Raw genomic sequence first — 60,671 nt, forward strand, 5'->3', positions numbered from 1 at the left:
GACAAAGAGAGAACGACAGTGTGGAAAAAAAAAATTCAACACTCAGGCAGGTGTTTTTTTTTTTTTTCAAAGTCGAAAGCTTTCCATGCATTTGTGGGAACTTGTGAGACCAATTCGGTCTCACCTCTGAGCTCGTGCAAAGGAAATAGAAGACTTGAAAGTGTGTTTGGGTGTATATGTGTGTGTGTTGCAGTTGTGGCTTGAGGGTTTAAAAAAGCAAAAAGCTCTGGAATTCTCTCAGGAGATCATCCATCATATGCGAGACTGCTTGAGGTTTTGCTTCATTTGGGTTCATAGGGGAATTATAAATCTAGAACACTGAGAACAGCTGTCAATCCCAGGTTCTGTCATATTAATTCTATTTGGGTTACATGCATTTTTTTTTTCACTTTGAGGGGTTTACAACAAATATCATGCAAGATGCAATTTACATCTTGTGAATTACTTGATTACTGTGATGATTTGTAACACATGGAGCAGAGCTGTATGCACTTCTCAAGTGGACTGTCAGTCACAAATATATTTGTTCACACGGGAACACATTCAGAAAAGACAATACCTGGCCTAAGGGTGTAAATTTCATTGAGACATTCCTAAATGTTTAACGCTGGCTACTTTTTCTGTGCTAGGTGAGAAAGATGACATCCAACAAGACTTTCCCATGCTTTAAACAGAAACAAATTGTAGAAAAAAAGGAAGTGAATCACACCTACTAGCTGTTATTAAATAAGTGAAAGACAAGCATACTTGTGTTGGACATAATACTAGCTTAAGATAGATATACAAATTATTTGTTGTTTACTTCTGTTTTAGGATATCGTTCCATGTACTTTCTTAGTGCTTTTTCGCATGCTGCACAAACATTTTACAAAGTATATCAGACGAGTGGGCAGCTTCTGCAGACTGGAGTTTCATCCTCCTGTGGAAACCAACTATGTCTGAGACTTTCAGCCTAAAACATCTGTTGTAATTTCTTTCAAATTGAACTTTTATTACCTGGTCATTAAAGTCCCAGGAATGGCAAAACCAGATGGGTTCTTGCTGACCTTACAACTGCTTCTTTTTTATGGTGTTGGTGAAAATTGAACCAAAGGAAGCCATGCACGGTATAAAATTAAGGCAATCATTCCCACATTCCTGAGACATAGGGGGTACTGAAGGGGGTGAGGAGGTGTATATTAGAGCAGGGACTGCACAGGAAAGCATTAATATGTACATTATTTGTGTGGCTGTATGTGTTTGCAACATCTCATTTTTTTTCTCAGTAAGGACTCAAATATTTCCTCTTTATTCTTTTCTGTACAGAATCGTACATTACACTGTCTGCAATGTGTAGTTTTCTCAGTAATTATAATATAGGCACATTGCAGGCAGTACATCTACCCTTGCTGTGGTTTCTGAATTTTTAGACTGTTTGTTGCCATTGAGCTTCCTTCGTTGATGAATGCACCTCTACTGTCACTGATGTACAGTTTGATTTAGGCTAATTTTAATGCTTACTTTGAGAAAACTGCTACACATCAGGGAATAGTATAATAGCATTCTATGTTCCTGGATGTTGTCAAGGACTATCTTCATGAGTATTATAGCAGCTATAGGCTACTATAAAAAAAAAAAAAATCTCAAGTGCATATAGGGCCATTTTTAAATTGCTGTCAGCTTGTTGACTACCGGGGGTGAGGTGAGTTCAGATCTAGAGCTGACACCATCCCACAATCACCTGTGCTGTCCCCACCACTCAGAATAGGTTTTTCCTACCCTGTACAATGCTCTGCTATACCACATTGAGACATGAGACCCTATTAAGGTTTTTAGGCAGCCTATAAGGGAGTCCAGTTCGCTTTATATTTCTAAAAATAAAGGTCATTGTTGGATTTTCTTTACCAAGTTGGAGGTTTTCTTAGTCAAGGAAAGGTCAGAGGAAATGTGAATGTCCAGGAACTTATGCTGTTCACAAGCCTTATGATTGGGTTATTGTTCATTTGGCAGTCAAACACTTACAGCATTAACTTAGCAGTCAGTTTGCTGCCATGATATGTTCTCTAACCAACTTGAATTGTCCGCTCTTCAGTGCCAGATATTCCAAACGATATTCCAATAATCTACGCAGCTTTGCCTGAAACTGCAGTCCTGTCAGCCTGGAACAGAGAGCATCCCAGCAGCTCCATCTCAGCAGTGGGGATGTTGCTATCTAGTCCTGCTTCTTTGAAGACAGCCATATCGCTGAAGAAAATCCTCTTTCAAATTTAATCAAGTTTATGGTCTTGTGACCTAAAGCTAGTAATGAGAAGACTGGGCAGACCCAGTCAAAAAGAGGCCAACCTGAGACCTTTGAATCATGCTGAAGGTGTTAATATAGTATTGGAAGTAAGGCAGTTTAACCAGTACATATTTGCACATGAAGTCTATCAGTGCTATTGGTTGAGAGGTTGAAAGAAAGTCAGAAAACAAATATTGGACTGCCATAAATCAATTCATTATACAAATCCTATGTACGTACCGTGTTCGTACACTACTGAATGTAGTGTAAAGCTCTTTGGTCAAGTTCTCTGACATCAAAAAGCTCTATATAAATACAGGCAATTTAAAATTGTGTGCATAACTGCATAGATATATCTTTGTCTTTCCAGGAAGAAATAATGACATGCTAACATCTTAAATTGCACTTTTCTTTTTGTGTTGGTTTTTACTGGGAGAACCTGTACTGGAATTTCTCCAAAAACAACAAACAAGAGCTCACCTGCAAATACTGTGGTTAGTTACACTTTTACTAAAGGGCCCCTTCCTTATTAGCCGAGGAGAGCTTTACAACTTCACAATTTTTATTTATCAGCAACTTCTTTTAAACTTTTAGACTTGTGGAACCTGCTAATTCAAAAAGAATCATCTGGTTAGATAAAAGGAACATGCAAAAATATGTTGATGAAAGCTGTCCAAATGGATGAAAGTGTTGCTTTATCAATGTTGTCGATGTATACAGAAATGACAGGGGTGGATCTAGATACAGCTGAGGTTTTTGGAATGGAGGCAAAATGTGACAATTGTTATCTTAATGAATATTTTTTGGCATCTCTGCTTCAAATTCAGCTGATTACATTTGACATTAAATTTAACTCTAACTCACATTACGAATTACGCTTTTAAAATATATCTTGACATGAATAGAGAGAAGAGGAACAAATACATTTTCCCGTGGTTACTGCTAGATTGATTAGAGAGTAATACTTAAGCTTATATAATGTAAAACTCAACCATAGGAGTTATTTTCAAAGGACAGTTTGGTCTCAAAAGAAAAAAAAATCTAAATGAACAAATGGAAAACAGAAGAAAATCCAGATGCTTCCTACTAGGAGATAGGGGCCCCTGGATGTTGTCAGGAATACAACAGTGATGTGAATCATATGGAGTGGCATTCAGTTGCCAGACCCAAAGAAAACTGTAGAATTCTTGGGTTTGTGGACAAATCAGTCAAACAGTTGCTTTCACCATCTTATTCAAATAGAATGGTCCTCATTAGTTTATGTCAAACAACTTTGTAACAACTTTTTTAGATGGCTTGTAAAAAAGCACCAGTTGATAAAGGCACATTAGTATGTACTCCACTTTCTTTACAAAGCTTTTAAATTCTGTTATTTAACATGGCAAAAGTATGTTATGGTGTGTGGTAGATCTAAAGAGTGTTGTTAAACACTAGGGAGAAACAAAATGCTAAACAGAAAACAAACTATATATATATATATGATAAATCTGTACTTATTCTAATTTTATGCACCTTTAAAGTACAAGAAAGTGACCTGAGCTGGTGTTCTTTTGCTAATACACAGTATTGCTTTGACTTATTTTGTATGACATTAACTGATAAGGTCATATTTAAATCACAGAGATATTGGATAAAATAGTATATTCACTTTAATATCCTTAACAAAAAACATGTTTTTTGGTTTAAATTTTGCTCTCTGACAAAAAAGCTGTGAATTATTTTTGATTGCAAAACAATAAGAGGAATATGGACAACACAGGTTGACAGTAACTATGTGTCAGCAGATTGAGAGGCAGACAGCTGAGACCAAAGAGGAAAACCAAGACAATGGTAGGTTTTATTTCTCCCCTAACATTCCACTCAGTCATGAGCAGGACTACTTCACCACTTTTTAGACCAAATACACACATGTTCAGGCCTGGGTATTGTAGAGCAATAGTTATTGTTTCGGTTTTTGCCATCCTTTTACTTCGATATTGCTTTTGGGTTTTTTTCTTTTCATTTGGTAAATATGGAAACATGTGGCACAATGGTTCTAAGTGTTTGTATTGTCATTACATTTAATTGTTAAGGAGATTTGTCACCAAAGCTGCTTCAAGCTCAATCAATCTAAGCAAATCTAATAACTATTTGGTGAACCCCAAACTATCGTAGAGAAATGAAAACACTGTAATAACTGAATTAACATGTGTCTACATTTTTGCCATAAGGTGTGTACACTGCAGAATCCTTACTAAACATAAATGTTTAAGTTGAAGTTGAAGTTACATATTTATATATTTGTTTAAAGAGTTTTCTCTATCACGCGATCTAAAAACTCAAACATGATTTATGGCTGTATATATATATATATATATATATATATATATATATATATATATATATATATATATATACATATATATATATATATATATATATATATATATATATATATACAGTATACATCTCTATCTTTATCTTTGCTATTGATTTCTTTTTTTTTCACCTAAGACAGATCTATGCCTTATGGGATACTCAAACAATTGTTGGTAAAAAGCAGTGTTTAACCACAGATATTTCTGCTGGGTACACATAAAATAACAAAACTTCTGTAATTAATTTTTTTGTCTTTAAATAGGGTATTAATATCTAGAATGTTTAAACATGAATATATAAATAACAGGACAAAAACAGACATTGCTCTCACATACTGCATGTTCTATGACTTTAATCAGTTTATAAGCTGGATTAGAAAAAGCAAATCAAAACTAAGGAAAATATTGAATTATTCATAATTCTTTGAAGTCATAAAACCCTGATACATGTAATTTTTCCTTCAATGTTAAAAGGCTAGTCATGTCAGTGCCATAACAGATGTGAAAAGCAGGAATCTTCACCCAGGTGCCCTCACATATCCCATGTCTGTTGCTGTGAGAATGACTTCAACCGACCTTCCTGTTATCCCTGCTCAAGAGGACCTGTTTCCTCCAAAGTCCCAGTTCTTTGTGGCCAAATGGGCATTCTCAAGTTACAGAAAATACACAGAGACAATAGTAAAAATTCTAGGAAAACATGATGCAGATATGAATACACACATATTCAGTGGATGACACACCTGCACCACCTTTCCTCCATTTTAAGGGAACTTTTGGAAATGGCGGTTACACTCTAACGGACATGAGGCAAATACTGATTTCCTGCTCAGCAGGTGTTGATAAGACCCACATCCATGCAGCCTGTTTTGCTAACCTTAAAGTATAATAATATATAAGGCTAAGTCAGCATAAACCTAGACTTACACTTAGATTCATTTGTCATTTTGTCTACACGAGTGTATACAAAAATAAATTTGTAGACAATTTTTAAAGTGCAGCCTTGAAAAACAGTAATAAAACATGAAAAAGAAAAATAGTAATATAAACAAATGACTGTATATTTACAGTTCTAAACATTCAAACTGAAACACAGGTTTTGAGTAAACAATTACTTATTTGTTTTTTATTGCTTTATTTTTTAAACCAACTTTCATACGTTCAAATTGAAGTCATTGATTTTTACCTAAAGGTCACAAACATCAATTAAAACAATTAAAAAAAGGATAGAATATGTATTGCAGCTCCAATATCCAAGGAAAATATTAGCTTATAATAGTGCTATAACAAGATAACAACAAGATTAATGACAACAATATGTGATTTAATATAAACAGCATTAGGGTCTAATTTAATAACATGTATGAGAATAATAGCATGTGGAGAAGTTACTTTCCAAGTAATTTATTTTTTTTGGCATTGTTTTAAAGTGCCATATATTCAGTCAACACTGTACATAAAAAAAAAAAAAAAAAAAAACTTTATTGAAGAAAATTATTGAATGGGGCCTGTTATGGATCTCAAAGGCTCTTGTTCAACATTCTAAAATAGGGTTAATAATTAAATGCGAAACTTTTACTGTTAAGGATCGTTTTCTTATCATGTTTACTTTTTTTCCTTATGCAAACGAGATTCTTGTTTAAACACAATTTCACACTTGTCAACGATTCTAGAGCATTTCTGTAGTAAATGGGCTGGATTTAGGAAGGGGAAGGCCAATACACCCACACTGAGAAACAACAAAGACAACTGAGTCCTGATAAACCTGTCAACACCTTAAAACCTTGAAGCACAGTGTGGGAACTGTTCATATCTGCAGCAAATACAGAGTATCCAGCATCAGTGAGTCTCTTTGAATAGTTGGAGGCTCACTGCGCAATCAGGCGAACAGAAGAAGCTCTTAACCAAACAGAGGATTTAAAGCTGAGATACGATGTAAATGGCCAAAAGCTAGATAAAAAGAGGGCACGCGCATTCTCAAATAAGCTGCGTGCTACGCGGCGCGCGCCCCCTGTTTAGAAGTAGGAGGAGGAGGCGGAGGAGGAGGAGAGGAGGAGGAACCGAAAATCTTCGCTCATTTACTTAACACTTCCCCACCGCCGGGAAAGCAAACACTCCTTCTGGGGCTGCAGAGGAGCAAGAAATACAATCGATGCCGACTGAGCGTCTGCAGAAAAACCGTAACCTGGAGCCTGCAATCCTAGAGCGTCTGTTGTGTTTTGTTTTTCATAATTTCTTTTCACACTGAGGAGCTCCGAGACAACAGGAGCGCTCAGTTCAGGACACTTCAGAGGGAAACTCCTCATGGCATGGTGCGCCAGCGGCTCTGATTGAATACCGGACTGTTCCTGCATTTGCTTAGTAGTAAATAATGGTGAGTTATTTTTCTGATACCTAGAGAAATATTTGTCTATTAATATAGTCATCGCGCTTACTTACTTGATTTCTTTTTTTTTTTTTTATATAGGTTTGAATTTAAAATTATTCCAATACGTTGCCAAATTTACCTCTGCATACTTCAAAATGTTGAGGTATAGCTTTTATATTTTATTATAAACGATAATCTTGATAAAAACTTGAAAACTCTGAAAAGACAAATAAAAAAATATATATATATATTTATGGCTTATGTATTTTATGAGTTTCACATTTTGTATTCGCTTGGAATTTAAGGAAAAAAATAGTTTTCTTAGATTTACTGTATGATATATTTAACTGTAATGTAAGTAACCCCATTTTGCATCTAAAAAAAAATCAGTTGAATTATTATGGGAATTTAATTCATAATTAATAATAATGATAATAGTTTGCTATTATTATTTTTGAAATTATGTGCGATGTTGCATAACAATTATGTTTATTCTTCAGTCAAAATTATTGAGAGTTCACTTAAAAAAAAGAAGGAAAGCTCCAAGGTTGCACTAGTAAAGTGCTTATTTGACCCTTGGAGTGCTGTTTAAAGATTCAGGGTAGAAGTACATGAAGGGCCTTCACTTTTAATTGAACTTTTTTGTTTTTCTTGGTTCTGGTTGAATCACTGTGAAACTTTCTGCTCGCTTTCTAACTACAGAAGATTACACCCAATTCCCTGACAGGCCTCCAGCAGGCATCATTAAAGGAAATTAGGGGAGCCACACTTTTTTTTCAAAGCTGGTATTCATATTTATTTTTTCTCTTTTCCAAGGCATGCTTCATGGCTTCAGACCAACAAAACTCCTCTGCTTAGCTGCTTTTTAAAATTCCCATTCTGTCATTTTCCTTAAACTGCAGAGTCAATGCTGCATATTAACGTTCAAATACAGAAATTAAATTCAATAAAATCCTGAATGCAATTGTTAATTTATGTGAGCTTAATTGCATATTTTTCCAAGATTGTTTAAGATCACCCTTTTATGTTATGTAAATATTAATAGTCACCAGGCCATTTGTTTATTTGCTAGGAAGTAAAGACTGGTTTGACACTCAGAATTTTCTGTCAATGTTTGATTTTCTTCACAGAATTTTTTTTTTTTTTTTTTTTTTTTGTCCGTTTCAATTTTCTGAACCAAACCTTTAGAGCAAAAAGAGAATATTAGTTAAGATAGCAACTATATCATGTTACTATTCTCAACGGGCTGTAAATCCTACAAAACCTCCTGTATTTTAAGCCCCACAAATAACATCCAGGGGTCTGCTGGAGGCTGCGGAGCGGTGTGCTCAGACCACATACCGAACGCGTGGGCTTGACTGTGTTTGATTTAACACTGTGGTTCCTCTCCTAATAACACCAGGCCCCATTTCTGGACTGCTTCTCGATGGCTGACCCGAGGCCCTCTTTAGTTGATCTCCCTTTTTCTACCCTCAACCTTCATGGTTCTTATTACCCGGTCTAATAAATTGTGAATAAGCAGCAGCCCAAAAAGTCCTGGGATATGGAGAATTCCCCATCCTGTATGCTGAAGGCACCTCCCCTCAACCCCCCTAAGAAAACACAAATTAATTCCAAACCTCTCTGTAGCCAAAGGTTTCTGGAATGATAAATATTTTCATAGGAAGTTCTGCTCTTCCTGACTTTATCTTGGTCGATTTTATTATATCCCTTCACAGCTGCTTTGGTCTTAATGTCTCCCAGCTCCTGTGCATCCCTCTTTTTTCCTCTCTCTTTTCATCCTTACCTTTCTCACTGGCTGGAAGTCTAACAGTTGTACCTGTATATATGCAAAGTTACAGAAAATTTTTCAGGCCAAAATTAATTGTAATAGATATTGTTTTTTTTTGCTATTCTGCTTTTTAAGTTGTTTTATTTCTGCTGTAACAGATACTCAGTTCAGTATTTTTGATTCTTTGACAATATATTTAATAACTGACTAGAGTATAGAGACTGTAATACATTAATTTAGCTGACAGAGCGACCCAATTAGCACAGTAATTATATCAAAATTGCAAAAAAACAATTTGTATTTAAGATAAAAAAGCAGACCTTTTCCTCTGTCAATATGCTCTATCCTGATCTCCTAATTTGAAAAGTTTTAGTTTCGTCTTGTTTAATTTCTTTAAAAAAATCTTCTTTAAGGAATCTTTGGCCATCCGATTAATTGAAAAAAATAATCAGCAAATTAATCGGTTTGCAAAATAATTGTTAGTTGCAGTCCTAGTTGAGTACATTTGTGTGAGTGTGCTGTATATGCTATTTATGGCTTTACAGAGGACACAGTTTTTTGATGATTTTTAAAAAACTTTTTACTCAATGAATGAAGTGAATAATGGGATATAGAGGGTGAAGATTGAATTACATTTAAGGGAAATGAAGTGAAATCATCCAGGAGAAACTGAGATCTTACATCTTAACCTCTTGCAAAAAACAGACTATAAACGCTTTAACAACTACATAAGAGCCCGTCTTTACTGCCAGCCAGTGGGAGCTGTCGTCTCAAGTTATCAAAGGATTCTGAAAACCTCAATATTATTTAAGATAGCTCATTACTAAGGAGAATTTTGTTACATATATATATTTATACACAAAAGAACTGTTTTCTATCCAAACGACGAGGAAATATTGTGTAGAATTAAAATATAAAACGCTTTTACAGAACGCCAGCTGATGTTTGACAACAGTTGAAAGATGGTTATGATTGATCAAATGAGCAAGTAACAGCTGAATTTCAACAAGTTTGTTCAGAATGAATTTAGACATGATCTTCAGGTGAAAAAGAATTCAGTTTTTTACTTTTCTTGATGATCTACCCCATCCAGTTTTGAATATATGAACTAACTGCCCTTTGTTGGTGTCGACTAGGAAGCCTTGATTTAAATAAAAAAGACTTGAAATGTTGCATGTTTCTCAGATATGTGCATTAACTGGCACAGTTTCATCACAAAGGGGGAGAGATCATACGACACTTGTCCAGTGTTTTTTTTTTCTCAGAGTTTCTACAAAGAAAGTAATTTCCCTAAAGTGTTTTTTTATGTCCATTTAGTCCCCAGAGCATTCTTGGTGTAACAAACTGTTCTCATTGCTTATCTCTGCTCTGTTTATTTCATTTTCAGTATGTTAAAGCCAAACACATCGCAAAGCTCAAATGACAATCTCTTTCTAAATATTTTAACTGATTAATCTTCTTTATTTAGTGAAAATATTCTTCTATCAGGTAATGTACTTTAAGTTCCTTCTGCTTAAAAAACAGTTCTTCAGTCATACTCTTCTTAATATTTGTTTTCTCTGTTCTCCTAATGCACAGTTATTCACTTATTGTACTTGTAAAGACATAATTGGACCTCACCGTGTCTGTAAGGCCTCTGAGCCTCACCTACCTGTGAGTTCCGTCTGACCAGCTGTTAGCAACTAGGGCGGCCCGTGCAAAAAAGCCTGATTGGGGGGCGAACCTTTTCATCCTCATGAGTAATAAACTACAGTCCAGTGTGTGTGTGTGTGCCTCTGTGTGTGAGAGCGAGTTCATTAGAGAAGGCAGGAGCAGTCAGGCGTGTGTCACTTCTTAATGTGCGAGCGCATGTTCATCCACCCTCCCATCTATGGACCAGATGTTTGTTACCTGGAAGCCAGACCACCATCTGACTGGGGTCAGCCTAGTCCTCCAACCCCACACCCTCTCCCCCTGGCTGGTGGGAGGTCTGCCAGCTGTCTCTCTCCCTGACCCCCTGTCCCGGGGCACTGATACTGAGAGAGAAAGGGTCTGAGCCATAGAGTCCACTAAAATTTCTCAATAATAAATTATGCATTTAAAAAATAATCTGTTTTTTTCTATAGTTTTTGGATATAAAAGGAAAAAAACGGTCAATAAAAACTGAGTCAGAATGTTTGGAAGAGGAGATGATGTCTTTTTGTAGGTAATTTAGCTGTGAGCAAAAAGTAGGTACTTAAGAAACAGACAAAGATTGCATAATAAGATTTTGGTTACTCTGAGACACAGAGAGGGGCCCCAGGACTGAAGCAGTCTTTTTGGAGGAGTTACCCAAGTGAAAAGAAGTCCATCAGGTCTGAGGGTAAAGTTACAGACTGCAGAAAGAGGAGACAACTGGCACACCGCGGTCAGAGATTAATTGGACATCGTTGTTGAAACCCTTTTTTTCTGGAATAGGGGATGAATAAGGATGACTCGATTTAGAGACTCAGGTGTGTGTATGTGCTGCTGTTTAGGCATGTAAAGGATGGTTTGAACTCGGGTTAATGCCAAGTTTGTGTATGCACTAGTAATGATTAGGTGTGGCGTTTCTGTCATGGTAAGGGCATAGAAATTGTTGTGAAAATTAACAGAATTCAGTGAAAAACACAAATAATAGGAAGATGACAATATGTGTGCATGCAGGTGGGATTTTTGACCTGTCCAGCTTCTTATATATTGTTTTTTAAACATTTAACAGATTTTAAAGGAAGTGCTGGAAATTTAAATAAAGACAAGGCTCAGCACAAAAGGCTTTAATCATTTAAGGATCACCTAACTATATAAAATCTAACCTCTGTCTGATAAAATTGGAAATAACAGTGATGCTTTGTATGGTGGAGTGGGGGTGGGGAAATACTTTAGAACTACCGTACCAGTTAAACTGGCTCCTTGTATAATGGACCCGTTTGTCACATATAGAAGCACTAATTTGACAGTTTACTGTTCTGAGAAGGCTGTTTAAAAATATTTCAATTGGAAATGAAAATTTCCTTTTTTTTTTTTTTTTTTTTTTGGTTTTGAATCAGGATTATTTTAACCAAAAAAAGGTTAAGTTTTGACAGATTAAGATGTGCCTAAAAAATGCCCTCATCTATACAGGAGCATGTTTTGTTGCAAAGTGGGGAAAATGTTCAGAAACTACAGACATGGCACTAAATGTCTTTTTAATTGAGGGCAGACAGAGCAACTTTGAATAAGAGTGTAAAACAGATTCATAGCATTAAAACGATGTGACAGCATTGTCCTCTGTCTGTTGCACCCCACCAATACAAAAGTGTACTACTCACATTTATGGTGTTTTGTACATTTACTTACAAACATTCCTTTTTTTGTTCTTTTTTGTTTTGGTTATTTAGATTTACATGTTATTTAGTAAGGCTTAAACATCAAAATTGACTTGCTTAGAAACTGGAAATGTTATATTTAATCACAAATTTGCAGCATGGTTCATTTATGCAATTTAAACAAGTTTATTATTTGGGCTATTCCTCTTTTTTAATCTATCAATCATATCATTTGCAATGTTGCAAACCCAAAGGACATCAATTTAGTTATATTGTAGATATAGTTTTCAGGTCCAGTTATTATTTGGGTGACATTGCAATAAACCCATATGAAAGGTTCAAGGCTACTAATGACTTGGGGAGCTTTTTTCATTGTTGTCTAGTTACCACCTCAAACTTCTGTTTATTTGATTATTTAGTTGACTGAGCAACTTTATTGTTCACACATCTTTTAACGGTAGTTGTTAAATGTTGCCACAGTTGTTTTTTTTTTATTTAGACATGGACTATTTTAACACAAGAATAGGATTGATCTATCCATGGTCCTATCATGATGTTGTCACCGTCGCATACAACTTTAGAAATAGTATGTTGAGAGAGAAGTTTTTTTTTTCTTTTTGTTTTTTCTTACACAACATTTGCATTTAGATCATAACATTTCTTTTGTTTTTATCAGACCAGAGCAAGTTCTTGCACTTTTTGCTAGTTCAGGCTGGTACCAGGCTTTAGATGAGACTTCCTATAGTTTTCTTTTAAAAATGGCCCTCTTTTTGAAATGCTTCCAAGAGGACCAGATTAGTGGACTGCATGAGTAGCTATTGTCCTATCAAAAGTTTTTTTTTTTCTCCATTAGGGATGAACAAAATTAATCGGATTAATTGATTATTGAAATAATTATCAACTAATTCAATAATCGATTAACGGTTAACTGGAGTATAGAGACTCTAAGATATATCTTTATTTGATAGAGCACACCACCTTGAGCAGCAATTATACCAAAATTGTAGAAAAAAAATCTAAAAATTTAGCATTTAAGATAAAACTAAAAAATTTTCTGTCAATATGCTCTATCCATTACTCCTCAAGTTGAAAGCTTTTAGTTTCACCTGGTTTAATTTTGTTAACAGCCTTCTTTAAGGAATGTTTTGCTATCCGACTATTAATCGATATTTGAAAAAGTAATTGACAGATTGATCGATCAGCAAAGTAATCTTTACCCTATTCTCCACCTGATCTTTGTAGATCCTTGAGCTTTCCTAAAATGCTCAGAGCTTATAAGGTTTGTTCTAATAATCATATTTTTCTCTACAAATTTATCCTGGGTGTTTTGGGTGTTTGTTTACAAAGATATTCTCTAAGAAATCTCTGATGCTTTTACAGAACAACTTGATTAATACTAAGATCAGATTGCACACAGGCAGTGAATGGATCAGTGAAGGCCCCTGAAGGCAACAAGTTTACAGGCTTTCTGTTGGGAAATAGAATTGAAAGTGGATTAATTGCCTACGTGCGCCATACTATTCACATTTTCATTTGTGAAATATTGAGAAAACAATTCATTCTTTTCCTTCTTCATCTCAGAGGTCGGTCTATCATGTCAAATTGTATAGATATACTTGAGTTTGTGGTTTTGTGGACAAAATGTGTGGGGGGGCAATCATAATGGTGTGAGAAGCTGAACTGATTGGTTCTCACATAACATGTGGTTTAGCTCCTAAAACACAAATTGAACTTCAAACCAGAGGGCTATTATGTATATTTATATTAAATGACCCCTTTTTAAAGAAGGTTTGTGTAATTGTAAGCTGTTTTTCTGTCCTTTCCTTTGCTATTTAGATATATTAAAAAACGGTGAATCTCCACTATTCCGTTCAACATATTAAACCCTTTTACACCTTCCTTCTAGGAAGTGTTTTTTCAGTAATCAAACGCTATGAAATTCAGAATATTCTTTCTTTTGTCTATCTCTTCCCTCACTTCATGTTTATCGAACTAGCCTTACTGTGTATCAGCTGTTTGTCAGTAATGTTTAATGATAGTAGTTCTTGGCAGATGGCACCATTTTCTGTGCACAAAAAAACCTTGAATGTGTCCCATGGACCCAGATAGTGCCCCCCTTGTTCCACAGCTTTTATCAGGAACTAAAGAGACATCTCTGTGCAACAGTGATTCAGCCACGACCCCCCCCCCCCCCCCCCCCCCCCCCCCCCCCCCTCCAGCTCCCCCAGGCAATTATACTGACCATCTTAATTAGGGGCTCCAGGTGGGGTCCCATATGGTATGATTATAGACCAGCAAGTCACCTTTTCAAGATGTAGATTGACTGTTCCTGTAAAGGTCAAGCTATCAGACTCTCACTACAATGGGTAATATGACTCTTTAGTCACATTAACACAGATTGTAACCCATTTTAAATATTAAATTGCAATTGCATGCTTATTTAGATGAACATGAACAATACCATATAACTTTAGCCATCTAAATAACTGAAAATGAATGAAGGCTTATTGTTTCCCTTGTAACCACAAGTTAAGTTATGACGCAACCAGATTCTTGTTTTGTTGGTATGAATAAATACATAAAAGAGTATAAGTATGTATAAGAAGGGCCCATCTATCAGTTGTTGACCTTTTAGTGACAAATCCACATTTGCCAGCTTTAAGAAACTAAAGCTCAAAATAATTTTTACCTCCGGCAGATTTTACAAAGATGTTTCTTCTGATCTGAAGTAGCGATGGGATACTTTGTTACTGTTTATTGTTACAGCGACATGTTTTAATGTCACAGAACTTTTGATTTATTAATACAGTGATTCAATTTACATAAGGATATTTGGACTGGTAGTTAAATGAGTGATAATAAACACTAGTATCTTACAAAAGGACACATAATACATACATAATGCTACTGGTGTCCTGAACTACAGCATCTTATATATTATTTATTATATTGTTCATATTATGATTATTTATTTTATTATGTGCTAATTGTTCCTTTTTTATTCTCTCTTTGTTGTTTACATTTTTATTAGAGCAACATTTCTATTTGTGATTCTTCAACTGCTGTGATGTCCCAACCATAAAAAGTACTGGCCAAAAAATGGATATGGATTTTATAAAAAAAAATAGTTTTGGTCAAATAAAAACAAATAGATCAATTTAAATCCAATAAATGTAGGAATTATTTTTTGGATGAAATGTAAAACTTAATCAGTTTGATTTAAACAATTCAACCATTCCAGCAGTTGCTATGTGTAGTCACCAGGTCTTGCCTAAACTGGTGATACAGGCATAACATCTGTGGTGTTGAGTCATAATATTGAGGACAGTAATTTAAAACTTGAGATTGCTGTAATTGTTGGTATTAATGTTCCTTCTTGACACGAATATCTACAAACTGCTGAAGGAAATACTTTAGAAGTGTATGCATTTTATTAACAGAGTTTATTTCATATGTGCCTTTTTATTTACTCATGCTAATGTGATATATATTATAATAATCTCACATTGGAGATATTTACTTATGTATTTAACCCATCCCCTTTGGGAGCAGTGGACTACCATCATGGGGTGCCCTGGAAGCACTGTGGGGTCAAGGGTCTTGCTCAGAGACCCAGAGTGCCAGTCTTTTGGAGTGGGGTTCGAACTCCGAACCTCAGGATTCCAACCTCTATGCCCTAATCACTAGGTCGGCACTCCCCACTAATAAGCCTTAGATAGATAGATAGATAGACAGACAGACAGACAGACAGACAGACAGACAGATAGTTTAGTCACTAAATATACTTGGTTAAGTTGATGAACATAACCTGAGAAATTAAGAAATTGAATAAGTTCTTTTTTTTCCCCGTATGAGTTAAGCTTTGCCTTTTTCTTTTGGTTTTGTGATTATATACTGTTAATCCTCATCATAACATATATCCCCACCTGGGGATCATTCAGGATTATGCAGTTATCTTTTTAAAGTTGAATTGTTAGTTATTAGATATTTCTTTTATTAAGTCAATCTTTATTTGCACTTAATGCACAACACACAACATAAAAGGTAGAATTCGATATCCGTGAAAAAGCCAGCAGTCTAGCAGATCCCTGGAACCCAGGTAAAGCTGGTGGAACTGGCCTTGTTGCCCCCTGTGGCCCCCTGTGGCCCCGCTGAGTTTGCTTTAGCTTCAGTTTCAGATCTCAGCTCTCCACTGTTCTGCTGAGCTCCCCTTGTCTCCCCTTCAGTATCCCGTAGTTCCCATGGCCCTGGAAGCCCTGCTCTTGAGCCCCACCCTGAACAAGGAAGCCCAACTGCTAACACACGCAGCTTTTAAAGATGTGCATGTGTGTCCTTATTCAAATTAAAAGAAAAATGAATGATCACAGACACTTTTCTGATTCCTAAAAAAAAAAAAAAAAAAAGTTAAGAATTACTCCTGTGTCGTGTTTAAATTACTAGAATAACACAAACTTAGTTTTCAACATAAAACTTTACTCTCCTAAAATGAAAATAAATAAAAAAAATAATGTTTATTTGTATATTTTAAAAATCCTTAAATTTTTTGTCACTTTCTGAGTTTTTTTGTCTCTGCTGCTTCAAAACATTTTGTCTCAACATTTCCTGACTTAGGTGACAGTGGCCTCGGATGCAGGAGCTTGTCCTGCAACTCGAGGGTTGTCGGTTTCAGCTCCTGCTCCGGCTTTCGGTGTTGTTCTGTCCTTGGGCATGACACTTCAGCTGTATTGCCTACTGATGATCGTCAAAGGCGGTGCCTGTGTACAGCACTTCTTTCAGTGAGCTTCAGGGCAGCTGTGGCTTGCCATTGCGTGCATGAATGACGTGTAAAACACTATGGTCAAGTGTCCTGACTTGAAAGAAGTGCTATAGAAGCACAGGCCATTTATCATTTGTTTCCCTATTCTGGTTTTCAACAATGTTGGAAGGTGGTTGCAAAAAGTAGAGGAGATGCTGAATGCAATAACCAGAAAAATCAAAATTCCTAAATGTATGTTGAGCATAGAAGGTAAAGTGGAGGGTTTTCGCAAATTTTTTAAAAGACCCGCCATCTCCACTTCAAAAAACGAATGCACATGCACAACCCTATACCCACTCTTGAGAGGGAAGGCCAATTAAAAGCATTTGCGAGTATGCATCCTCGTGCACGCTCTGTTTAAAATTTGCTGTTTGCATCACTCATACTAGCTTACTTTCCAAAAGAAGATATGCAATATTTCCACTATGTCAGACTCACAGCTGGTAGGTAAAAATGAGTGCTAAGTAATGCTAAGTAACTTTATTAAGTTATGACTGCCAGGACATTTCTTTCTAACTGGAAGAGGACATTTTGACAAACCAATGATTACTTTGGCACAAAGAATGTTTAACCCATTACTAGAAGGTAATTTGTATGCCATGTTGTATAGTTGGTTTGAAGCAGGGACTTCTGTTTTCTCACCCTGTTATTTCACTGCATTTCCAAACTCATTTTACTGTGGAGAGCAACACTGCATTTCCAGCATTTCCCATTTTTATCAAAGCTCCGACATGCTCCACAACAACCGAGAAATTTCTTCTTGCTCTGGTGGGAAGAACAGAAGCTCAGCCACCAAACTCAGATAGGCCCTACAACTGTAGCTTGAGTCACATGAGCAAAAGGGGAACACAACACCAGCATAAAGGCAGAGGAGGTATTTTTTGGGTTAATGAAGAGGACCAGAGCAAAATGCTTTAAATTAGAAGGTTTATCATTCAAATGTTGATATGTTCTGAACCCCTCTGCCAACTGATCCTCAAATATAAATTACATAAAGGAACACTGTATGAATTTCTGCAGCTGAAATGAAGAGGTTTGTAAAGGGTTTGGGCTTTTTGAGTGTTCTTTGTGACTATTGACTTCTGAGACTCTCGATGATGTTAACGGATAACAAACAGGGAAATCAAACTTTCCGGACTTTGCTTTGCTTGCTTTATTAATTCAAACATCAGTCAGTTTGATGATTCTGGAAAAACAAGTCATTTTTATGCAGGTAAATCCAAAGTAACTGCTAAGGTCAGTCTTGGTGACCAAAGGGTAGCTATAAGAATGTATACTTTGTTATCTTAACATAATTCTTTAGACCTTTTGCACCACATATCAAACTTATTGTATGTGTGTAATTTTCTTTAAATCCAGGTTTAGCATAATTCATAGATAACTCTCAAATATCTTTTGATTTGGAAAATCAGTAATAAAACAGTTTTAAAAAAGTGTGTTTTGTCCATTATATATATATAGAAACGTGGCTGAATCAGAGTCCCTTCAGTAACTTAAATCTACAAGGAAAATAGCGGAAAACTACAACAAATCTCCCATCAGATCTTTTTCTGTTTAACAAAAGCTCTACTGTTCATACTGGCTATCAGTATACTATTGTTCCTATTGTTTGAGTTCCTTCTGTTGCTAGATAGGCTGAATACATATTTCTAAGAAGCTGAGAGTACAGGTGCCAGACAGGACAGTGAGTCAACATTTTACTTGAAACAAAACGTAGAATTTGTCTGTTGCATTAATCTGCCAAAACATTTTACATTAAAGGGATGTTTAAAGTTGGGCTGAGTTTCCCTCCATACACATACAGTGTTTACCTCTTAGGGCCTAGATTTTTTATTTTTTTTTCTCCTGCTTTAGGTGCCTCAAAACTTATGAAACAGGACGGAAAGCCGGTTTGGCTCAGCGAACTTCATACCTGTGATACCCCGATTGTTTCCACAGGGGAGTTGATGACTTCAGAGGAACCTTGAGTTAAGGTTAACGGGATAAAGAAGATACAGCTCTGTCAATAGGAGCAGGTAAGGGAATAAACAAAAAAACAAATACAAAGCAGACATTCTGTAGTGCTGTCAAACCAGATTAGTGACCTTTTATGAAGCCACATTGGAAAAAATGATTTAAAATAAACTTATTGAAGACAATGCTTCTTTCAATGATGAGGAAGTTTATCAAGCCTGCCTAAAATTTTAACATTTTCTTGACAAAAAAGCAGTTTGTATGTTTATTTGTAATTTCTGTGCTTACTTTATACTTAATGCTCTTCTTACTGACTGCTTTAATCCAGAGCTTTGTTTATTTCTATTACTAAGTCACAGACTTAGAAGGGAAACTGAATTATAATCTTTCATGCAATACATTTATGTCATGTTGCTTTTAAATAGAGAAATTAAATAAAAAGAAATCGAGTTTTCTCCCTCTCTTTGTTGTGCTATAATAATCTAATTTTATGTCCTTTTCTATAGGAACTAAGAAATGGCTGCATATGGACAGACTCAGTACAGCCCTGCTCTTCAACCCGCAGGACCTTACACAACGTACACACACCACACACAAGGCTACAGTATGCCCTCGTACAGTAAGTACAAACAAATCCGATGTTGTGTTTAAAAAAAATTGGGTTTTATTTTGAAAAATTTTCCCTAAGATTCCAGATGTTGGGGCAATAATTGACATCTGTGTTAATGTAACTTCTTTTGTTATTGACAACAAGACATACAAACAATCCACAGCTTTGTGCAGCATGCTGTGGAAGCAGTTTAAAAGAAATTTTGATAAATTATGGCACTCCATCACTGAATAAAAAGGGAAGCATGAGGAGGACATTTAGAGTAAAAAGGACCAGTTCTACTGAGCTGTTCTCCGAAAGTCTTCTGGATCCATGAGATATGTTTTTGGAAAATGAGTGACAGGCCTTTGTCCTTTTAGCTATCAGTGATTTTTACCTTCCAACCCATCCAATATATCCTGTTTTTGCCCTTTTGTTTTCTCTTTCCTGCTCGACCATAAACACTTAAACTTTACCATGCAAAGTACGGCCTGCAGTACTTTAAATGGACATCTGAGTTCATTTCTTACCTTTCAGATGAGAACGCTTATAAACTCTTAGAATATATATATATATATATATATATATATATATATATATATATATATATATATATATATATATATATATATATATATATATATATATATATATATATATATATATATTTTTTTTTTTTTTTTATTATTATTATTATATATTTTTTTATATATATATATATATATATATATAGTAGTTTTAAGTAGTTTTAAGAGGCCAGTCAGTCCTGGGCTGGTTAATACTGTCACAGCTTGTTGTTTTATTTATTTATTTATTTTTTTAACATATTTTAGCATTCAATAAATTTGATGAATTCCTTTATCCTACATATCTGACTGTAATCAGACATTATGTTAGCATTCTGGTAATTAAAGTCCTATGATACATGAGTCCTGTGATTCAGTTCACTTTATTTTATTTGATCGCAACACATTACAAAACATGTAATCTTAAGGCGGATTACAAAACAACCTGTTAAAATTTGCCAATCATATGGAAACATCTAATATAGGGAAATCTCTACCATAAGCAGGCTCTGTACACGGAACCAAATGCCTTTACAGACTAATAATATATAATTAAACTTTATATCGACTCTTTAAACTGTTATTGGTCTCTATTCAGCTCATCAAACAGAGAGTGTTTTGATATAATGGTATTGTGACCACTGAACTGTCAAAAATATAAACTTAAAAGAATAAAACTTGTGTTTATTTAAATGTAAAAAAGCCATCATATTACGTGTTTGGTTGCATTTGGTTGCTGGATAAGTTTACACACAGAAATTTTAAGGCTAAATATCTTTTGATTTTCTTATGCTCCTCATTCATTAAAATCATTCGTTTGCCTATTTTCTGATTCAAAGAAAAAAAAAAAGTAAATCAGATTTTTATGATTATATTACCAAGAACCATAGCTAATGTTTTTTTTCTAGATGTTTCACATACAGATAACTTATCATGTTATGAGCTTCCATCAACAATTAGGCCTACCTGATTCTTTCCTCATTGTGAAATGTTTGTTATTGGTACCTGGCTTTTAGTGTTATTTTAAATTCCTTGATACTAATTAGCTTTAAGATGAATATATAATACAAGTTTTATTGTTCTTATTTTAGACATAAAAACAGAGGATGGTCTGAGTCACTCTCCAGGACAGACCGGACTGCTGGGCTACTCAAACTTCAGCGGCACCCCTCCCAGTCAAAGCCTCTACAGCTACTCGCACACGCATGGTCAGTTTGAGACACTGCATGTTGAGGACACTGTGATGAACTCGTGGACTGACCCTTTCTAAATCATATCTGATTTGGCTACAGGGACAAAGCTGCTGTAGCCCTTCTTGTATCTTTTCTCCTCTCTTCTTCTTTCCTCGCCCCCACACCTGTTCTTGATTAGCTGCGGTCTGGGATTCTGGCGTCAAAAGTCTCCCCACCCCTCCTTTTTTCTAGGGGTCAGGCCCCCTTTCTCCACTCAGACCAACAACACAGCATGTTAGCGCTCGTTTCTGTTTTTTTCAAGAAAGGGGGAATAAAAAATGATGTGCACACAGAAGCAAAGAAGGAAAGCAGGGAGAAAAAAAACCCTATATTTATGAGTATAACAGACGCTGGGCAGACGTGCTTTCTGATTAAAGTACTTGGATAAAGATGTTTCAGTCCTGGGAGGGTGTGTAGCTGCTTGTCAGTGTACGTCTGTGATTGAGTGTGAGAGACAGTGCTATACACATTCCTCAGTCGCCCGGCGCCCAAAGCATGAGTTGCTCAGTGCGACTTTATGGCTTTGAAACCAGCATGAAATTGACCTTGTGTGTGACAGGGGAGAGGTTAAGGGGCATTATACAGAGGGGTGAGCTGGCTTAATGTTGAAATGGCTTCACAAGCTGTTCCCACTGTATGGATCAAACAAAAGGAAGAATCTTTTTTTTAAGAACCCATAAATAGATCATTTTTGACATGATTGACATGACAAATGTGAAATTTTAAAACATTGTTATTTAATTATTTTGCAGTGATAATAATTGCTTAATATGATAGATATGAAACTCGTACTCAGAGACCCAGATGACAGCAGTGGCTGTCTGCTGGGACTATGTTTCCAAATGATCAAAGGTTCCTTGGATTCAGAGCTGGGCCACTCTCTGAAAACGAGATGCTGCAACACACGCATTCAAGATGGTTCACTTTAACAATGGATTGGTTAGAAAAACAATTAATCTAGTAGGTTAAACCAATTTTGGTTAGATTAATCATTATATTTGACAGAAATCGACTGAGCCACTGGTTTGATTAACCAATTTAATTGGTAAACCACACAACGAATAAAAATGGTAACTGATGGTTTACTACTCTGACTGTTTGGCTGTGGTCAAGTGTATATATATATATATATATATATATATATATATATATATATATATATATATATACATGATGAGTGTATATCCTAGTGTTAAACCTTTTAGAATTAATTACAGTCCTGCTTAATTTAGAAACATATGTAAAAAGATTTTTTGTTATTTTCCAGCCATGGACATCGGGTCCCCTTACAAAAGGCAGGAGAGCAATTTTAGAGACAGTTTTACGTTATCATATGTCATATAACACTGGATAATGGTAAAATGCTCTGGTTTATGTATGAATGCAGCACAAGCAGGGAGAGACAGCAGAGATAGGAAAACAGGCCAGAATAAGGAGACAAAGATGCAACAAGAAGCTGGTAATAATTGGTAAAGACAAGACCTGCTGCCTCTGGCTTGTTTTTAGAAGCTTGACTAAAAAAGCCATTTGGATGCTCTAAATATACAGTACACTTCAAAATTACTTAAGCTTCAATGACTCTGCATTTTGATCAGTAACTGTGAATCAATTAGGTGCAATTCTTTCAAAGGCTGATGGACGTGCCTGGAACACTTCTTGAGGGTGTCGTCCGAGGGGAACATGTCTAGTCTACCTCAGTAGACTCCTCTCAATGTGGAGGAGATTTCATATAGGTGAGGGTAGGAACGTAAACCAACCAGCAACATCTCAGCTTTGCCTTTTCGCTCAGCTTTCTTTCTACCACAACAGACTGTGCAGTGTCTGTATTATAGCAGTGGCCGCACCGATCCGTCTATCAATCCCCTGCTCTATTCTCCCAACCATGAAAATTACTTTTATGTGCAATAAATATTAGCAAATTAGTGGCAGGAATAACTTCTTACTTTTTTGGGGTACCAAATCAGGTACCCCAAAATGAAATATTTAGTGGGCTAAGTCCCTGATGATGAGAGTGTCTAGCCCCACTCTTGGTGTGAATTAAAGGGACATTCAGCTAATGTCACAGTAAAAAGCGTGCTGTTATACTTTCTTGCACATTTAAGTCAATCAGTAACATTTTGATTAGAAGTAATTTATGAAGCTGCTTTTTTTTCTGATTTTCAGTCTTGAATGCCAGTTCTGTCAAGTTAAGTTGAAAACTATTTGCCATTTAATTTGAATGCCACATTTAATCATTTTAAGACGTACACTAACTCTTGTACAGCTATTTTTTTAATCCCTTTGAAGACAATCCATGATTTTCATATTGATATACTTTCTCTTTTAGGGAATATTCAGATGTGAGACATTACAGGGGAATGTAAATGTTTGTGTTAACAGGCTTTTGATGGAACCCTTTGACAAACGGCACGGCTTTGTTAGAGCACCACAGTTGGACCAAGAGAGACTTTTTAACATTGCAATTAGACTTTGAGTGACAGTGTTCCTAAACAAATTTGTTTGAATGTTCATATGTATAATTCATTAACTGTAAACTTCAAAGGGCAATAGATTTCCACAACATTCAAATAGTTGATGTATTTAGAGTGTTTTCATCATCCATTACACTGCACACAATGCATAGCTACAAAAAAGATACTTGGCATACACACACACACTCACACAAGTCGTCCAATAGCTTATTGTATACTGTGTACACAACTAAAACCAAATGCAGGCTCCTCTGTGTTTACTGGAGAGACCTACTCTATTTTTCTTGTCAGCTGTGATGTCTGGGAAAGTTTCTGCATCTGAGTCATAATGTCCCTTTTGTCATCTCTCTGGCTTTGGAATGAAATTGGGGTAAAGGGAGAGATGTAGAGAATTGACTTAGGCATGAGCTTAAAAGATGTTTTATGGTATGATCACTATAAAAGTGCCACAGTTTAACAATATTACTGCAGTTAAACAAAAGTCTCAAACATATCGTTAAAGCATAGAAATAAAGCTTAATATAATCACTTTTATTTAAAACAGAAATGCAATGTTTATTCCTTCCTCTACTCAAATAATACGTTATATTCTGACTCATAGGGCCTGATCTGCTAAGATCTTAAATAAACCTCACTAAATTGCTTGTGATAACAAAAAATTGCACCTGGAGTGATTTGGCATGTGGTGGTTGATCTACTTAGTATCTACGTAGATGTTGTGTGCATTTGATTACAGGTGCAAAAGTGGTGCAGACTGTATATTTAGATGAGATTTTGCATTCGAAAAAAAGAAGTTTGACACCTAAGAATTTTAGGTAGTTATGATATTGATAAGAAATAATGAAATATAAATAAGAATCATAGCAATGATTATAATATATATTGCACTTTACCGTATCACAAAGTACTGCAAAACAGTAAAATTATTTTGAGTTATGAAAATACTGAAAGCTTGAATCAAAGGATTATATCAATTATATCAAATAGATAATGTAGAAAAGAGTCAAAAAACCCAACAGACATTAGTCTGGGTAGAAGCCACTGTCATACACCTACTCCTTTAAAACTTCAATTTATCAGATACAAACATAGATAGGTCTATAATGACTGAATACAACATAGCTCTTCTTTGTATACAAAGGAGAATCTTGCCTACAGGATAGAAATAAGCACTTTCAGGCCTGCATAAGGGGTCTTTTTTCCCACTGTCCCTTTATAGCCTCTGATGATGATTTCTTGTTGTCTGATGGTTCTTATGTTTTTAATGTTTAGTTTTGTTTGGTTTTAAAGAGACCACAATATTTAGGTTTAGTCATTTTGTTTTTTATCCATATTTTATTGCATAAAGATTGTTTACAGTCCTGCTGCTTTAATCTGTAACACACAGGCGTCTTTTCTTCCTTTTTTCCTCCTTCTTGCCACAATAACCACATATATTTTTGCAAATTTGCACTGGACTTCCAAACATAAATGAAGCAGATGTAGAAACAGCACACACAATCTATTTCAGGTTTGTTAAATCATGGTTATAAATAGTGTTGCGCCGATGCCATTTTTTGGCCCCGATACCGATACCCAATACCTGGCTGTACAGTATCGGCCGATACCGATACCATAATAATGTAAAATAATTGCCATCATGGCTTTGTCAAGCTGCTGCCTACTTTTGTGAAGCAGGAAAAAATCTAATACAAAGTGAATCCAGTAGAACTTTTTAATAAAAAGTTCTACTGGATAATACAAATAAAAAGTTTTTATTGCCTACCTGGAGTGGGCGACAATAGTTGAATAAACTTATGGCTCTCAAAATGGTATCTGTGCCCTATTTGTTGGTACTTGCCGATACCGATACCACCATTTTAGGGCAGTATCGGCGCCCCGTCCGATACTGGTATCGGTATCGGTGCAACACTAGTTATAAATGTATGCATCTTTCTCTGATAATTTTACAGGTTTAATAATGAGCACATCTAAGCTAAACACACCAAATTGATTATTCTGCAAACTCTGCATTGCATTTGATAAACAAGGAGTGCCATTCCTTCTGCTGGTGTTGCTCCTCTACAGCCATCTAATAGTAATTTCTAGATCAGTAAATACTTATCTCTACTGACAAACTGAATGGAGAAGCTGTTTATTTTAATTTATGTTCCAGTATGATTTGGCAACTGTCAACACTGCCAAAGGTGCTTAAAACTGGTTTAGTGAACATGGTGCTCCTTTTTTTCATTGGTAGCAAACTCCCCTGACCTGAACCTTATACGTAGAGCATCTATGGCTTATTGTCAAGAGGAAGTTGAGAGACATTAGATCCAATGAGGCAGATAACCTGAAGGCAATCAAAGCGATCTTGGCTTTCCTTACACAGATTGCAACACTGCACTTATAAGGTAATTCATCAGGCTGAACAAGGTATTAAGTACATGCTGCTGCTCTCTGGGAAGAGGCTTAGAAGCATCCAATGCAGGTCCAGTAGATTCCAAAACAGCTTCTTCACCATCGTCATCAGACTGCTGAGTGTTCAATAAAACTGAAAAAAGAAAGGAAAAACCAGTTTTGAATCTAAAAGGATGTTTTTTGCATCCTGTGTGTCCAGAACACTGCTTGTTCTTTTTATTTGTTTTTGTGTTCACTTGCTAATTTGCTTCAAATTATAACTCAGTGTTCAGAATCAATTCAAAATTACTTTGATTTAGGAATTTGAAAAAATGCTATTTTTTCAAACAAAAACTGTAAAATAAAAGTTGAATATGTTGTACTGGGTGTTGGCTGGAGATGATAGGACTACAAGAAAATGTAATTACCTGACAAAAAGAATAGATAGACTCAACAGGATGTTACTAGAGAGGGGAGATTGCTTGGAGGGAAACATTCCTGTCTTAGCTTGATCTTTTATGAAGATTCCCTCAGCAGAAAGCAGAGCAGGGGCCATAGACCTTCCCACCTTTACTGCCATGTCAGTCATAAATCCTTAAGTTCCTGCAGCTCTATACTGTCATTGTAAAAAAGGAAGCAGAGCCAAACTACTTTCTCCTTCACGCTGCTTTGCCGAGCAGATTAACTGCATGAATGTGTCATGAAAGCCAAATTCTTCCATATCAGATAGAAAGTCAAACTTTCTACCAGTGCATCCCTTAATAATAATTTTGTCTTCCGATCGGCTTTTTTTTGTTTTCCTGATCTTTTTCTTTTAGGCACTGGTATTTCATCTGGAATTTTCCAAGGAACACATGCAATCTCAAGTTCAACCCCATTCAACCCAACCCAACAAGTGAGTAATTTACCCAAATATGGTTTATTATCAAAGAGATTCATCTGTTGTACACAATATATTGTGAAAATGGTGAATGATAAGTGTCAGCACAATAACTGTTAATGTTTCTTTTTTATGCCTTTCATCCTTGTCTCTGTTCTTAGGAATTTTCTTCATATTCCAGCTACAGCCAGAGTCAGTACTCTCCCTATTATAATTCCCATCACTACAACAGTCCGTACATAACCAGCAGCAGCATCCCGCCTGCAGCAATCACAGCTCCATTAGCCTATCAGCACTCAGACCACCCAGTTATGATGCCCAACCACAGCCCAGAATCACACACAGGTAAAAAGAGCATTGTCTTTGTCTTTGCTTTTTCTTGTTTGCTTCGACAAATTAAAATTTCATTAAAATTGTGATCTCAAACTTTAAAAAAAGACTATAAAATATGCTAGCAGCCATTTTCAAGAGCCAAAACGGATGCGGAACATACACATAAAATATATGAAGTGTAGAAATGGCTTTGCTTTTGTGCAGCATCATGGCTTCATTATAAAGTATTTTTGATGTACAGTAACTAGTGAAAATATTGCCCTTTTTTATTTCATTTTTCACATTACAACAACAAACTTCAATCTTTGTTGCTTGGACTTTGTAACATGGACTAAAAACAAATAAAAGGGAATACTATGCAAGGGTTTTCATTTTTCAGATTCTATTTCAAACATGTAAACACTTGCAGTACAATCTACCTGGCTGTTGTCTGGAATGTTGTGAGGCTTGTAAATGTTCCAACACTGTTTTTTGTGTTTTTCGTTATACTGAAATACATTTATTTCTTTAGTGCTATTGTTATTTTATAGCCAGTTGAAGCCTGATGGTGTATAAATATTAAGCTCTAATCTAGTTGTTTTGTTTTTTTATTCTGAATACTGAAAACCAACATGATATCGACACAAACATATTACATTGATCCACTTGTCCAACAAAATGCATTAAAATAGTGTTGATCAGTGTTTTATGGGTTATTTTATTATTATTTAACTATTTTTATTCGAAAACGCAGATTATTCACATTTATAGCTACTGTAAGAGAAAAGTCATTCAATTTCATAGACATTATAGATGATGAAAAATGACTTCAAAGCTCTTTTGCCCAGTAACCAGTTACTTTGAAAATTAGGTATTTTTTGAAAGAGGTCACTTATATAGGTGCTGATGCATCTCAGTAATGCAGGTGTCCCATTTTAAAGGTTGGATATTTGGACTGGTTCTTTTATAATAATTTATTTTCCAGTAATAAGTAATATGTCCAGCATTTAACATTGATTAAATGCAAAATGTCTGTTGGAGGTTGATGCATTTTTTAATTTTTTCTAGCAGATTACCACCCGCCACCCAGTCCACCAACACCAGGTAAAGAAGAGGGAATCCCAGGAAGAAGAGGATCTGATAGCAAGTTGAGAGGAAGAAAAAGAGCTATTGACCCTGCTCCTCCTCTTGACTCTGATATAGAGGTAAACATCATCTTATACAGTGTTGGAAATGATTGATATTTCTCTAAATGTTTATCTTTACCCCTTTTCAATCAGACGCACAAAACAAACTGCCATACAGCCTACATACTGTATCTGTTATTTCATTGCAGCGTGTGTTTATCTGGGATCTGGATGAAACCATCATCATTTTCCATTCACTCCTCACGGGAACTTTCTCCTCACGGTTTGGCAAGGTACAAATATCTGACCGTTTACTTTGTCATTTGCTGTAAGAGTCTTTCTCTCTGACAAATCCCAGTAGGTGATTATAGCAGACAGACAGTTTGCTCTGGATTTTCACAGTAAACACAGAATCCTACTTTTGTGAAATATTTCCTTCGCCTCTGTGGTCACCTGCTTATTTGAGCAACAGCTGAAGTCCATAACCTTTAGTTCTCATATCTGAACATTTTCACACGCTGCCCTTGTTATGCCTTCTGCACTCTTGTTTATTTTCATAATGCAGCGGGGTTGTTTGGCTACCCTGACAACCCATGGCGTGATTGACAGCCAGCAGGACCTTTACATAAGAGACCGGCAGCTGACAAGGGGTGGACAGTGGTGTGTTTCTTGTTTTTGGCCGAGGTGCAGTATTTTGAATTCTCACGGTCCCCCGGCGGGTTGACACAAGGCTGATGGGAGTTTGAGAGCAGCAATGCAGATCATTTCAGCTCCCTGGCAGCCCCTATGTGCCGATGTTTCTTTTTCTTTTCTTCTCTGCCCCGGCAAGGGTCTGTAGAGTAAGAGCGAGGAAGAGGCAAAGATCGACTAGGGCTTTGCGGATGTGTTGAAATGTGACTCATGAGCCAAAAATTCCTCCCACCGCACAAACACCCCACTGCTGGATCCAGGGAAGCTCAGTTGGACAGAATCTGACATCAAAACTCAGACATGCGGTGAAGGAATTAAATGAGCGACAGCACAGAAAACAGCCCAGCACTTAAAGGTTCTTAAAACCTTGTAAGCCCCTAATTTACACCAAATGTATTTTAATCCTAGAGAAATATCATGTCAAATGGATTTATCTCAGTTCATCCAAATTCTGATTTGCTGCTTATTAATGAGTCCAAGAAAATGGATCAGAGGGAAATGTTATTACTAACAAATGGTTGGTTTTCAAAGAAAAACTGGAACCTATTCTTTGGAAATCATGGGGGGCCAGGCTGAAAGAGGCATGTTTTCAACAGTCTATGTTGAGCCAGAAGTTACCAGAGAACCTCTTGTATCATGTCATCTATTATCTCATTAATCATGCTGCACCCCATCCTGTCCTCCAGTATGTGAGTTCTATTCCCCCGGCTGTCTTTTATCTCAGTAAACCGCTTGCATTACAGTTAAAGTGAGAAGAGGGTTTTTTTTTTTTTTTATCCACCGTTCTTTTTGAATAGATACTGTGTGGTACCTGCCCCTGTCTGAATTTTGAATAGATTTCGGGTTCTATTTTTTATTCTCAACCTTTTATTATGTATTATCAAGACTTTTTGTCAAATTGAAGTTGTTTCTGACTAAAGGGTTTTGGATGTGATACATTTGCCTAAACTTTTTCCAAAACCCTTTTTTTTATTATTATTTAGGCCAAATATGAGCATTTGTTTTAAATTAAAAGTAAAGAAAAAAATTATGAGATCTTCTCCTTCTTGTTCTCCCAGTACTTCTTCGTCCTTTTGAACTTTTCACCCTTTCATTCTCAAAGCATCCATTTTCTAAGGCTTATATGTTGTACTTGCCCTGTTTTTGTCACCTTTTACCCTGCATGTTGCTTGTAGCTGTCAGCCAGGAAAAAGCCCCAGCTTGTCACTCTAAAAGGCATTAATGAGATGCTCACCTTTGGCTGACACTGCTTCCTCCAGACCTGTCCCGCTGCCAAGGCAGACAGTAAAACAATGTGGCACACATAACTTCACACACCTTCTTTTCAAGTCTATAATTACAGCCCGTCCACGCTGACAGGTGCTGCATTATGAGTTATTTGTTTCTGTTAGTGGGGATTAATTGTTGGTTCATAAATTTCATAACTGAAATTGGTTTCATGCCTCAACCGTCCGTTTTATGTTTGTCACTCGGGGAAAGCAGTCGAAGTAGATAAAGGAGAATCAGAGGGTAGACAAAACATTTTTGAAGCAGTTTTACAGTATGATAAAGAGAACTCATATCTTTATTTACTCTTAGTGATTTAAAGCAATGCATCTATTTGCTTTTCTTTTTCATACCGGTAATAAGAGGAGTGTTGAATCTATCTGTTTTCACTAAATGTAAATTTGCTCCATTTTTATTTTCTCACTCAGGACACATTGGGTCATTTATACATACATACAGTCCTACCTGTACTGTTATGCTTAGAAAATAGCCCCCCATCATGTTAGTAACACGGGCAAACTTTACTATTGATGTGGTGCTTTTGGACTGATGTGCAGTGGGATACCTTTAAACTTGAGAAAAAGGTCTCAATGCTTTTTTCTGCACTATTTTACAGTTAAGAGGCATAAAGGTCATGGTAGTCAATTGAATTACTCACTTGTTTTCCAAAACTCCAGGATTTCCTCAGCTTTCTGTGAATGTTTTGTAAATTTTTTTCTTTAGAAATGCTCAGTTTTTCTGTTTGTAAATCCACTTTGTTCAGTCATATCTTATGTGAGGTTGATTTAGTTTATTGCAGTGATCAGATAAGAGTTCAATCTTGCAATGTTCTACATATATTTTGTAGAGAATATATAGAAACTTTTATAGACGTTATACGGGACTGTAATTTTACAGTTAACCTTTATCATTACATTAAACTTATACCATACGTGCATGACTATGGGCAAGACTATACCCTTAAGCACATGCTCACGTTTACGTTTTTTGCAATTACGTAAAGAATATTCCATACCGTAGCTGCTGCTCCGTAAGAATGCATGTGTATGAAACATTTTCTTTATTTGTTTGAATATAATCAAAGAAAGAACAAACTGATTATTTTTTAAGCATTTATTTTTCTACTTTGAGTCTGACATTAACTTGATCGACTGAAATGCTTCATTGAATTTAGGAAGAGTGCCAGCAGAGATGAGACAGAAAAAAAAAACTTGTCTGTTGGAGAAAACCCGGGCAGAAAATTGACAGTAATTTAAAAGTTTGGCAAGCAGTATCACTGACATCGAGGTATTCACACTTGTTTTCCCCTAAAACCTGTTTGTCAGTGCAGTTGATGAGCAGGAAGTTAATGAAGACAAGCAGGCAGCTGCACTAACACGATGGCAGAACTAATGCTGTCTACTAATTCAGTTTAAGCAAACACCTATTTACATAACTTACACTAAATAATTTTTTTAAGTTTTTTTTCCAGCACCTTTGTGATAAAAATCTAGAAACATTAATAGTTTGTATCATCTAATAAAATTGTTGATTAGCAAATCATAAGATATTCATGCATAAATAAAAAGAAATTTAATTTAATTGACATAAAAAGCTTAGACATATGACATAAACAGTTACAATTCATTTTAGGAGGACTTCTTTGTCATCCCAAATGAGATTTTACTTTGCTTTATTGAAGGATAATATATCAGGAGTATTCATTTTCCTCCTTCTGTCTGTTCACCAGGACTCATCAAAGGCGGTGTCTCTGGGTTTGTGGATGGAAGAAATTATCTTCAATCTTGCCGACTCAAGACTCTTTTTCAATGACCTGGAGGTGAGTTTTTAAATTTAAACAAATTGGGATCAGATGACAGCAGGCTAAAAGATTTTTTTTTCACATCTGAGCCCTTTCAGTAGCATTTACAGAGCATCCAGATTCAGAAGTCTGGCTTATTCACATAAAGATTTGATTCACGCTATGGTCGAGCTCCCAGTTTTATTTCAGTTAGTTGCTTAACCTGTTGCACTTAGGCATTTATGAAATGTTACATCTTACTTTGCAAAGTCTGGAAAAAGGTTTGAGGAGTTCATAATTTAGAAAAAAAAAAAACTTTACAGATAACAATAATCCTGTAGTTATTTTTTTTCCCACACCTATTCCTGACCCAGGAGGAAGAGTATTAAAGGACATTTTTGTCTCCATAAGCACTACAAAATTAAAACTGCACACCTTCCTAAAGTATAACCAAAACATAGGTGCTGATACAGCTTCTAAAATCAATTATTCAACCAGAATGAAATGGGTTTTGTTTTGTTTTTTGTTTTTTTATCACATTCCTCTGCCCTGTTCTGACAAAGGGAACAAGAACCATTTGTCTCATAATTATAGGGGTGTGTCTGAGTGTCCAAGAGGAAAATTAGTCAAAGAGGCGCTCTGGAGGAGTGAAAGGAGCCAACAAAGCCATCTCCAAACCCAGTGTTTATCCCTATTTTGTAGTTTGAGCTGAGTAAATATCTTGAGTAGTACTTTGTCAACTCCTGCTGTCAAGTAGGGGTAATTATCCAGTCTCGCGCTTCTGTCAACAGTGCTGCAGATTTCACATCTGAATGTTGAATTTTATGGGAAATGGAAACTGAAATAATGACAAAACGCAGAAATTCTTGTATAGTGTAATCAGAAGTATTCAGAATTTGTCATTTCATGACAAATCATCACCTTTTTTCATTATTTTATTTTAAACTTTATTGATACAGCACAAAGTAGCACAAAGATTTTTGTTCGAGAAGTTTGTGTGGCTGAATTCAGACCCCCTAATTTAACACTGCCTAAACCAATTGGCTGCAGTTACAGGTCAAAGTCTGGAGAAAAGTTTGCAACTTCTGAATTTATCATTTTTAGGACTGAAATAAAATGTAAAGAAAAATAACACAACCAATTAATCACTAATGATTATAATGATATACATTTTTTTGTATACTGCCAGCTTCTAATGAATTATATTTGTACAATGTCGATATATTTCTGGAGCGGTTCCTTAAAAAAAAATCTATAATAAAATAAACATCCTTATGGACCTTAAAAACAAAGGAAAATCTTAAAGGTATATTGGAGGATTTTTTTTTTGCAGGTGGATCATCAAAATAAGTAGTCCTCCTTATTTTCAACCATTCTGGTGATACATTTACGTATGGTCCTCCTACGTGTTAGTCCCCATTTTCACTTAATGGTGGAGTCTGACATAGTGGAATAATTGCTAATATTCTTTTGGAAAGTAAGCTTGTATGAGTGATGCAAACAGCAACTTTTAAACAGAGTGTGCAAGAGCAGTAATAAGCTTTTGATATCAGTCATTATTTAATTCAATTCAGCTTATTTATATAGAACCAATTTACACATGTCATCTCAAGGCATTTTACAGTTCACCAGATTATACGGTCAAATTGATTCAAAGGCTTCTATCTAAGGAAAACCAGTTGATTGCATCGACTCATTGACTCTGATTGACTGATTATTGAGGTTTAATGTCTGTTAGTCTATCTTTAGAATTGAAGTTGTCCTTTTTTATTTAATGGTCACTGTTTGCTGCTCTGATAAAGCAAACACCTGAGTGGGCAATGGCCACCAGCCAGTAGGAACCAAAGATTGCAACAATGTAACCAGGATGAGGTAGTGTCTGTCTGGATGTAATAGGAGAGCCTGTCTGTCCTGGGTCACTGCATGACAATTCAGGCCTATGCATGAGCTCTGTATGTGTTTATGTAGCCTTGGAAGAAATCAAATATGCACAGTTTCAGAACGTGAAATATGGATGGTTGGGAGAATTAGAGGCCTGAAACTGGACTCTGGATAAATTATAAAGGAACTTTTTGCTGAGGTTTGCTCTCATATGCCTTTGTTATATATGTTGGGGTGGTTCAGTTTTTTTGCCGCTTTGGTTTCATAAAATACATCTGATGTTAGCTAATGATCGGAAAGTTTTATTTTCTCTGAGTTGGTAAAGGAGGTTTGGCTTAAATGGTAAAACAATGTACTGCTTTTATTACCTACATTCAAATTAGTCAGATAATTGGTCCCTGCTAAAGTAACAATAACATTAACCATTAAAGTTAACATATCTATCTATGTAACCACATAAGCAGTCTACTAAAATAATATCTGCTTTAAACTCTGAAGTGGGGCTTGTGACATGTGGGCTTTCTTTCTCATTTCCCAGGAATGTGACCAGGTTCATATTGATGACGTGGCATCAGATGACAATGGACAGGACCTGAGGTGAAATTTCTTTTGTGTTTCTGTGGGGCTTCCATCTGGAACACTGCCAGTTCCTTTGCAGCTTGTGAACCAGACTTGCCCTCTAAGTTTTAAAGCACCAGGAAAAAAGAAAAAAAACAGCGAGTAGATGAAGCAAGATTTAGGAACATTAGTGTGGAACTGCGTGTTCTCAAGCAAGCAAGATTGTACATTGGTTTTATTTATTTATTTTCCTTCCTTAGCACTTCATTGAAATGTATCTTACTCCCCTTGTTATTTCCATGTCTTCAACTAAAATCATTTTTTAGACATAATCATGTGTAAGCACTTTTGGATACTTTTTAAAGTAATTTAAATTGCATACTTTACAAAAGAGATTGCTTTTAATGATTTTTTATGCATAATGTTGAAATACTCAGTGCATGTTATATTTTTCCTGGCATAGTAATCTCCGGTTTAATTTCAGTTTTGATGGTTTCCTCTTGGCTCGGACAGTTTTTCAGTTGCTTTTATTTTACTTTCCTAAATTTTAATGAATGCTCCATGTTTCATTTTTTATCACATTCAGCAGACAGAGGTTGTATTGTGGCCAATTTTAAAGAGTCTCACCTTAACAAACTGAAAGTGTAACAGTGAAATCAGTATGGAATGAAATGCCTTTCGCTTCTTGCTTATCTGATGGTTACTGTTGTCTAAAACCTGCAGCACCTACAACTTTGGGTCGGATGGCTTTCAGAGCCCAGCAGGAGCAGGATCTTTATGCCTTGGGTCAGGGGTCCATGGAGGGGTGGACTGGATGAGGAAACTGGCTTTCCGATATCGCAGAGTCAAGGAGATCTACAACACTTACAAAAACAATGTTGGAGGTCTGTTACACTTTTGTCCAAAACTTTGGTGGGAAGTGTGACATTTTTTTTTTGTATTTTAATTAGTTTGAAAACAGTTAATTTCTGTATGATTGTCTTACAAAAGGAGAACGTTTAAAACACTTTAAAGTATAAAGAAAGGTTCTCAGAAAGGTTTGGAATAAGGAATAAGATCCACTAAGTATTCTAATAAACTAGAAAATGGAAAAATAAACACAAATATCCTCTATTTGCAAGAATTATTTTTTAGAGACAATGCATTCAGTCAAATTGCATTTTAAGTAGGGAGAAAAAAAGAAATGAAAACCAAACTTTTGGTTGTTTCTCCTTCTGGCTCTCTCTCTCTCCCCTGACCTTCATCCTGCTTCCAAAAAGATTCTATAACCACAGTGTATCCTTTTTCTAAATTGGAAAGAGCAACTGACACACTAAGATTATATACATTTGCTAAACCAATAATGCTGAATAAAAGGAATATTAGTTAAATGAACTACGATAAAATATATTAATCAGGTGTTAGAGCACATTTAGGCAGTAGTAATATCTAGAATAACCCGATAAAATAAATAATATACAGTTAGGATAAATCATTTTTGTTTTAATTGAAAATTTATAACCAAACTATTAGGTCATTGAAGAAGAGAAGAAGTATAAGCACCGGAACAGCTCCACATCATAAAAGTACAACAGTATATGAAGCTAAATTAAATCCATATGATAATTATTTTCACTGCTGTAAAAAGAAATATGATATTTTGCTTTATATCTACTTAACTCAGTTCAACTTTTTTGTCCTTTTTCAAACACAAATGTAATCCAGAGAACTAGAAGTACTTTTCTTCTCCAACCCTTGTTAGTAAATCTCTTTAAAACCTTTTGTATTGGAAATAAAGAGAAAGAGATGTCTGAAAGTAAGGTGATAGTAACTTTTTAGGCATCAGTGTATAATACTTTTTAGTCGTAGTTCATCAAATTGGGTCTCTATATGGTATTTCTTGCAATCAGACCTTTTGAACTGTTATATTATATAGATAAACAGAGAGTTTAAAGCAATGCTGAACATAATTATAGGTCTGCTGGGCAGTCCGAAGCGAGAGGAATGGTTACAGCTGAGGAGGGAGATGGAAGTCCTGACTGACTTGTGGCTGACTCAAGCACTGAAAGCTCTGGCTCTCATAAATTCCAGGTCAGTTTATGCTTCTTCAACATTCCCTACATCAATGGAAAAATCAACTTATCTCATTTGTGAGCTAGTTTGTTTTGAATGTTTTTTATTATTATTAATATTTTTATTTTTATTTTTTACAAACCTTACTTAATCAAATGTAGGGCATAATTGTTTTCATAAATACTAAATGGCACTCTTTTTTTGTTTTTATATTTGGTACCTGTTTCCAGGCCTAACTGTGTTAATGTGTTGGTGACCACCACCCAGCTGATACCGGCTCTCTCCAAGGTGCTACTGTACGGCCTTGGCTCAGCCTTCCCAATAGAGAACATTTACAGCGCAACAAAGACAGGTGAGGAAAGTTTTGGAGAAGAGAAGATATCCTAAGGCTGTGGTCCCCAACCTGTGGTCATACCCTCCCTAAAGCCCGCCATACACTGTGCAACATTTTTAATCATTGCACACAGCTACAGCTCACTCTGCACAATGAAACTGCAGGATTTAAAAGTTCACTCCTCACGATGCATGTTCTCACACCATGTAGCCTGACGCTCTGATGCGATCTACCTGCTCACGTCTAAAAATGTATGTAATGTAATGTATGTCTAAAAACCACGTCGGACTCAGCTCCACAGTGAGATAGAGCTCCTTAGACTCATCTATCCAGAAGCCAAATGAGTGGAAGAGAAAAAAAAGACAGAAGTATCAATGCCTCCTGTTGATAAAAAAGCTCACGAGTGAAACTCGCTGCCTTGGCAATTTGTGCAGTTTTGTGTGCTGAAAGCTCTAAAAAGAAAAGGCAACGACGTATTTGGACAAAGACATGGCTGAGCAAATGTGGCTACCATGGTCTGTCAATTTTATAATAGAACTCCAGTTTACTCGCACCCCCCATGCTTTTTGTCTGTGAGGAAGAAGAAGAAGAATCCTTGTTTTTGCATGGGCACTGCGTGATTTGCCAAAGACCACCTTACGATGGCCGACTGAATTTGAAACATGTTTGATTTTTCTCTTGATGGCTATTCCTGAATGGGAGGTGGTCATGAAAAAAAAAACGCAAACAATCGTACAGTTTATGCCCGGCTTAAGAGGGGGCCTGGATGGCTTCAGAGAGTGTCTATGCTTCAATGTCAAAAAGACAGATAATATATTAAAATAACACAACACAATAACACACTAAAATTATATGGATATCTGCATGTTATCATTGAGTGTATAGAACAAATAGTACATGATAGAAGCAACATTTGGATATAAGAACCAACAAAAAGTGAGAGTAAATAGGTGTTAAATTGTGAGACGTGGTATTGAAGACAAAAATTATCAATTGAAGTCTGTTTTTTTTATATATATACATAGAAGAAGAGGGTCTAGCAGTAAAAGAGACTGCCTTACACTGCAAAGATGTAAATTTAAGTAAATCAAAATGTCTTGATAAAAGTTTCCCTTATTTTGAGGAGGTAAATTATACCATTTTAAGGTATTAAAAGTTCTATAATTAAAAAAAAAAATTTGCTTCCAATTTATATAAAAAACAACTAAATTTTCTTATTTTAAGTACATATCAAACTCTTATATTTGAGGGTAAAAATACTCACTGATCAATTTATTTACCTGCTCAAATTAGGGAAATAACACTTATTTTAAGAAATTTGTCCATATTTTTACATCAGTTTTTGCAGTGTAAGTCATTGTTACATAAATGTAATGCCGTCAAAATATGTTTTTTTATTTATTTTTTTTTTTTACCTTAAGATTTAGTTTTGTTTTCTGAAATGCATATTTCATGTTTCCTTTTCAAAGGAAAAGAAAGCTGTTTTGAGCGCGTGTCTCAGAGGTTTGGTCGCAGAGCGGTCTATGTTGTCATAGGAGATGGAGCTGAGGAGGAGACCGTCGCCAAGAAGGTATATATTATCCATGCTGTTGTTATTCGACTCACTGCTGTAAAATGGTTCTCATAAAATCTGGGAACCTTTGAAAATCCCCTTTTTTAAAGTTTTTGAAATGTTAGAAAATTGCTGTTTGGAAATCATGTTTTTTTTACAAAACCTCTGCATATATTTAACAGCTGCTCTGTATCTGTGGAAGTAACCTATCAGCTACTAAGAGACATCTACTAGAAGTTTAAGTGCTACACATTAACACCAAATCTGTTTTGCCTTTTGTTTCTGTAATCAGAAGAACATGCCGTTCTGGAGGGTGTCCTGCCGTGCCGACCTGGAAGCTTTGAGCCATGCACTGGAGATGGACTACCTCTAGAGGGCAGCAGCTCTCAAGCTCTGCACTCTTTATTTTTGGAGTTCATTTTGCCTGTCCTGTTGGGACTGATTTGACGTCAATATTGCTGAACACCACAGCAAAGACATTAACAGCAGGCATGAAATCACAGCTGCAAAAGAGGACACAAACATAAAGCCAGAAGTGCTTCAATCAAACTGTGTGGCAGACAAGAAAAGACGGGACCAAAGCTTAACTAATCCCAGGGAACATGGTTTTTACTGCTAGTATTAAACAAAGAACATGTTATTTTTTCTAACTTAGAAAATCTCAAGTTTGTGGATTGTGTCCCAATTGTTGCACTGAATGCAAATTCTGACTCTTATGTTAAAATCAAGATAAATAAAATATTCAGATTGATCAAGCTTTTACTGCTCTCTGTGGAATTCAGTTTTCTGGACATTACTGTTTTTTCACCAATATGTACCTTACGAAAGCCTTCTTCCACTAAAATTCTACTTAATTCATTACAAATAGCTTTTTCTGATTTTTAGATTCTCAAATGGTCCGCATTGTGGAACCTAAACGAAAGTTATTTATTATGGGTTTAACTCTACAGCAGTGAGTTAGTAGGACAGTTTGATATATCATCCTTAACGGCTAGAGCTACGTTCTTGTAAAATGTTTGGATAAGAAGTTGCCATGCAGAGGCTGTATTTAGACCGGTGCTTGAAAAACTTGTATTTGATTCTGGGTTGTATGTTGACACTTTTTTGTTTTACTTTACCTTTCCATTTAATGTGTTTGGAATGTATAGAAACTGTTATGGCTATGGTTATGCATGTGCTGATTACAACACCTGCAAGCTTAGTCATGGTTTGTATATAATGCTTTATTGTCTGTTTGTTTTGAATGTTTCAGTAGAAATAATGAAAAATAAATTAATTGCATTTTGGGGAACGCAGAGTTTGGAGTTTTTTCTACACAAAGATCTAATTCCAATAATATAAAAAAAACTATAATTTTTAAGAAATTCAGAAGAATAAATGACAACGCAAACATGTATTTTAAAAGATTTATACAAGATAGAGATGCACAAATCTGAGCATCTTGTGTCAATTTTTCTTAAAACTAACCAATGAACAATTTCAATTACTCTGATTTTCCAAGCATATACTCCATTTAAAATAAATACATTAGTAACCAGATATCTCCAAAAAACTGTATGGAAAGCTGTTTCACCCTTTCCCCCCATTTTTTAAAAATGAAATAAGACTAAATCTCTCCCCATTTCACGCAAATGGGATGATCAAATATTTTTTTGAGACATTATGACTATTATATATTACAACTAATTTTTCTTTTTATTATTTGAAGGTTTAATGGACTAAAGTAACTATTCCTTTGTAAGGTTACTATAATTTTAATAGGTGAATAGGACACTTGTTGGCATAATTAGACTTGCTCTTGATTAAGTCAAATTTTTCCAGATGTCTGGCTGTGCCACATTTAGACAGCTAACCCATTATATGTAAGTATAAACATCATTATATGCAATCATAAAGTTCTTAAGGGAGAGGAACACTGTGTCTCTGTCTGAGACTAACATTATTTAATGCAAAATCTTTCATATAAAAAAATCTCACTTTTAAATCCAGTATTTAGTACATTTTGAGTGATAGTCTGATGTAATGTCAGATACTGAGGCAAAAATCGCCTTCTTTACCCTGTATATGAGTTTTTGGTTTCAACATACTCCTTGTTAATTTTGACATAAATTAATTAGGTTAATGAATAAAGGTCTTTAAATAATAAAAAATATATCTTTACAAACAAACAAGATTTTTCTTTCTTTTTGGAAAAATCTGCTAATGTAAGGTGTATATGTGGTGTAATACACCATAACTCTGAACTGATGAATGCTTAAATAAAAAAATTATAATACATCTTATTTGAAACTGGTTTTATACATTTTTCTAAAACTTTTTTGCTTTTTGTTTAATGTCCCTTTCACGTATATCTAATCAGGAATGTGAATCACATATTTTTGAAAAATGAGATACCTAAAATAAATTACAGAAGTTTGATATAGGCTAATTAAGCTGTGATTGTTGTACATTTTTACACTATTTATTTTTTTAAGTTTCTTTTTATTCTTTTTTAACGTTTTGAACTTTCTTGAGAAGTGAATAATGTATGACACCTTTGAGAGGAAGCTAGGAACCACCCAAATGGGTCTAAGCAAACGGCTGATGTAATTCTGCTGAAAGATTGGTTTCTGAAAGCTACAAATACCTAAACCTTGAGCATTCCTTTTTCTATTAAAATTTTGAAATTAGAAAGGATTAGAAAAATAAACATTCATTTACCAACCAAACAACTGTACTTAATGGTCAGTTGTACTTTCCATAGGGAAATGTCTCCCTCTTCAGGGCATATAATTAACCACAACTCCACATTTCTGCATACTGCAAACTGCTGGGGCTCTCATCTCCCCTGCTGCTCTGTCTCCTGCTCAGCTGTTTATGACCAGTTCCAGCCTGAGACTCTGTCCTGTCTACAGGAGACTGTTGGTAGGTTGATGCCCTCATTTTCTCCAAATTATGCTGTCTCTCCTCGATTATTTAAAGAGGTCTTTCCTACTGTTAACATACTAACCTGTTCTTGCACTTATCAACAGCAGTCTGTCCTCAGGTGTGGTCACTATAAATTTTAACCATGCACTCGTACAGCCCCTAGATCCTGCAATTCTCACCAATTTCAAGCCAGTTTCCAAACTGCCTTTCATTTCAAAAATCCTAGAGAAGATACTTTGCAATTAGTTAATAGCCTTTTTAAAAGACCAAAATATTCTTAATGTTTTCCAATCTGGTTTTAAATCAATGCACTGACTGTTTTTAAATCTCTTGCCCATCTCTTCGCTTTGGTTTTTAACACACAGTGGGCTGTATTTTATGTATTTTATCCTTATATTCCTTTTATCTTTTTACACAAATTTATTGATTTGATTGTGTAATGTTATTTTTACCCATGTTTTAGCTGTTTTGTTTTCATCTTTACTGTTTTATGTATTAGTTTTTATTTTCTGTACAGCACATTGGTCAGCTGTGGTTGTTTATAAGTGCTTGACAAATGAAACTAGATTGTGATTGGTTATTCTTAACTGAGTGGCATTGAGAAGAAACACAGTACAACATGGTACACTTTTTATTCATTTATTTTTCTGTATAAAGGACAGCAGAAAAAAAAAATCTCTCATTTCAAACCTTCAAGTCTTACAGGATATTTCACGTATTTTTATTACATTCATCAAATATATATATATATATATATATATATATATATATATATAAATAGCAAAAAATAAATAATAAAAAATTATATTCACATATTAGTCACTTGGGATAACGCAAAGAAAACGAGATGTTTTACAGAAGCTAAATACTATTAATAGAGATCATTTTGAAGCCTCTGATTGTGATGTTGGTGTCTAAAAGCGACAGACTGGCTTGCAGCATCTTTACACCTGCCATGTTTGGGATTAAGGTGATGGTCTGGCTTGCTCTACCTCCTGGACGAAGTGGGGGCATCCTACAGAAAGACAAAAAAAAAAAAAAAAATACATAAGGTACAACAATTTCAAAAATATCAATCTAAGTATAATTAATCTAATCAATCACAATTTAATGTTTTTTCTATGTACACATATATTTGGGAGAGTTCTTTGTGACTTGTTTCACACAATAGTCACACCTACATTCCTTCCGAATACACAACTGCTCAGTGACATTCCCACTGATGCCACATTCCCTTTGAATTGTAAGCCTTTGTTTCTTGCACAAACCACCAATGTTACATATTAACCACATGAGTAACACATTAAAATAACAAAAGTGCAATCCTACCTGAACTGCTTTGTGCCAGCAATCAGCCCAGCCCCAGCAACAGTCAGTATGCCGCTGACCGGGTGAGAGAACGGGTTGGTGAAAGTCACGGTGGCAGCAAACTCTTTGTTTGACACCATAGAGTTTTCCTCTGCAATCTGAATAAAAATAAATAGATATGTCAGAAAACGTGCTTTGCAAATTGATGCTTATAAAGACAAAAATGTTTGATTGGCACATTATGAATACCTGGATAACGAGCTCTGGGCTGGAGATGTTGAACTCCTCTGAGGCAAGAACCCGCTCTCTGGTGGCTATGTCCTCCAGGACCACTGCCAGGTTGATCAGGTCATCTCCTACCACCTCTTCATACTGTGCTGGAAGGATATGCTCTTGGATGACTTTGACTGAAAATAGAAAACGATAAATAAATAATTGCAACTTTGACTGTAGAATTTAAATACATGAAATAAATGTTTTATTTTTAGTAATGGGAAAAAGAAGAAAAATATCTAAAGGCACAAAAGAGAGGAAACATAGATTTACCTTCCATTGGTGCTAGCTGTATGGCACCGTGTTTTTCCCAGAAGGTTTCACTGGGGCTGTGGTTGTACTCTTTTGCCTGAGCGTTCAGATGTACATTCATCATCTTGGGTCTTTTCTGCTTGTTCATTACTTTCACCAGGAAGACGATTGGCTCCCCAGCAACAGGAGATTTAGTCAGCGTTAGGAAGACTGTCACGCCCTTAGATGTGGAGGCTGAAAGATAAAAGGAACCAGTGGAAATTATGACGTTGTCCTCAGATAATTAACCTCAAACCTAAGTGAGGTAGATTGGTTGGAAATATACCTCTGCGTAGTGTGGAGTCATTCGAAATTGTGGAGCTTCTCGATGAAAGGGTTGAAGTAGGACCTGTTAAAAAAAATAAAAAAGTTGAATGAATAGTCGAACTGAGCTTCGTTTCACTTCATAAAATTAGTTTTGGGGGAAATGCATTCATATTTTGTTTGGGGATCGTACTTTTGAGGTATTTGTAGTCCCCTGTGATGTTCTGCATTCTTGGGTAGCCAACAGCTTTAGTGCAGATAAGCGATCCGACTTTCTCTGTGTCTTTGCTGAAGCCAACAACATGATCTTGGCCTGACAAGATGATTGTGTGCACATCGGCGTTCACCGAGGAGTAGACAAATGGGATGTCATAAATTAGGTCTGTACGCTGATTCCTGATTCCTTTGACTGGAGCAGGTCCACAGCAAAACACTCCTTGATGAAATATGAGAGAAAATAAAGTTCAAATAAACGTTTGAAAATAACAACTCTTAAGGAAAGAGCAAAGTAGAGGAATAAATGGCAGAACTCCTCACATACCTCCACTCCGCTGCTGTGGTGTTGGGTCAAGAACTTGCCACCCATCCATATCTTGCCCAAGATCTGTGCGTCTCATCCAGCACTCCACCCACACATGAAAGTTCCTGATCAAAAGATCAAGCATTATGAAGGTTATTTCATAAATTAAGAAGATAGGCCACATTTATTACACCTTTATCCTGATATTGATCAATACTAACCATATGCTGTCTTGACTGCGGTTTAACTTCTGTCCGGTTTCGCTGTAGTACTCTTCAATCACCAGGTTGCCATTGGTGTCATGAGCCGAGTTGAAGTTTGTGATGACGCGGCAAGGAATGCCAAGAACTCTCATGACTAAATGAGGTGATGAAAACACAAGATGTTCACAGTAATGCCAAAAATTCTTAACATGAAAGTTAAGGCTTAAGCTGCAGAGCTTTAAGGTAATTTATCTGAGGATCAGTTGGTTATTAATACCTGTGCACATGACGGCAGCAAACACCCAGCACTGTCCATATTTGACCGGGCTGTACCCAGACTTGGCCCACAGTCTCAAGATGTCCCCACTTCCTGTCCACCTTGAGGGGCTGACACCTTGTTTGAAGTCATCAGTCCAGTTGCCTTTCAGTACACCTCGATCATCCTCAGAGTTGATCTAATACACAAGGGAAGTTTTTGATTATTTTCCAACCTCATGATTTACTAAACATCAGTTTAAAACGACATGCTGTATGTTCTGCAGGAACTGGATTGGCAGTGGCAGTTTGATGACTACCCTATGAGAACACTGTAATTACAGTGCACTGCCTTTACATTGTTTTTAATTGTAACCGTGCCAAGCAGTGAGAGATTATGTTGGCAGGTTCTGAAACACAGTGTTCAGGACAACCTGGTGTAAATATGCTAATGAGTTCACTTATGCTGTGAAGAGGAACCCTTGCATGAGTTGTTCACATTTTGTACTGTATGTCATGCTGTGTCTGACGTCTCACCATGGCAGAGACGACGCGGCTGATGTAAACGGGATTGGCTCTGTTCATGTAATCCTTCCTTTTGTTTTTTATATGCTGAGGGCTCACTTTGAGCAAATCCAGACAAGCCTCCAGAACACCAGGCTCATACTGTATAGACAAGAAGAAAAAGCATTTTTTAATAAACTTACTAAATTTCTGTAGGTTACCTTGATTTAATGAATTTATGTTACAGAATGTATTACATTTGAATAAAGCAAAATGAAATCAAGTTGCAGTTGACTTCTCCCTAAATCTTGAATAAAAATGTTCTGGAAATAACTTTCATACCAGATCAAAGGACCAGGGTCTTGCGATAAGGTTCAGTGGGGTTCCCATGAACAGCAATCCAGCGTCACTCAGGACATATTCCTCCCTCTGATCCTCAAAAGGAATATAAACTGCATCATCTGAGAAAAAGAAAAGCTTTCATTAGAAAATCACATCATGTTAAAGTGGCTTAAAATGTAGTTTAAATGGTACTGTGGTCTCTTTTAGTTCCATCTATTAGCACTGAGCTGTACTTTAAATAGATAATTAACCAATGCATAACTATCAAGTGTAATTTTACAAAATATTTCTAAAAGTCAAAGACTATATGTAGAAATTACTTGTATGTAACAACAAAGAGTAAATTTGGCCTCAAACGTTAGTTTATTTTTTTTGCATTGTCTGATGAGTGTATTTTGCTAAAGTGCATATTGTGTCACCATTTATAAGGATTACTTCACTTGATTACTTGATCTTTGGATTATGTGGACTCTTGGATTACTTAATATCTATTTGACATTTAACAAAAAATGTTATCTCCTTAATTAAAAAAAATATTTAAATGTGTGTTTAGAAATTTTAAGCCTCTAACAGGTTTACCAAGGCTTAGCATGTCTGCTCTTAAATATACTAGCACTATGCATTTTAAAAAGTGAATGTATTTTTATTTGAACACTTCTCCACTAGGAATGGCCCTCTACTCCTGTGAAGAATTAAAGCATTCCCAAATTTCCAACAACTGATTGAAAAACCATAATATAAGACTTGTTTAATCAGATAAACCATATCTATCTTAAAGATATGGTTTATCTGATTATGGTATTCGGCAACTTCAGTAACAGAGGAAAAACATTGAATATTTTCCAAAAACAGCACATCAATTCAAAATTCACATGAATCCTCTTTGAGTTCAACTCACCAGAACACCAAGGGTTGCAAAGCATGGTGAAATCGCCCACCACGGCACTCCTCTGGCCATCTTGTGAGGACACATACAGTTGAAATTTGTAACGTCCCACTGAGGCAGAAGCAGGAGAGGAGACGAAGATGGAGAGTCTCTGGAAGTCTAGGTTGTTTGGGTCAATGTAAGCATTCCAGCGGGAAGAAGGGTTCCTTCTTGAGAAAGTCACTGGCATCACTGCATACAGCCGACCTGAGGAATATGAGAAAAAAGGAGGAAACAATCAGAGAGATATATTCTAAATTCTAAAAACTTGGCTGATTGGTAACAAGCTTTCACGACCCATAAAGGAGGTGTGGTAGTACCTAAGGTGACTTTAATCCTCACAGAATCTGTCCTGGGGTCAAAGGGACGGCCTTTGAGCTGGACGGTAATTTGAAAGGGAGCCCCTCTTCGCACCACCAATGCTTCAGTGTTGCTGAAGCCATTTGTTCTGTGTCTCTGCAGATTTTCTGCAAGTTCCAGGTTGACATACTTGATGCTCAAGTCTGCAATAACGAAAACAAAATTCAGTTAACAGCAGCATGACATATGTTAATTATTAGAAGAGAAATGTAAGAAAAACATGTGCAAAAGCTTCTTTTGAGACAAAGCTTACCTTCCATGTGTTGGTTTTTTCTCTGTGGGAAAATAATGCAATGTGCTTCTGTTGGTGCTTTCCTCCTTTATATACACCTTAGCTCCTCCCTTAGAGAGTCAGGTTAGATTAACATTAAAAAAATGAACTGGTTGTCCTCGATTGTTACCAAGGCTCTCAGGTCATGCCTCACCAAACAAGCCACAACACGACACACCCCACCTCTGGTTTTGTGACATTTGTACAGTTTCATTTAGCAAGGTACGCAAATTTAATGACTCAGTAGACTCACCCCATCTGAAAAAAGAACACTGTGTTTGGTCTGTGTGAACTGGTGCAGAGGATCTCAGAAGCAGATTAAACACGAGGCCCAAGGCAAAAGGAGTTTTAATGTTTTCAGAGAATCAGGAAACCTTTTCCTTTTTTTTAAGTGTCTCAGGTACACTTAATTACACACTTGTTTGTACACTTATTTTCAAAAGAGTACACTTTCCAAGAATGTACAGGTGCTGGTCATAAAATTAGAATATCATGAAAAAGTAGATTGATTTCAGTAATTCCATTTAAAAAGTGAAACTTGTATATTATATTCATACATTACATACAAACTCATATATTTCAGATGTTTATTTTGTTTAATTTTGATGATTACAAATGACAACAAATGAAAATCTCAAATTCATCATATCAGAAAATTTGAATATTGTGAAAAGGTTCAAAATTGATGGCCCCTGGTGCCACACTCTAATCAGCTAATTAACTCAAACCACCTGCAAAAGCCTTTAAATGGTCTTTCAGTCTAGTTCTATAGGCTACACAATCATGGGGAAGACTGCTGACTTGACAGTTGTCCAAAAGACAACCATCGACACCTTGCACAAGGAGGGCAAGACACAAAAGGTCATCGCTAAAGAGGCTGGCTGTTCACAGAGCTCAGTGTCCAAGCACATTAATAGAGAGGCGAAGGGAAGGAAAAGATGTGGTCGAAAAAAGTGTACAAGCAAGAGAGATAACCGCACCCTGGAGAGGATTGTGAAACAAAACCCATTCAAAAATGTGGGGGAGATTCACAAAGAGTGGACTGCAGCTGGAGTGAGTGCTTCAAGAACCACCACACACAGACGTATGAAAGACATGGGTTTCTGCTGTCGCATTCCTTGTGTCAAGCCACTCTTGAACCACAGACAGCGTCAGAAGCGTCTTGCCTGGGCTAAAGAGAAACAGGACTGGACTGCTGGTGAGTGGTCCAAAGTCATGTTCTCTGATGAAAGTAAATTTTGCATTTCCTTTGGAAATCAAGGTCCCAGAGTCTGGAGGAAAAGAAGAGAGGCACTTCATCCACGTTGCTTGAAGTCCAGTGTAAAGTTTCCACAGTCAGTGATGGTTTGGGGTGCCATGTCATCTGCTGGTGTTGGTCCATTGTGTTTTCTGAGGTCCAGGGTCAACGCAGCCACATACCAGGAAGTTTTAGAGCACTTCATGCTTCCTGCAGCTGACCAACTTTTTGGAGATGCAGATTTCATTTTCCAACAGGACTTGGCACCTGCACACAGTGCCAAAGCTACCAGTACCTGGTTGAAGGACCATGGTATCCCTGTTCTTAATTGGCCAGCAAACTCTCCTGACCTTAACCCCATAGAAAATCTATGGGGTATTGTGAAGAAGAAGATGCAATACACCAGACCCAACAATTCAGAAGAGCTAAAAGCCACTATTAGAGCAACCTGGGCTATCATAACACCTGAGCAGTGCCACAGACTGATCGACTCCATGCCACGCCGCATTGCTGCAGTAATACAGGCCAAAGGAGGCCCAACTAAATACTGAGTGCTGTACATGCTCATACTTTTCATGTTCATACTTTTCAGTTGGCCAACATTTCTATAAATCCTTTGTTTTTATTGGTCTTCAGTAATATTCTAATTTTCTGATATGATGAATTTGAGATTTTCATTTGTTGTCATTTGTAATCATCAAAATTAAACAAAATAAACATCTGAAATATATGAGTTTGTATGTAATGTATGAATATAATATACAAGTTTCACTTTTTAAATGGAATTACTGAAATCAATCTACTTTTTCATGATATTCTAATTTTATGACCAGCACCTGTATATTGAAAACTATTGATACGCTTTGAATTATTACAAAGCTCCAAGAAAAAGAGAACTTTAAACCTATAAAATCTTTTATAGTTTCATACTGGAAACACTTTGGCATGCAAAGGTTGTTCATTAGTCAAGATCTCAAAACTAAAAATAAACTTCACTTTAAACTAGTTTGTAGACTTAGGATTATCAGTATTTAAATCATATTGAGATTCTAATATTTACTTTAATATTTAGTTAATATTTATTTAATCCATTTGTCCTTCCTTCCTTCCTTCCTTCCTTCCTTCCTTCCTTCCTTCCTTCCTTCCTTCCTTCCTTCCTTCCTTCCTTCCTTCCTTCCTTCCTTCCTTCCTTCCTTCCTTCCTTCCTTCCTAACTAACAGATTAACCTAACAGTCTCGTTTATAGGACTGTGGGAGGAAACTGGAATTCTTGGAGAGACCCCACCTAGAAACAGGAAAAACAGGCAAACTTCATGCTGAAATATCCAAACCAAGAGACTTCTCACTACAATGAAAATATTTTACACATTGTCCTACCATGCTGTCTATCGAAACATTTGCTTCACTAATAATTATACTGATTTGGTTCTCATGTTCTCACAATCATCAGCTGTATTAGTACCAACAGGGTCTGATTGACTCATATTCTCTATTTAAGTACAAGTACAAATATCCATGTTAAAATAGTAAAAGAAAAAAGAAGTACAGAAGCCATTAATTTTAAGCAAAAATGAAAAAGTACAGGTTCCATAATGTCCTTAAGTAAAATGAAGTTTTTGCCTGAAATTATGCAAAAAAAAATTTAAAAACTCTACTCTTCAAATAAAAACTGTTTATGCACAGAAATCCTGGTTAATTAGCTGAACTATTTTAGAGCTCCGGTATTCACAGCAATAAAGTTGCAAATAGCATTAGAACTGAATAAAACTTGAAACATAATCAACGTGTAAAATCGAATACAGGGGACAGGATGGGATTGGATAAGGAATGTTTCAGAATCTGATTCACCATCTGCAAGGTTTTCCAGCACCGTGTCTTCATCCATGTCATTATCAATGTTTTACTCTAAACTGGGCTCCAACTGGAAATATTCTATTTGTGCTCTTGGTTTTTCCTGTTATACTGCAGCTGTTACATCATATAGTTATTAATATAAACAGATCAGACTTTATATATATAGAATTAATAGATCAGCTGCTTCTTGATGGGCCTAAAATTAAAAGGAAGAAGGAGGGATTGAGCCTTTTCTATGGCAGCTCTAAAAATGTGGAACAACCTTCCTTTATGTATTAAAGAGTCTACCTCTTTCTGATTTGAAAGCCTTAGCTCTTGCATTAGCTTTCAACTTACACATAACTACATGAGATGTTGACCTTAGCCTGTCATGTTAAATAGTTTTTATTACAGACATTTGGGGTTCTTATTTTAATTTGGTTATATGTATTTTATGCTTTTATTTTTTTAATTTAATTGAATGCCTTAGATTGAAAACTTTGAATCAATTTGACTGTATGATCTGGTTGAATTGTGAAGTGCCATGAGATGACATGTGTTGTGAATTAGAGCTATGTAAATAAACTGAATTGAATTGAATTAATCGGAGTTGTTGTATTGGTTTGCTGTTGTTCACTGTGCAGCACTTTGGTTCTTGGGAAATGTAAAAGTGCTTCATGAATAAAGTTGAATCGGACTGGAATATCTCTAAAGGTAAAAAGCCAGTTGTGAGAAAGTAAAGGGTAGAAAGTAGAAATATTTGTGTGCAAAATAGCTGCGTAAGTACAGTGAATAAAACACCTCTGTGTAAGAATCCTGATAAATTTGGTTGGCATGTTTAACAAGGGGGCAGAGAAGGGAGACTGACTAGGATCAGTGACTTTAAGGACAATTCTAGAGAAATTATTACCATTACTATCCTTATCATTTACTACTGATTTTTTATGTCAAGTTGAGAAGGTTTGCAATGAATAGACCTCCCCAGCCAAGAAGGTGACACAGACCCTTAACCCAAGGACTCCCAGAATTCTGATTTGGTTCTACATTACTTTATTACATTAGCATCCCTTAGCTCCAAAGGTGGTACAACAATCTGATTGCTAAAGGTCTCTTTCTGTAAACTCGGGGTATGTTCATTCAAGCCAAAAACCACAATGACAACTTTTTCTGACAAGATTAGTTTTCTCCAGAAGAGATTTGTCTAATCAGTCTGGGAGGCAGAGGGATTAGCTAAGAGGATGTCTTCATCCTAGATGATGACACTTGTGGTGCAGATGCTTCATTCTGACCAACACAGTCATTTATCCTTACATGATCAGGTTGTACAGATGCATTTGGAACCGTATGATTTTAACTTTGTCGTGATATGAGAACATTCTAATTAGTTCTCAGTTATGGTTTTAAACTTTTAACACAATAACCTTAATGCCGCTGATGAGTGCATGTAGCTAACATACCTGCCTGGTTATTTTTAGATGGCCATTGCAATCCAAGAGTATATACAAAGTCTGCCATGCATGATTAGCATTGTTCTTCTTTTTTTGAGTTTTTACGGCACTAGTGGCTCATTTTTTTGACAGTATGCTGACACAGTGGAGGTATGACAGACATGCGGCAAAGGACCACAGGTCAGGTTCGAACCTGGGTCCACCGTGTCGAGGACTAAGGCCTCTGCACATGGTTTATGTTTGATAACAACTGGGCCACCGAAGCACACCCAGCATTGTTCTTCTTTGAATAGCTCCATCAACACCTTCTTCTGAGTGGAAAAAAAGGTATGCGAGGACATTATTCAATACATGTGTGGGAGTTTAATGAAAGATAATCATTAGCTGACGCTGAGGCCTACCCTCTGCAAAAAATAAACAAAATAACCTGCTTTACAAGTTGGATTCACCAGATGGATTAAGCTATTGGTAATGATAAGCACGCACATTCTGTGAGATGGGATGAATATTTGGGCAACGAGTGCTGAAACAAAGTCATGCCAATCTGATTTCTGTATATCACCATAAAAGATGAGAGTAATCTTTACAGGTAATGGCCACAATGGATGTAAATTTGTTCATAAGGATGGAAACTGGTGCTTCTTTATGGGAATTGTCATTACCATATAAACTATTAACTATTCAGTGTTTCCTTGATATCTGATTTTCAGCTTATACTTATAGTTGTCTGCAGCAGAGGCCATTGCACCGAACGTGTAATTGAATTTTCCTTTTTGATTTTCAGACTAACATCAGCAAAACCTTACAGTACTTGATGGCAGTTAAGAACCACGTGTATTTAGATTTTGTTTTATTTTACCTTTAACTTCTAGCATGACTTAGAATTGACACATAAAAAAAAATTTGATTATAACTTATACTTATCACTTGAAAAAAAACTGTACAATCCTGGCGTTGGCTGCTCCACTGACGTAAGTCACATTAATATTGGCACGCAAAACAGCAAGTGATTACGACAGCAATATGATTGGGAGACAGGTAGTTACAAATTCCTCTGCTTACTTGGAAATACTTCCTTGTTCAACTGCTGACATTCAAGACTGACTAGACGCTTTCACTGCTCCAAAGAGAGCTTAGAAATAATTTTTATCAGTGATACAACACCATTAATTAAAAAGAAATGTGGGAGAATTTTTTTATTTATTTTTTTTAACCCATGAAAAACAAGACATAACGGATCAGTGGGGCTGTAATATGGCAAAAAAATAACACTATGGGAGGTGCAGTAATTTACCAAAAGGCACTGATGAGGTTCTATATGATGAAATAAGCCTTTTCCTCCTAAAACTTTGTTGAAAAAAGTGTTATGGCATGACACACAACCAAACTGGAAATTTTTGGCAAGAGCCACTAAATAGAAATATTATTGTGTTTTTCATCAAAACTGAAAATAAGAACATTTCCTAATTCTAGTCAATTATAAAAAAAAACTCCAAGTGTTTGTTAGAAAGTTGAGAAAATTAAGGTCAAGCAATAATTAACTTTAGTCCAGAAATACATTGTTTCGTAGCCATTTCATAATAATTTTTCACATGGTGCTTAATGAAGGATAAACTAAAAAAATACACAACAGTTTGTGACACAGAAAAACGACATTAGCATAAATGTAAATCATAATAGCCCTCATCAAACCTAAGAATTAGTGAAATAATGTCTTCAGCTGCTTTTCAAAAGTATCAGCAGAGTCCAAACTCAATAGAAATGGGGGCAGTACGTTCCATCCATGTAGAGAATAAGTCTGGAAAGATAAGTCACTTCTAGTCCTGCCATGTGCGAGACGACGACCTCAGATCATAGAAGGAAGAATCATCTAGTTTAACTGAGAGGTTATTCCAAAACTGTTTTTCATTTTTCAGCTATATACCCATAAAATGGTATCAGAATTGACTCACGACCCAAATATAAGATTGACTATACAAATGTTTCTAAAAACTCCATTAACCAGGTGTGTAATACCCTGACATCCAATGTAGCTCAAAGCGATGCTGTTACATCTTTATTTCACTATAATAACCTTTACATAAACATTTATTATTTAGTTTAACATTCAATTCTATCTGATCAGATCTATCAAATCGTTTAAATATACCATCCAATCATATATATCACTGTCATGAAACCACTGATTGATTTAATTTGAAGACAGTCCCTTAAATTATTGTAAAAGCTAAATCAAAAACGATACCTATATCTAGGAGTCCAGGATATAGGAGTAAACTTCTGCTAGACATGACAGCCTGGTGCCATTGTTTCTTTTTTTTTTTTTTTTTTAGTTCAACTGTACGTGCTTGTTATTTTAAAGGAGAAAAGAAGGCTTATTGGATAAAAACCACAAAAAACTAAAGTAAACATTTTGAAATACAGGACTCTACAGATTGTTTTATCAGTTATACTTAAAAAACTGGATAGTTTGAAGACGTTTCCCTTCCCATCTAGAAAGTTTTCTCAACTCAAAATGTCTGGAACACCTGAGTTCCAGGCTTTATGGAGTAGCCCAACAAAGCCTTTTCATGGCTTAGAAAACATGCAAATTGAACCGAAAAACAGATTCAACTCTATGTAATGGGGAGTCGTTGAGGTCGCTGTTGACCAGCAATACCCGACACTGGCCTATCCTTCTGAAATAGGAGTCCTCAGGGTCATTGTTGGCCTGGCTGACCAGGCGAGATATTTTGGTTCCTTGCATAGAGATGGAGGTTGAGATGATAGTGGGAAGGAACCAAATCTATTGCTGCATTCTAGGTTTTTGAGAGCTGGAGCCTGAGACTACCCCCTCTGTTTAAGGTTGGTTTTTCTCTCTTACATAAATGGCTTCCGTCAAGCTGTATACATTTTATCGTCTGTAGTGTGAGGTTGCAGAAAGCAATTATTCTGGCTTTTCGGGATGAACACAAAACAGGTTTTTAATCGTCCCTCATTGCTGATCATGACACACCTTCAGGCACTTGACATAAACCAACTCAACAGTTGTTAATGCACACCCATTTTTTTGGTGTCCCTTCACTAAAGAATGGGCCTACATGTTCAACGTGTGTGGGAACATTCCGTAATGAAGAACTGTTTATGTCTAATAATAACCAGATGGATGCAACATGTGGGTAATGGTGATTCAAACTGAATTCTCAAACACATTTTTTATTTTTTTTGCACAAATCAAAAATTGCACTATCTGCATTTTGGGAAAGATAAAAAAAAAAAAATATGCAAATGCTTACATAAACTATTTATTGAATTACAATGTATAAAATAACGATGCATAATAAGTCCTACATGAAACATAAATGAATTGCACCATGATTCCCACAGTCAGTTTAGCTTGTTCTCCTCCCTAATGGAATTCATGCATAAAAACTAGTCTTAAAGTGGTGCATGTCCTGATGGACCTGTGTTGTTTTCCAAGAAGCATTAGTGTTAACAAGTTTTTCAGTGGGCCAGAACTGTCCTAAGAAATCCAGGCACATGCAGAGAAGGTCCACAGCAGTACATGCACCACCACCTTTTCTCATTGTGATGGCTGAATCTCAGAACAATTCATTTCTTGGTTAAATGGGAGGGAATCTCTCAGGATTATGGGAATTGTTAAAAAAAAAGAAACAAAAAAAAAACATCTAGTTGTCACTTTATAAAGCTGACAAAATGTACAGAAAACAGTATGAAGAAATTCAAAGCCTTTTTATTAGTGGTATTCATAAATGCTTTGTGTGAAAATTAATGGAAGGATCATTTCAGTTATTATTTTCCTTTTCACTACAAATGTATTCATTCTAGTATGCTCTCTGTGTGTTTTCTAATTAAATCAATTTTTACACAATCACATAGTTTTTAAAAACTTTTATTTCTTGATGTTTTTTCTTAATGTTTTTGTGATTTATTTCTGTCATTTTTTTTAGTTTGATTTAACCAAGCTGTTGAACTTTAAATTACAACATACTTCACGGAATGCTGGGTGTTTGCATTTTAGTCCCAAATCATCAATTCAAACATTTTCTTTCCCACACTTTCAAGCAAAGAGGACATTTTAAAATGATCCCATTCACTTTAATATTGTTTAAAACAATGAAAATAAGAATTCTGCACACAGACAAATCTCAAAAAAACAAAATAATACAAGGCATTGTGCATTTTAAGTCAAAGTAGTGCTTTGCAAATATGATCAAATTTCACAATCATAACTAAATAAATTAAAACATTTTAATTACATGTCATGTTACAGGTTCATATCAAGATACAATTTTAAAATGCAAAAAAAAAAAAAGAAAATGTTAATTATAAAACAATTATACAATCATTTAATCAGAAAGATCAAAATCTGAGAGCTTCATTTCTGAGAACCAGCAGTCCTTGGTTTATTATAAACAAGGAAGTCTGAAATGTCATGCCACACGTTGCTGTCATGATAAAGATAATTCATGGAGGACTGAAGGGAAGGTTGGAGGGTGTGTGGATAATACTCGAACAACCACAACACAATACCCCACACCAGTGTGGCGAAAAGTGGGAAAGGGTCTTTTTTGGGTGCAGGGATGAACCCTTTTTCGACAGCTAGTCGAGACAAGGCGAAGAGGATCCTGGACAGCAGGTACATGTTGATCTGAAGGGATCAGGAGACAAAAGAGAAACTGTTAAACCCAGGAAATCGATCAGCTGCTACAATCATATGGAATAACCTGCATGAAGAAAGGAGTGGGTGAATTAAGTTAAAAGTTAAACCACGACTTTAACTAGTAAATCTACCACAAACAAACCCAAAATTTAAGGTGATTCTATTGAAATTTATTATGTACAATAGGCAATAAAAGATTATAAACCGCTCTTACAAAATACGCTAAACTAATACGTGAACAAATAGATAAAGATTGTGAAAGAGCATGTTAACTTGGAAAAATTGATAAAAATAAATTAAAGTATAAAAGGAAAAAGTTAACTTAATGTAGCTGAAGTCATGGGGTAAAATAATGATAGAACTTTGCATGTAAAAATTCAGTCTTAGGTAAATCTAACCTTTCGTACGAATACTTTAGCACAGTTTAGTATCTTGACAAATTACCAATTGCTGATGGGAACAGATGCTTCAGTCTGCCAATATGCGCTCAAATGCTGCTTGACTAATTGTAGCAATTTACTCAGTGATTCTACGTGATTTATTGTTGAAGCTCTTTCAGGAGAAGTGTATGACAGCATGTTTTCCTAGCAACACACGGTGATAAGCCATTTATCATCTGCAAACTTGTCTATGATGCAAGGAACAAATGCTTCCGTACTAGGTTAACATCCAGCGTGCTGGAATTAGTTCTGATTAGAAGTTAGTGAGGATTCTTCAGTCCATGGTGAATCTCCTCAGAAGTTGCAGAATGACAGCCATTGTTTTTTGTGATCACATGTATGAGATGTTTAGAGCTTAGACCGTCACTGATGCTGATCTTTAAAATTGTGAAGCCATTGACTCTCTCCATAAATTGTCTAAGGTAGACAGGACCTGCTTTTCACCCAACAGCCTTCTTTGGAACACAACATGTTGACATTGTACAGCCAGTTTTCGCAGGATCAACATAAAAAGGCTCCCATCTCTTCATTGTAGGACTCATTTCCATCCAATATGGAGCCATTAACTGTGGTTTGAATAAATATTTAGCAGCAAAATCATTGAACTGGTTGTATTACATAGGGCTAACTACATATCTCTGTTGAATACCAGTTATAGCAAGCAGGTAGGTTAGGTCTCAAAGCTTTATAAGGACTGTCAAGGGAATTAATAACTTGTTTTGTTGTTTTTAATGGGACTTATGATTGATACACTGTGTGCAGAATTATTAAACAAGTTGTATTTTTTTATTATTTTTAAATATTGGGCAACAATTGTGTTCTCAATCAACCCAAAAGATTCCTTAATATCAACGTTTCCTATTTTTTGGAAGTTGTGTTCTTTTTTCAGATTTGGCCATTTTAAGAGGATGTCTGTGTGTGCAGGTAAATATTACTGTGCAGAATTATAAGACAACGTAATAAAAAACAAACATATACCCATCACAACTCAAAATTCAGAACACTTGCAACATTTACAAAAAATAGATCAGTGACCAATAAAGCCACCTTTCTTCACCATGATGCTCAAAAGCCTTCAAAATTCTTCATCCCTAGATTCTTTCAGTGACTTGATCTGTTTGCGATCCACATTGCGTGCAGCAGCCGCCACAGCCTCCCAGACACTGTTCAGAGAGGTGGACTGTTTTCCCTCCCTGTAGATCTCACATTACATGAAGAACCACATGTTCTCAATGGGGTTCAGATCAGGTGAACAAGTGGTCCATGTAATTTTTTTTTTCTCCTTTTAGACTTTTTCTGCCAGCCACGTTGTGGTGCATTTTGATGCATGTGACGGAGCATTGTCCTGCACGAATATCATGTTTTTCTTGAATGATGGCGAATTCTTCTTGTATCACTGTTTCAAGAAGTTGTCTTCCAGAAACTGGCAGTAGGTCTGGGATTGATCTCGACTCCATCCTCAACCCAAAAAGGTCCCACAAGCTCATCTTTAATGATACCAGCCCATACCACCACCCCACCTCCACCTTGCTGGCGTCTGAGTCGATAAGGAACTTGCTGCCCTTTACTGATCCAGCCTCGTGCCCATCCATCTGGCCCATCATGACTCACTCTCATTTCATCACACCAAAACACCTGGGAGAAATCAGTCTTCAGATATTTCTTGGCCCAATCTTGACATTTTGTCTTGTGTGTCTTGTTCAACGGTGGCATTTTTTCAGCTTTCTTTACCTTGGCCAGGTCTCTGAGTATTGAGCACCTTGTGCACTCCAGACATGTTGCAGCTCTGAAATATTGCACAACTGGTGCCTAATGGCTTCCTGTCAGCTTCACGCTTGATCCTTCTCAATTCATGGGTCATCTTGTGTCTTCTTTTTCCAACACGCTTCTTGCGTCCCTGTTGGCCATTTTCCATGAACCACTTGATTGTGCAATGATCCCACTTCAAAAGCTTGGCAATTTCCAAAGTGCTGCACCCATCTGATAATTTTTGACTTTAAAGAGTCTGTCAAATCTCTTTTCTGACCCATTTTACCAAAGGAAAGGAAGTTGCCTAATAATTAAGCACACCTTGTATAGGGTGTTGATGTCATTAGGCCATATGCCTTCTCATTACAGAGATGCACACCACCTGATTTACTTAATTGGTAGTTGGCTTTCAAGCCTATACAGCTTGGAGTAGGAAAACATGTATGGAAAGGATGATGTGGTCGAAGCACTCATTTGCCTAATAATTCTGCACACAGTGTATTTTTAACTAATTAAGTAGTCATTTAAATGTCTTCATCATTTAGTCTAAAATTGCAACTATAGTAGTTATTGTTTCGCATATGTAAACATAAATTAGTAAATGAATAAGTATAAATAAACTACATAAGCATACATAGGCTTTATTAACCCAGAAGGACAAACTCAGTAGAAAAGTTAAATGAACTTCCATCAAGCATTTTTCAGATGCTATTTTTTTCTTGCAGGGAAAAATCTAATGAAGTAACAGACACTTTTGTCCTGGAGAAGCATCCTACATCTACCTGACTGTTGATATTGTTGTTGTCTCCGAACACCAACCATCCTCCAACACAGGCAGCGAGGAAGGAATGGGACTGTAAACTCTTTCCTTGGATCTTCTGCTGTAGGGCTTGTAGTCCTTTGTATGTGAACACAAAGCAGGCCAGGTTCCTAGAGTGGGTGTATGTTGCTTTCAAAATGGCCCGAAGTTTGTCTTTCAAACTGTATTAGAAAAAAACACCAACAATAAAACATCTATTTTTCTCATCAGATGGACATAAAAGGTTGTTAATTCAAGGTCTAAATTAGTTACTCACCTGCCACTTCGAAACAGAAATGTCATTACCAGGGCATGTGGTGCTCTGATCTTTGCTCCATATCTAAAACAATAACTTAATCAATTAAAAACATACCTTATTAAGAGTAAAATAACATTTGCATACACTTGCTAGTTATACATGACTCTACACTGGTTAAAATTAACAAAAGGTGGAACTTCAGCAGGACGATATCTGATGATAGATCTAGGGGAAATATTAAGAGTAAAAGTAAAACAGCTAAGCTAGCTAGCTGCTTGTTATTACTCACACAGCACCGTTCCTGAATCCTTTCACCACTGCCAAGGCTGCCTTATATTTCTCTTGTTGTAAAAGATTATTGATGGTGTACAGGACAGTTCTTATCAGGTCATGATCAGCCATGACTTTCAATCGATCCGAGGGGACACAATTAAAGAATGCAACTTGTGTGTCACACCGAAATTCGACCGCAGATGTACTGAACCAACGCCACAGGTTCCTGAATGATGCCTCTCTTAATATCTGCAGTTTAATTAACTCAAATAAATTAACAACTTTTACATTTCATTTCAGATTAAGTCATAATATAAATACAAACTATTTAGTCATGATAAAAATCTTTTAGAAGAGGTTTGAGAGAATTGGATATCTTATAAAATATATCTCATTAAAGATTAAGAATCACTTGTTCTGGAACTATCAACATATTTTCTTATAGCACTCTGCGTCATGAACTATTGGTGTAGCCTTTTTTATTATTATAGTGAAATAAAAAAAAACAGAATAAAGCAAACTAACATCCATCATTACCTAAGCAACCTTTATCCTTACAGTAAAACTAATATCTGCTTTCCATTTGCTCGAAAAACTAAACAGTTATAAAAAAAAAAAAAAAAAATGCATATATCAATAAGATTTAAAGCACGCCATTCCTCCTCTGACTAAAAGACTTATTTGAAATTTTGTTTATACTAAAGGAGCCCTTACAGAGTGCATGGACTTTTTTAAACCTTACTGTATATTGTTCTTGTGACTTATTAAAGAAACTAAACTTAAATCTACGGTTCTTACCAGAAATAATAAACTGAAAATGTTTTTAGTTGATTATGAATTTGGTTGCAAACAAACTTCTCTGATTTAAGAAAATGTGTCTGTCGGTTGGATTTTCAACATCAGGCAACTGAGGCTACTTGCACAGGATTTATTTTAAAACGTTTTAAGAATAAAACTTTGTATTTTTAATGTCAAATCTTGAAAGAGAGAATTTTAAGTACCTGGTATAAAACAGAAACAAGACGTTTTTTTCCACAAAATGAAACCAAACTTTTCTTTGTATTTATGCAAGAGAA

General features: G+C 35.9%; 3 protein-coding genes across 6 annotated transcripts; 1 reads left to right on the top strand and 2 right to left on the bottom strand.

Moving 5' to 3' along the window:
* Window positions 1-6,675: 6,675 nt before the first annotated feature.
* On the top strand, window positions 6,676-39,767 carry eya2 (EYA transcriptional coactivator and phosphatase 2). Of its 4 annotated transcripts, none has more exons than XM_038305955.1 (15): window positions 6,678-6,988; window positions 18,792-18,868; window positions 19,313-19,425; window positions 21,053-21,169; window positions 26,859-26,935; window positions 27,082-27,265; window positions 28,301-28,437; window positions 28,569-28,652; window positions 32,045-32,134; window positions 34,515-34,573; window positions 35,258-35,418; window positions 36,490-36,604; window positions 36,817-36,938; window positions 38,390-38,490; window positions 38,765-39,767. In XM_038305955.1, the coding sequence occupies exons 3-15, from the start codon at window positions 19,323-19,325 to the stop codon at window positions 38,843-38,845; spliced, it is 1,431 nt and encodes a 476-aa protein (XP_038161883.1). In that variant the 5' UTR covers window positions 6,678-6,988; window positions 18,792-18,868; window positions 19,313-19,322; the 3' UTR covers window positions 38,846-39,767. The 4 variants fall into 4 exon arrangements, with proteins under 4 accessions (XP_038162039.1, XP_038161883.1, XP_038161794.1 ...); XM_038305866.1 differs by having other exon boundaries at window positions 6,679-6,988; window positions 18,708-18,868; XM_038306047.1 differs by having other exon boundaries at window positions 6,679-6,988; window positions 18,708-18,868; window positions 28,304-28,437.
* A 2,235-nt stretch (window positions 39,768-42,002) lies between these two features.
* tgm5l (transglutaminase 5, like) lies at window positions 42,003-47,019 on the bottom strand. Its single transcript, XM_038306224.1, has 14 exons — window positions 46,878-47,019; window positions 46,585-46,767; window positions 46,238-46,471; window positions 45,340-45,458; window positions 45,031-45,159; window positions 44,516-44,693; window positions 44,257-44,392; window positions 44,057-44,160; window positions 43,709-43,951; window positions 43,538-43,600; window positions 43,234-43,446; window positions 42,937-43,094; window positions 42,709-42,845; window positions 42,003-42,394 (listed from the first exon to the last, which is right to left on the bottom strand). The coding sequence occupies exons 1-14, from the start codon at window positions 46,882-46,884 to the stop codon at window positions 42,241-42,243; spliced, it is 2,058 nt and encodes a 685-aa protein (XP_038162152.1). The 5' UTR covers window positions 46,885-47,019; the 3' UTR covers window positions 42,003-42,240.
* An 8,269-nt stretch (window positions 47,020-55,288) lies between these two features.
* On the bottom strand, window positions 55,289-59,797 carry pxmp4 (peroxisomal membrane protein 4). Its single transcript, XM_038306345.1, has 4 exons — window positions 59,612-59,797; window positions 59,341-59,403; window positions 59,047-59,245; window positions 55,289-56,063 (listed from the first exon to the last, which is right to left on the bottom strand). Exons 1-4 carry the CDS (start codon window positions 59,722-59,724, stop codon window positions 55,791-55,793), a joined length of 648 nt encoding a protein of 215 aa, XP_038162273.1. The 5' UTR covers window positions 59,725-59,797; the 3' UTR covers window positions 55,289-55,790.
* Between the last annotated feature and the right edge of the window lie 874 nt (window positions 59,798-60,671).

The sequence above is a fragment of the Cyprinodon tularosa genome, unplaced genomic scaffold (assembly GCF_016077235.1).
Source record: "Cyprinodon tularosa strain WSP-4 unplaced genomic scaffold, ASM1607723v1 ctg10, whole genome shotgun sequence".
NCBI classification, from domain to species: Eukaryota; Metazoa; Chordata; class Actinopteri; order Cyprinodontiformes; family Cyprinodontidae; genus Cyprinodon; species Cyprinodon tularosa.

What these genes read in the sequence shown, in the direction of transcription:
- eya2 (XM_038305955.1), top strand. Translation starts at nt 19,323, where the DNA reads ATGGCTGCATATGGACAGACTCAGTACAGCCCTGCTCTTCAACCCGCA. An exon ending in CTACAGTATGCCCTCGTACA is followed by an intron (nt 19,426 to 21,052) that starts GTAAGTACAAAC and finishes TTCTTATTTTAG; the next exon opens with ACATAAAAACAGAGGATGGT. An exon ending in TCTTTTTCAATGACCTGGAG is followed by an intron (nt 32,135 to 34,514) that starts GTGAGTTTTTAA and finishes CTCATTTCCCAG; the next exon opens with GAATGTGACCAGGTTCATAT.
- tgm5l (XM_038306224.1), bottom strand. An exon ending in TGCTGCCGTCATGTGCACAG is followed by an intron (nt 44,393 to 44,515) that starts GTATTAATAACC and finishes CACCTCATTTAG; the next exon opens with TCATGAGAGTTCTTGGCATT. An exon ending in GCCCAGAGCTCGTTATCCAG is followed by an intron (nt 42,846 to 42,936) that starts GTATTCATAATG and finishes ATTTTTATTCAG; the next exon opens with ATTGCAGAGGAAAACTCTAT.
- pxmp4 (XM_038306345.1), bottom strand. Translation starts at nt 59,724, where the DNA reads ATGGCTGATCATGACCTGATAAGAACTGTCCTGTACACCATCAATAAT. An exon ending in GGATTCAGGAACGGTGCTGT is followed by an intron (nt 59,404 to 59,611) that starts GTGAGTAATAAC and finishes TTATTGTTTTAG; the next exon opens with ATATGGAGCAAAGATCAGAG. An exon ending in ACAACAATATCAACAGTCAG is followed by an intron (nt 56,064 to 59,046) that starts GTAGATGTAGGA and finishes TGATCCCTTCAG; the next exon opens with ATCAACATGTACCTGCTGTC.